This window comes from Pelobates fuscus, chromosome 1 (genome assembly GCF_036172605.1).
Source record: "Pelobates fuscus isolate aPelFus1 chromosome 1, aPelFus1.pri, whole genome shotgun sequence".
Taxonomy (NCBI): domain Eukaryota; kingdom Metazoa; phylum Chordata; class Amphibia; order Anura; family Pelobatidae; genus Pelobates; species Pelobates fuscus.
The window spans coordinates 144,496,043-144,568,131 of record NC_086317.1 but is presented as its reverse complement, the minus strand read 5'-3'; positions in this window follow the sequence as shown (position 1 = coordinate 144,568,131).

Here is a 72,089-nt window from a genome sequence, read left to right as displayed (position 1 = left end):
TGCTCCAGAGGACTGCCTATTTAGAGGTCCCTCCTGTACCACCTGTGGTTCCGCCACCTGTAGTGGTTCCCGTACCACATAAACCACCGTCCATAACTTTGTCACCGCCCCCTCGTTATGGAGGTGATTCTAAGGAATTTAGAGGTTTTTTAAACCAAATAGAATACCACTTTGAGGCCTCCCCAGGTTCATTCCCAACAGATAGATCTAAAATAGGCTATCTGATGAACCAATTAACTGGAAAAGCCTTGACTTGGGCTAACCCCTTATGGGAAAGTGATGACGTAATAGCCCGTGATTACAGTACCTTTCTTACGGCCTTTAAGGCTACATTTGAACCTAAAGGCAGGGAGAAGAACGCTGCCAAAGCCCTTATGAGAATCAGGCAAGGCAATCGTTCTGTAGCCGATTATGCAATAGAGTTCAGGACATTAGCGTCTGAGGTTGATTGGACCAATAGCGGTCTGGTGGCTGCTTTCTCTGAAGGTTTAGCTGAGAATATACAAGATGAAACTGCAGCTAGAGACCTTCCGGTTAGTCTTAATGAGTTTATTGCCTACATGATAAACATTGATAACCGGCTCAGAGAGAGAGAGAAAAACAAACAACGTAACAGACGTTCTAATTTGTCCATAGCTCCTCGTTTCTCTAACCCAGTGGTGAGTAGCCAAACGCCTCTTCCAGAACCTGAACCCATGCAATTGGGTAGTGCTAAACTCACTGAGGCAGAGAGACAACACAGACGTAACGAGGGGTTATGTATGTATTGTGGCAAGAAGGGACATCTAAGATCGTCATGCCCGGTTCGGCCGGAAAACTTGCACACCTAAGGCACGTACGGGGACCGACCTTAGGTGTGATGTATATGTCCCCTAAATTGACTAAGAACCGTTTCCTGGTCAAAGTAACCTTATCTTTCGAGAACACTACTGTTCAGTGTGAGGCTATGATTGACTCTGGGGCAGCGGAGAATTTCCTAGACAAAGAGTTCTCTGCTAAACATCTCCTGCCCTTAAGACATAAAGAGAAACCTATAGCAGTCGAGGCCATTGATGGAAGGCCTCTTACCCAGCCTTTCATCACACACGAAACTCTGCCAATCACTGTTTCAGTGGGTATTCTCCACTCTGAAGAAATTACCTTTCAAATCATATCTTCACCTACAGTTCCGATAATACTCGGTTTCCCTTGGCTCCTGAAACACAATCCACGTTTAGATTGGATTGAAGGAGAGATTGTGAGTTGGGGTGAGAGATGCAAAGGTGTTTGCTTTAAGCAAATCCCACAACCTATTGGCACCATTAATGTTCCTGTTACACCTCCCTTGACCACACAAATTCCTCAGCAGTATATGGATTTGAAAGAGGTATTTAACAAGGTCCAGTCAGAAGGGTTACCTCCTCATAGACCTTATGACTGTACTATAAACTTATTACCAGGGACTATGCCTCCCAAGGGAGGAGTCTATGCCTTGTCCCCCCAGGAAAATCTTTGTTTGGAGGAATATATTAAGGATGCTCTCAGAAAGGGTCATATCCGTAGGTCCTCCTCACCAGCCGGGGCTGGATTCTTCTTTGTCTCTAAAAAAGAAGGAGACCTACGCCCTTGTATTGATTATAGGGGTTTGAATAGGATTACCATAAAAAATGCCTACCCTATTCCCCTTATATCAGAGCTATTCGACAGATTAAAGGGAGCTCGAGTCTTTACCAAGCTCGATCTCCGAAGTGCCTACAATCTAGTCAGAATTAAGGACGGTCACGAATGGAAGACCGCATTTAACACCAGAATGGGACATTACGAATACCTGGTTATGCCGTTTGGATTATGTAACGCTCCAGCGGTATTCCAGGATTTTATCAACGATGTCCTAAGAGAGTACCTTCACATGTTCGTTCTAGTGTATTTGGACGACATTATCATCTATTCCCCAGACCTAGAGACACATCACGAACATGTAAGAATTGTACTGAAAACCCTGTTACAGAACGGCCTTTACTGTAAACTGGAGAAATGCCAGTTTGACCAAACGGAGATACAATTCCTTGGATACGTTATATCTCCGTCTGGTTTCCAGATGGATCCTCGTAAACTGGAGGCAGTCTTACAGTGGCCATTACCCAAGGGCCTTAAAGCTACTCAACGCTTTATAGGTTTTGCGAATTACTACCGCAAATTCATAAGGGGATTTTCCTCTGTGATTTCCCCTATAACCAATTTAACAAAAAAAGGAGCAAATTGTATATCTTGGCCCAAAGAAGCAAGAGAGGCATTTGAACGATTAAAATCTTTATTTTCCTCAGCACCTGTCCTGACCCATCCTGATCCATCCAAACCATTTATCCTAGAGGTGGATGCATCAGAGACAGGAGTTGGAGCCATTCTGTCTCAAAGAGAGAGTCCTGATACGCCTTTACATCCCTGTGGATTTTACTCTCGCAAACTCACACCTGCAGAGAGGAATTACGACATAGGGAATAGGGAACTTTTGGCCATTGTACTTGCCCTTAAGGAATGGAGGCATCTCTTGGAAGGTTCCAAAGAGCCACTTTTGATCTTTACTGATCATAAGAATTTGGCTTATATTGGGGACGCTAAGAGACTGTCCTCTCGTCAGGCTAGGTGGTCATTGTTCCTCTCCCGATTCAATTTCGTAATTACATACAGACCTGGTACTAAAAACACCAAGGCAGATGCACTTTCTCGGCAGTTTGAGACAGATGAAGTTCCGGAACAGGTGATATATCCTATTGTACCTCCTGAATGCCTCATTGCCACTACAGTTTCCGAAGTGTCTTCTCCACTCTTCTGTGCCATAATAGCAGATCAAACTCAGGCACCTGTGGGAAAACCTCCGGACAAACTGTATGTGTCACCTCAGTTTAAAAAAAAAGTACTAGATTTGTTCCATGACAGCCTCACAGCGGGCCATCCTGGAGTCCATAAAACTCTCTCTGCCATCTCCAGGAGATTTTGGTGGCCTGCTCTTAGAAACGATGTCAAAGATTATGTTGGGGCATGTCAAATATGTGCTGTTTCTAAAGTTCCTCCCAGGTCACCTCCTGGACTATTACAACCACTGCCCATACCTAGTGCTCCATGGACCCACTTGGCCATGGATTTCATTGTGGATCTACCCAGTTCAAACGGGTTTAATACAGTCCTTATGGTCATTGATAGATTCACGAAGATGGCACATTTCGTCCCACTTAAAAAATTACCATCTGCTCAAGATCTAGTTCAAATATTCTTGAGAGAGATCTTTCGGTTGCACGGTGTACCCAAAAGCATAGTATCTGACAGAGGTACCCAGTTTGTTTCTAGGTTTTGGCGTTCCTTTTGCAAACAATTGGGCATCGAACTCTCCTTTTCGTCAGCATATCACCCTCAAACAAATGGAGCAGCAGAGAGGGCGAATCAGTCTTTAGAAGCCTATTTACGTTGCTTTATAAATGCCAATCAATCTAACTGGTACGAGCTCTTACCCATGGCTGAGTTCGCCAGAAACAACGCCACTCATGAATCTTCTAATCACAGTCCATTCTTTGTTAATCAGGGTTATCACCCCACTGTTTTTCCTTCTGCATTCTTAGACACAGAAATCCCCGCTTTGAACACCCGTTTAGATTCGATTCATGATACTTGGGATTCCGTCCATTCAGCTCTGCAAAAAGCCTCATTACGAGCGAAGGTCCAAGCTGACAAGAAACGGGGCGCTAATCCTGTCTATATTCCAGGTGACAGGGTGTGGCTCTCCACAAGACATATCAAGCTTAAGGTCCCGTCCATGAAATTTGCCCCTCGGTACATTGGTCCCTTTCGAGTTACCCAACGTATTAATCCAGTGACCTATACTTTGGCACTACCGGCTCATATGAGAATAGCGAATACTTTCCATGTGTCTCTGCTCAAGCCCCTTACTTGCAATCGCTACACAAGGGTATCCACTCCTCCTCCGCCCTTGGCAGTGGGTGATCAAGAGGAATACGAAGTCCGTTCTATCATGGACTCCAAATTATCCAGAGGTGTCTTGTCCTATCTCGTTGACTGGAAGGGTTATGGTCCCGAGGAACGTTGTTGGGTTCCTGCTGACCGGGTCCATGCGCCCCGTCTTATCCGGTCATTTCACAACCGCTTTCCTCTTAAGCCGGGTCCTTCCCGCTCGGTGCGCGGTCTTCGAGTGGGGGGTACTGTTGCGGTCACCGGCCCGCCGAGCCTCACGGTCGTGCCCGACCGGCACGACCGCTCCGACTACACGAGCTTACCTGCTCGTCGGCGAGCCGGGAACCGCGCGTGTAGTTCTTCCGGGCATCACGCCCGAATCCAATATGGCGCCGACCACGTGGTCGCATCTATGGATAGCCCCGCCCCCGAGAATTATACTAACGTGTGCGTGACGTCACGACGTCAACGCACACGTACGTTCTGGGGTCAGAGGTCGCCCTCTGACCAATCATAGCTTAGAGAGGGGTATTTAAACCCCTAATTCACCCTAGTACTTTGCCATGTCGTGGTTTCAGTTTCCTGGTTTCCTGAAAGTGCTAGTTTCGTGTTTCTGATTTCCTGGTATCCTGATCCTTGGCGTTTCCCTGGTTATTCTGATCTCTGGTTTCCCTGACTTGGCTTGTCTTATCGGTATTGAGTATTTTCTGGCTTCCTTGACCTCGGCTTTCCCTTTGACCATTCTCTGTCTCTAGCGTATTAGTCCGGCCATTCTAAGGTCCGGTTTACGCTCTGTCCTGTTATTTTTCCTTTTCTGACTTATGTATATGTTTACATAGATTCTGCGTGCTGGACCACATTACTAGTCGTGACAGCATGTGCATTCAGCCGATGACGTCGGAAGAGGGAGGAGAGTCCCCAGCACTGAGGGAGCCCGGCACTGGAGAAAGATAATAATTTAACCCCTTCCTCCCCCTTCAGCCCGGCAGGAGGGGGACCCAGAGGGTGGGGGTTAGGGAGTTTGTTTTCCTGGCACTATAGTGGTCCTTTAAAGGAACCCCCATTCAAAACAAAAATAAATAGATAAGAAAAAATAAATAAATATGAGGTTTTCCCCAAAGAAAATATGCATGTTATTTGTTTTGCATGTTTTTAAACTCTTGACTTGCAATTGCTTCAGATCTAGTGTCTTGAGGTACTGCAAGCACCTTTATTCCTTTCCCATCAATACATTTCTGTGGCTAACCAATCACTAACTGCTCCACAATAGCTAAATTAACAGGAAGTAATAGGACCAGCTGTCTCACTGACAGCCAGAAAGGTGTAACAAGGATTATTTGTAAAAGTATTGATTTCTATTGAATTTTTGATTTTTATAAAATGGAAATAGAGGAAACTTTTCACACGTGTAGCATTTCAACAAGCTAAAGTGCCCTATGTGTTTTGAGTGTACCTATAACATTATCCCAACTAATGCAAATATAAATATATAGATGTCTAATTAGTTTAACCTTTAGAATCTACATGGCATTGACTTGCAGGTTGATCTTGGGGAGGATTGTTTCGACGTGATGCTGTAGAAAGTGTGAACATTTTAATAGTGTAAATAAAGTTCCCTATCTGCAGCTATATCACTGCATAATGTCTTCACTACATCATCTGGAAGAGCTATTAAAAAAAAAAATTCCATTCTCTATTTATAATATTCCATGCATTATGGGTGAATACTCTATTAGTGGTTTGATACAAAGTAGGACGGTATAATATAAAACTGCAGGGTGCTGTATCTCTGGTGCTCTGATGTAAGGGCCTGTCATTTCTGAATACTATTATGCAAATGGTTTAGAAGATGGAGAGACTACCTGTTTCTCTGATTGTAGCTAGAAGGCATACATCATTGAGATACTTATGCAGCTTTCAGTATCCTTAAACTAGTTTCATTTCAGTTAAGGTCTGAATGTTCCATCACTATGCAAGTATAAACTTAAATCTAGAGAATGTTATATGTTGAATAAAAAGGTATAGGTATAGTGTGTGCCACTGTTCATACCACTGCTGCACCCAACACTTAGTAGGTCGGAGACATATTACATGTACGTGTTAATTCACTAAGCCAAACATTGTTCATATGATTAAAAGTTTAGGACAATACAACCAGAAACAAAACATTCTCCAGCACATCACTTCCCCAGCTATATTTTGGCCTCTAAATTGCAATTCCTTTAAATTCCATCTCTGCCTTGGGTTAGTAAATAAACTCCATAAACTTAGAAATTATGTGGACAAACATGGAAGAAAACGTGTAACTTATAACACTGCATCAGTCTATTAGCGTTTTCCTCTAAAGTGAGAATTAAAGATGAATTAAATAACCCTGTATGTAAGCCTAAATTATGCCCCAGTTTCACCAGCCTACATCCCTTTTATATAATCTTGGGCTAGGTTTAAATTTAAGAGGGTTATTTACTAAAGTAAGTTCAAAGTTAATTTCAAATTTAAGACCAGAGCAGGTGAATGGAAAGCATAGCTGACTTAGAGAATTTTTCCAATTTGGCTATTTTGACCTTAAATTCAAAATTTACTTTGAATTCACCTTGAATTGAAGATTATGTTAGCTTTAGTGTACTAATAATCTTAATTTTAGTAATGACAGGAGGCGAATATTTGCATATCTTTCTTTACTGAAAACTCCAGCAGCATAGAAACAGTAACAACCAATCAGAGAAAAGATATGGTGCCCATAAAAGGCCCTGTCTATGACATCACTTCCTCTTTCTTTGAAGCGAATCATAACCACAACAAACATAAACATAGTCCGTTAACAGTTCAACAAACGTAGCAGAGAAACAATTCCGGTAATTCCATGGTGGAAACGGTATGGAAGATGAGACTTTGTCCCGTAGAGAAGACGTTCATGCTGGAAGAAAAGAAAAAGGTGAAAGGTTTCTGAAGTGGTAACGTGTCCGCATACAGTAAACATTACGAAAAACCTGTAAGAAGTTCCAGAGGATATTAGACTGTGAAACTATCAATACTTAAATAAACTTGCTAGTTAAGACATGTGAAAAGGAGAGAGCATATAGTGCAATGAGTAAGACCAGGAATTCAATATACAATACTAAACATATATACTCCTAAGTGGTAATACAATCATAACATCCATGTCTTCCTGAACACTGAAACACAATCTGTATAGTACAACTCACCTGGGCGGGATCCAAAGGGTGGGAAATATTCGCCTCCTGTCATTACTAAAATTAAGATTATTAGTACACTAAAGCTAACATAATCTTCAATTTTACCACATGACAGGAGGCTTCATATTTGCATTTTTAAAGCTTGAATGGATCAAAGTGAAGGAAGCATGAGATGTTTGCCGAAAAGAGAACGTTCTAAACGTACTCTCTCGCGCTCAGATCACGCAGCGAATAATGTCGGCTAGGGAAGCGTCGGCCGAACAGGTTTGCGAGGCCGCCGCTCCTCTGACCGAGTAGGCTCCGAAACAAGGTTCGACGCCTGTTAAAGACAAAGACCAGAGTTCGAAGGGGTAGAGATATTGATGTACCCCATTAGCGTTCTGACCACGCATAGTGTGGCGTCTGACACAAAGCATGGATATGACCCTGAAGACGAAATCAGACTTGGTTCGTCTCGACATGGTAAAGGTAATCCCGTCTGGTGTGATGGAGAAAACCATCCATATCGCAGGCCCTAACTTCCGCCACCGTCTGAATGAGGCGAGGCCTAATAAGAGGGCTAGTTTGGCTGAAAGTTGCGTCAGTGACAAGCAAAGATTGTCCAGACATTCCCTAAGGAATCTCGGCACCACATCCACCTGCCAGAGGCATGAATATTTGGGTGCCGGGGTCTCGATAGCTTGGCACCCCGCAGTAAGCGACATACCAGTGGGTCTTGTCCCACTGGTCTGCCCTGTACTGGAACGTGTGCTGGCGAAATAGCCGATCTGATCACGTTGAGGGATCGAAGCGATCGTCCACTCGAGAGCAGATGAGCTAGGTAATTGAGGGTCATTGGAACAGAGGCAGTAAAGGGGTCGGAATCCCTTTCCATAGCTCATGAATCCTAGAGGAGGTCTTTAGTAGATTGCGATAGGCCGTGGACTGACCAGGAACCCCTGAAATCGTCCAGGCCATCAGTTCCTTCCAGGACGAGGGGATATGAGAAGGAGCTATATCCTGCGCGTGCGTGTGTATCGTAGCACCCGTGGGATCATGGAGAAGGGAGGAAAAGCGTAAGCCCCTAGAGGGGCCCGTCCTGTAGAAATGCGTCCGTCGCTTCGCCTGGTGGGTCCGGAAGCCAACTGTAATATCTCGGAAGCTGGTGGTTGGTCCTAGAGGCGAACAGGTCTATTGCCAGTGGGCACGTCCACTGTTGTAGTTCCTGGAAAAATGTCCCTGTTGAGGTTCCAATCGCAGTTGTCTCTCCAGTGGCGGGAGAACCAGTCCGCCGTTAGGTTGGAGGTTTCCGGTAGACATTCTGCCTGTAGCGTGATGTTCCTTTGAAGGCAGAAGCTGTAGATGTCCTTCGTGGCTTCTGTCAAGTCTTTGGATCTTGCTCCGCCCAGGCGGTTGATATACTGTACCGTCGAAACATGTCCATGCGGAGCAGTATACAGCAATTCGACCTGTCCTTGGTCAGACTGCGGATGGCGAAGGATCCCGCAATTAATTCCAGGCAGTTGATGTGCAGGTTGGTCTCCTCGCCCTGCCACGGGCCTCCTGTGGAGGCGTCCGAGCAATGAGCGCCCCATCCCCACAGGCTGTCGTCCGACTCCACGATGAAGTTCGGGGACGGGCCGAAGACTGCTTTGCCATTCCAGGCTTGTACGTGTAGGAACCACTTCTGTCGTGAGCGAGATCCAGTGGTTGTAAGAGTGTCCGGTGCGTAGGTACCCCGCTTTCAATCTGTAATGCAGTGGGCCCTGGAACATCGCTTGTATGGAGCCCTACAATCCGGGCAAGCATCCTGAGTGGTATTGTGTCCATCCTCAGAACCCGTCTGGTTTCCCTCCTTAGTGAGGCTATCCTATTCGAAGAGAGGCGAGGTACGCATTCCTTTGAATCTAATTCGAAGTTGAGGAACTGAACCGACTGGGAAGGAGGGAGACACGATTTTATGTCTATTCACTACGAGACCTAGAGATTCCAGTAAGTGAACGACAAATTTCGTCTGCAATCGTAGACTGGGCGCGGATTCGCAAAAAATCAGCAAATCGTCCAAGTATACGAGACATCTTATGCCCCTCGTTCGGATGTGAGCCATAACCGGCCTCGGTAGCTTCGTGAAGCGCCATGGAGCCGAGCTGAGGCCGAGCGGCAGACAAGTAAACTGGCATATTCATCCTCTCCATCGAAAGCGGAGGAATTGTCGGCAGTGCACGTCCACTGGAACTGACAGGTACGCGCCTTTTGAGGTCCAGACGCGTAAATCAGTCGTTCTCGACGAGGCGGTCATGTAGAAGATGGGTTCCTTCCATCTTGAAATGCCTGTAGATTATGAACGAGTCCAACTGACGGAGGTAGATAACCGGCCTGTAAGCGCCTGTTTTCTTCTTGACCAGGAAGATGTTGCTTATAAAGCCTCCCCTCCCCGGCACGTACTGTATTGCGCTTTTCTCGAGGAGTGTGTGGATCTCCTCGTCCACCAGGCGGTTTTTTGTTCCGCAGACATGTGAATCGGGGGGGGGGGATTGGGTGGTCTGTACGGGGATTCGTTTTCCCTCCTTATTGTGTGGAACACTTGTTTGAGGAGGTTTGGGCTTTTTTCAGGGTGGTGAATAGGTTCACGTGCCTCTTAGGTTCAGCGATGAAGGCAACGCCAAATAACAGACCTTGGGTTTTCGGTCTGAATTCTTTAGCCTCGAGATTCAGTAGCTTGCTGTCGGTGCGGATCAGTGCCGGCTTGCGTCTTTTGATGCACCGTGCTGCATTCGCGTTGCCCAGTAGGCACACCGCTCCTTGAGCCCATTCCCGTATGATATGAGGGTCCCGTTGGAAATCCTGAATAAGTGCCAGGTCTGCGAAGTACAGCATCTTAGCGATGGGGCCGAGTAAGTCTAGCACCTTGTCCTGTGCCGCTATCATGCCTTTCTCGACCCCTTTGCGAGGGTCTCGGCCCGTGCGTGACCTGAAGACCACCATTGTCTCGTCAAATTCGGGCGTTAGCGCCACTTTGGCGGGGAGTAGAGGTCTGGGGCATTCGGCCCTAAGGCGTGTCCGTACCTCTTTCCAGTGGTTTGCGCAGCCAGTAGTGTATGAATTTTTGCCAGATGCTCTGGCAGAGTCCATTCTGACGAACGTGGGTGTCGGATGGTGCGTGGGTCAAAAAAGCGGAGTCCCTTGGTCATCCAGAAACACCCCATCTTCAGTCCGACCAGAGAGGAGGTCGTCACTGTCCTCTCTGTCTCGTCTAGGAAAAAATCACTTTAACGTAGTTCGAAGAGGTGGGTGGCAGGTCTTGCCATTCCTCGTCATCAGAAGGTAAGCCATCCCTGTGCCACTCGTCAGCTATGTCCCAGGTACGTGGCACATAGGAGTCTTCCACGTCCGAGGAATGGAGTGGTAGGGGAGTGGGCTGACAACGCTCCGCTTCCTTAAGTCGTTTGCCGGGTACCTTGCCCTTAGACTCAGTGACAGGGGGTCTCGAACCCCTACGCTGACGTTTGGCTGAAGACACTTCAGAGCCCGAGGCGTCCATCCGTTCTGGGGGACTCGTGTTGTCTTGGCTGTGGGGTAGAGCCCTCAAGAGGGCCCTTTCCACTGAAGCTGCTACGGCGGCATTTATCATCGCCTGAAAGTCTTGGCTGCTTGGGTGTCGTCCATGACTCTCAGAGATTATCGTCCTTGTTGGGCAAGAATAAAAAATTCCGTGGGGGAGAGTCATAAATCTATAGAGATAGACTCTAGCATAACTGGAGCAGGTCCAGTTTGTATATTGTATTAGAAGGCGTTTGTATGCACGTAAAAGAGACAATCAGGGCTATAAGTGAGAAACTCGGACACTATGGTGTATGCCCTTGTGCATATAATCGGGGTTCACCCCGGGTGGTGTGCCGTGGCAATCAGAGGACACCCACATCAGTTGAAATGGTCTGTCCGTGACCTTGCATGCATATCTGGGGGGGTCACCCCAGGTGGTGTGCCATGAAAAAATACCCAGAGGACACCCACATAAATTTGCACCCTCAGGTACAGAAATATAACAAGACCCTGTGTAGGGTATAATCATATAAAATGCCCTTTAATAGGGTACAGTAACACCATCTGTCCTTGTTGGGAGTATTGGTATAGCAGACCCCAATGTAGGGATAGTATATTTTATGTATAACTGTGTAGCCTTCATAATAGTATGTGCATGCTCAATACATTTTATCCTTGTTCAATACATATAATCCTTTTCAATACACATAATCCTTGTTCAATATGTTCACTACATATAATCCTTGTTCCATTTGTTCAATACATATGATCCCTGTTCAATATGTGCAATACATATAATCCTTGTTCAATATGTTCAATACATATGATCCTTGTTCAATATGTGCAATACATATGATCCTTGTTCAATATGTGCAATACATATGATCCTTGTTCAATATGTGCGATACATATAATCCTTGTTTAATATGTTCAATACATATAATCCTTGTTCAATATGTGCAATACATATGATCCTTGTTCAATATGTGCAATACATATGATCCTTGTTCAATATGTGCAATACATATAATCCTTGTTTAATATGTTCAATACATATAATCCTTGTTCAATACATATAATCCCCCTAGTATAAAGTTTGGGTATCAGAGTGTTCTTGTATTTATACACAGATAGATCTCTTGCTGTACAGGGGATTTGAACTCTTGGTTGAAATTCCCCAGTGTCGGTCTGAAACCACTGAACAATCATAGGTAGCGTCTGGAGGGGGAAAAAGGAACCCTGAAGGGGTTAATCTGACTGAAAGGAGCGGTGATCGGGTGAATCCCGAACCGCCGAGTGAGCAGTGAGGGCGGCCGTCGCGGATCTCGCGAGCCGCGAGATCCAAGATGGCCGCCGGCCGCATGTGTAGGAAAAAATGCACTCGCGGCCGCGAGAGAAACGGGAAAAAACGCGGCGAAACAAATTACAACAATAATAAATAATCCCGGCCACCCTCCACCCGTCCCCCACATAGCCCCCAGAAGTGTCGGCAGGCAGGTCCGCGCGGAGGGCGCGGCACGGGTAACCGTGACGCCCGCAGACCGCCAGATACAGTGCAATACAAACAATACATATAATGAATATAAATGCAGGAGACACACTAAGGAAGGGGCAGGGAGACAGGATAGGTAGCCAGGGGAGATGTAGGAAAAAGTGAGACAAGAAATATAGTATACTCTTCATTCACATAAATATATGAGAGAGGAAAAATTACTCTGACCTGTTGTAGGCTGGAGCAGCAAAGAAAGAGGAAGTGATGTCATAGACAGGGCCTTTTATGGGCACCATATCTTTTCTCTGATTGGTTGTTACTGTTTCTATGCTGCTGGAGTTTTCAGTAAAGAAAGATATGCAAATATGAAGCCTCCTGTCATGTGGTAAAATTCTCATTTTAATGAACAACTGTTAGTGTGGTAGAATGGACATGTGCAAGTTTTTTATTTTTTTATTCTTTATTTTTGGTATGCAGGTAGGTACAACAGGGCCTGTATCGCCACAACAGCATCAGCAGGCTCGATTTTCATAGTCATAACATAACAGTATTGTGGCATGTTGGGTATGCATACATTTTTAAATGAAAAAGGTAACAATAAAGTAAACAAGCTATTGGCAATATGGTATAAGCTAAGTTGGTATAACTAGCTTGAAGCGTCACGGTGATATCAACTGGTTTGTAAACTAATGAAAAAACAGTGAAGTAAGATTGCTTGCCGTGTTTTTAACACCATATATACATAATGAAGTGAACATGCTATTTGTGACATGGCGCCAGCCGGATTAGTATACCTAACCTGGATAGTCACAATGGTATCACCCGGCGTGTCATTAAACATCTATGCTTGTTCTGAGTAGTGTGTGTTTAGTTACAGTTATAACGTTAGGGGTCCTCGGACGGGCCACTGAGCGGGTGCATGTCATGTACCAAGCATTGCGTGTTAAGTGCGTGGGAGTGTGTTGTCCTAGTAAGGCGATATGCCTAGACGACCGCGGTCCCCCTGCCTCTGCTTACACTAGTGTGGAGTACAGGTCAGTCCAGTGTCCTTCTTGTCAGCATGGTAGTGGGTGCGATTCGTGTGTGTGTGTGGTCAGCTGGCTGGTGTGTGCCTATGCTAGGTGTATGCCTCGTGTGTGGCCAGCCTGTTCAGCCTGTTTCGGTTTGCCGTCTCTGCAGTGTCTTTGTTTGTGCGGACGTATAGTCATCTATGCTGTATCGTGCAGGCATGGGCAGTACTTTAAGTCACTACCTCGTAGGGAGTTCTCCGTGCGGCTACCCGTGCCGGAGCGGCAAGATAGGTTGGCCTTACGTGGTAAAGTGCTTAGTCCAGCATGTGGGTAGTTCCGCCATCTTTCTGCACTATTGAGGGTTTAAAGTCCCGGTCTAGCTTATGCCTTGGTCGGGTTCAGGCGTGGCGGGTGGTGTGGTGACACCGGGCAGGGTCGTGGCAAGTCTCCCCTATAGCCCCGGGCTAGTGTGAAGGCCTACACCTCATGGCCGCGAACCAGGTTGCTCACTTGGGAGGCTGAGTTCTTCCCCTGTGGGGGACTGCTGTGGTTCCTGGTGGTTAACCGTCTGCGGTGTCGGATTCCCAGTGTAGGCAGCCGGTGCTCTGGGATTGCTTCCTCGGGGGTCTTCAGCCCAGGTGGGCCCATCAGCATTGATGTCTGAAAAAGAGCGTCCAGGTAGGTCCCGCTCTTCCCCCGCTCTCCCTCTGTCAACATACTCCCCTCCGCCATTGTTGCGGACGTTGTTATGCGGGCATAGGGCTTGTTGTGGGGGCCACTGCAGGTCTCTACCGTGAGGTAGTACCTAAGCTCACTTCTGCACTGCTCGGTGTCCATGTCGTGTCGTGCAGTGGATAGATGTTGGTCGGCCATCTTGGGGTACACCATACGGACCTCAATGCTCGGCAGGACCGGAGTGGAGGTGTTGCGGTATGCAGTGGTGGTCGCCTGGTCCAGGGGGGGTGGCAGAGCGCCGGTTGGAGAAACAGGAGAGCGGCCGTCTCACCCGAGCTCAAGCTTGTAGGCCTCAGGCCTCGATCGGGTTACTTTGGTGCCAGTGGGGGTCCTGTTGGGTATCCCCTGGATCGCCATCGCCTGGGTAATGCTGTAATTGCTGCTTTTGGCCCGCAGTTAGCTCCGATTTTCCAGTTCAGAAGCAGGAGCATGTCTGATCCGACCGGCGGTCAGGCCCCGCCCCACCATGCAAGTTACTTTTATGTCCCTATATGGACTCTCCGTATCCGTGACCAATCTTTGATAACTATATATACTTATATACTATATATACTTAAGGACTATTGCTGTGTGGTCTTAAAGGAACGCTCCAGGCACCATAACAACTTCATCTAAATTAAATTGTTATGGTGCTAGAGGGTTCTCAGGCATACTCTTCCCTCGAGGGGTTAGCCTTTCTAAGACATTTTAACCCAAAACTTGCTTCCAGCGCTGATCTCAAATCCCCCCAGGCGACATCCAAGCTTCAGCCAATTAGTGACTTTTCATTCACAAAACTGGCTAGGATTAAACCATACCTCTACCGGCACCGATGGTGAGGGGTTGGGGCCTGAGGGGGACAGAGCCTGACACTGGACACCTCATCTATCCCACCAGGCATCAGCCCAACAGGTGATTGTAGGTCAGGACCACAAAATAGGAACAGTCCATCATAAATTAGACAGCTCCTATTATTCCTGCTATTTTTTAATTGTATATAAAACTATGTGTTGGGGGTGAGCTGTGTTTTGTGTAGGTGCAGGTTGTCGGTAAGTGTTGCAGCTGACTGTGAGTGATGTGGCTGTGAGTGATGTGTGTGTTTTGGCTGTATGTAATATGTGGGTAGCTGTGTGTGATGTGCACAGCAGTGCAGTAAAGAAAAAATGTTTCTTTATGAATAAAAAAGGGAAGCAGTTGGAAGTAATGTAGGAAGGCATGGGTGGAGGTGACAGAAGCATAGGTAAGGAATGGTATGGATGGGAGCAATATGGGGATAACAATGGATATATGGGAGTTATTGGAAGATGCTGGGAGAGGGAGTGATACTGGGGTTTGAAAGACTGAGGTGTAGGTGGGAATGATAGAAGTATGGGAAGAGATGGAGTGATGGGAAATCAGGGAGGAATAGGTGGAAGTGAAGAAGTGATGGGTGGGAGTCATGTGGGTGAGGGAGGGTGGTTGGGTGAGAATAATGGGAGGACATGGTGAAAGGAAAATCAGAGAGGAATTTGTGACATGGTGGGCGCAATAGGAGGAGAACCACATAAAACGTGTTTTAGAACTGTGGAGCTCTGTGTATTGTTTTAATACATATTAGCACATTTTTAATTAAAAACATTGCTGCCTGCCACTGGTGGTTTAGTAGGGGATGCACAATAATCAGAGCTGGATTAACATTGCCCTGAGACATAGGCAAGGATCGGGTTGAGGCCTCATTCTAAAACTCTAGGCTCTGTTTCAGTGATCGGTGGGTATGTGTGTAAGAGCGTGTGTAGTGGCTGAGTGTTGTATGTGGAGGAGGCTGAGAACTGTATGAGAGGCTGAGGGTGTAAGGTATATAATGCACCTGTGTGTGTGCCTGAGAGTGCGTAAGTGCAATTCTGACTGAGTGTCTCTGTGTCTCTGGCATTGTGTACCTGTGTATGTGCTTGAGCATCCTTGGATGTAAATATGTGTGCATGTGTCTGAGAGTGTATGTGTGTGCGATTGTTTCTTGTAATGTTTGTAAGGCGGCCTGCTTGTGGTCTTTCTGTGTTGTCATTATGGTAAGGCTATGTTTCATGATGATGACTATCTTCAGGGGGTGACTTTAAAAGGGTGAGTGTAAAAGTGGGGTGAGGGGGTGACAGCGACAATTTTAGCAGGTCTAGTGTAAGAGTTGGAGGTGAGGGGTGGTTAGTGTGACAGAATGTAGGCAGTGAGTGTTGCAGGGTGACAGGTGGTGAGTGTGACAGGGTTGATGAGTGGGTGTAACAGGGTTAGTGTGGCAGGTTGGTTAGTGTGACAAAGTTGGTGGTGTGAGTGTGAGGCAGGGGGAGTGGTTGTGACAGGATCGTACGGGTTATAAGCTTGAGGGTGAGTGATAGTGGCAGGGTGAGTAAGGATGTGACAGTACCTGATGAAGCTGAGTTACACGGTCTCTCCGCATTGTGATGCCTTTTATTTTTATATTTTTTTTTATTACAGTTGTCCCCCTCCTGTGACCTCCTGGTCAGGAAGGGAGCAATAATATCAGGTGGCATAATTTGGCCCTGGTGGACCTCTAGGCTGCTGATGCGCTTCCTGATGGTCCCACTGGCTGTTTATGCAGCTGCAATCCTCCCCAGTCAGTTGCTCAGTAATGGCATCACAGCACACACTGAGAAACCAGGTGCCTGTGCTCCGAGACAGAACGCTGGAACCATAAAGATGTGTGGCTGCACCTCGCGCTTTAAGGGAAGAAGCTGGCGGGGAGAATTTTTTATCTCCCTGCCAGCTGTGCTGGTCCGATAAGAATTGATCAAGCCTTGCTAAAATAAAAATAAACGGTACAAGGCCAGTCAGGGAGATCTTTTTATCTCTCTGCCAGTTTTTTGATGAAGCCAGCACCCCATGCACACGCCTATGATTTAATCTTTGTTTAATAAAAATGTTTAATTAGTTGTGCCATTTAGCTTTATCCTCTAGTTTATGTATCAGCTGTGGGTCTTGTGTCCATTGTGTGAACCTTTTTATTTAGAGCTCGCTAGCTCTAAATCTCATCCCAGCCCAAGAAATAACCCTAGTAATAACCTCAACTCTAATCATTCCCAGAACTTTAGCCCTAAACATAGCTCTACTCCAAGTGTCAAATATACATTGAACGCTAAACCTGGAAACATAGAATGTGACGGCAGATAAGAAAAATGCTAATTATCTGTCAGTATTCTCTGATAACATGCTGCATTCATCTTGCCATCAATTTTCACAAGATTCCCCGTGCCTTTAGAGCTCACCCCCCTCCAAAAAAAACAAAAACAATCAGTGAGCGACCATCATGCTTCACAATAGTGATATGCTAGTTATTTGATTTACAAAAATTATAACAGTTTTAGTAACCGTACAAATTGGGTTTTCTACCATTTCCCCGGTTGTTTAAATGGATTTTCTCTGCATTAGAATATTTTGGAAGCCTAATCGTAGAACTGGTAAAATAATTAGCTTTGCCTTTCATGATAATGTATACCTGACTTCTAATAATTCAATAAAGAAAACTTTAGAAATACAATTTCAATGCTTGCTTTGTATGAAGAACCTCTACTACAACATATACTGTATGTTAAAGGATCAATAAAAAAACAAAACTCTTATTGCTATTATATTAGAGATGCCTATTTATATAGTAGAACAACTAATCTAGTTTTTCACAAACACTTGGTCTTCTTGATAGGAACGCTATATTACTATAAAAATATATATACTTTAATTTTGCCACCATCTCTAGTCTCTTAAAGGGACCTTGTTGACCCCTCTCCAAACATAGCGCTTATGGTTGTGACCATAAAGCTCTATTTTGGCCTCGTCACTCCAGGCCAGAAGTTGTAAGGCACATCAAGGTGTTTTCAGGCATGTTGTAACCAGGCTTTTTTTGTGGCTTTGGAGCAGTAAAGTCTTCTTTCTGACAACTCAACCATGAAGCTTATTTTTGTTAAAGTATCATCAAATTGTGCTCCTTGAAACAACCACACCGTCTTTTTCCAGAGCAGTCTGTATTTCTTCTAAGGTTACCTGTGGGTTTATCTTTGTATCCCGAACAATTCTTCTGGCAGTTGTGGCTGAAATCTTCCTTGGTCTACCTGACCTTGGCTTGGTATCAAGAGATCCTCAAATTTTCCGCTTCTTAATAAGTGGAAAGAACTGAGTGGCATTTTCAAGGCTTTGGGACATCGACACAATTCTAATCTTTTTGGCTCTATACAGCAACTCAATGGATTTGAAATGAAACAAACAAGATGTGCTTTAACTGCAGACTTTCAGCTTTAATTTGAGGGTATTTACATCCAAATCAGGTGAGCGGTGTAGGAATTGCAACAGTTTGTATATGTGCCTCCCACTTTTTAAGGGACCAAAAGTAATGGGACAGATTAACAGTCATAAATCAAACTTTCACTTTTTAATACATGGTTGCAAATCCTTTGCAGTCAATTACAGCCTGAAGTCTGGAACGCATAGACATCACCAGGTGCTGGGTTTCATCCCTGGTGATGCTCTGCCAGGCCTCTACTGCAACTGTCTTCAGTTCCTGCTTGTTCTTGGGGCATTTTCCCTTCAGTTTTGTCTTCATCAATTTAAATGCATGCTCAATCGGATTCAGGTCAGGTGATTGACTTGGCCATTGCATAACATTCCACTTCTTTCCCTTAAAAAAATCTTTGGTTGCTTTTGCAGTATGCTTCGGGTCATTGTCCATCTGCACTGTCAAGCGCCGTCCAATGAGCTCTGAAGCATTTTGCTGAATATGAGCAGATAATATTGCCCGAAACACTTCAGAAATCATCCTGCTGCTTTTGTCAGCAGTCACATCATCAATACATACAAGATAACCAGTTCCATTGGCAGCCATACATGCCCACACCATGACACTACCACCACCATGCTTCACTGATGAGGTGGTATGCTTTGGATCATGAGCAGTTTCTTTCCTTCTCCATACTCTTCTCTTCCTATCACTCTGGTACAAGTTGATCTTGGTCTCATCTGTCCATAGGATGTTGTTCCAGAACTGTGAAGGCTTTTTTAGATGTTGTTTGGCAAACTCTAATCTGGCCTTCCTGTTTTTGAGGCTCACCAATGGTTTACATTTTGTGGTGAACCCTCTGTATTCACTCTGGTGAAGTCTTCTCTTGATTGTTGACTTTGACACGCATACACCTACCTCCTGGAGAGTGTTCTGGCCAACTGTTGTGAAGGGTGTTTTCTTCACCAGGGAAAGAATTCTTCGGTCATCCACCTCAGTTGTTTTCCGTGGTCTTCCGGGTCTTTTAGTGTTGCTGAGCTCACCGGTGCGTTCTTTCTTTTTAAGGATGTTCCAAACAGCTGATTTGGCCACACCTAATGTTTTTGCTATCGCTCTGATGGGTTTGTTTTGTTTTTTCGGCCTAATGATGGCTTGCTTCATTGATAGTGACAGCTCTTTGGATCTCATATTGAGAGTTGACAGCAACAGATTCCAAATGCAAATAGCACACTTGAAATTAACTCTGGACCTTTTATCTGCTCCTTGTAAATGGGATAATGAGGGAATAACACACACCTGGCAATGGAACAGCTGAGCAGACAATTGTCCCATTACTTTTGGTCCCTTGAAAAGTGGGAGGCACATATACAAACTGTTGTATTTCCTACACCGCTCACCTGATTTGGATGTAAATACCCTCAAATTAAAGCTGAAAGTATGCAGTAAAATCCATTGTGGTAGTGTATAGAGCCAAAAAGATTAGAATTGTGTCGATGTCCCAATATTTATGGACCTGACTGTATATTTTTCCATCTTTATAAAGTTTCATTACCTTGTTTCATTACCTCAGTATCTAGCCTGCTCAGTGCATCCACCTGTGAGCTAACAACTCATTGACTATTTATACACAGACACTAATTGCATTTTAAAAAGCCATAGGTGTGGGAAATTAACCTTTAATTGTCATTTTAACCTGTGTTTTTCACCTTGTGTCTGTAACAAGGCCAAACATTCAAGGGTATGTAAACTTTTGATCGGGGCCATTTGGGTGATTTCTGTTATCATTATTTAAAAAAGAGGCCAAACAACCATGCTCTAATAAAGGCTTCATATGATCACTATCCTTCAACAAAATAAAAAATTTTGAATGAGCAGTCATATTTTCGAAATCATTGCCAAATTTTACAATTTCTGCCAGGCTATGCAAACCTTTTAGCACAACTGTATCCCTACCCTATTCCTAACCATAACCCTATCTCCAAATTCGGCCTAACCTCTACTCCTAGCCTTAACTTTATAAACATATCACTATCTCTAACCCTAGCTCTATTTTAGAAATAAGAACACAAATACAACATGTAAATTAAAGAAATTAAAGAAGATAAAAACATCATGTATATATCTGCTTTCTACAGAATGTTTTGCTTTTTATTGATAGACAAATACTGTACAATTAATGTGTGATGTGTACATGTTATCTCTGTTCTTTGTTAAACTGAAAATCTATTCAGGTATTAATTAAGTGTTTTTGTAATGGTTATAAATCAAATAAGGTGTGTAAGAAGAAACAAATCTGCAAAATCTACATCTATAGGTATTCCAGCCTTTAAGTCTCCCATCATGGAAGTATGTTGAGAGAGTTAAGAGAGTTAGTCCTGTTCAACCTACAAAAAAACTGCTTCTCTTTTTTAAGTAGATTTCTTCTCAAAATGGCTCTTAGTGAACTCAAATAAGACTGAACAATGATATTTAAAGTGTTTTAGCTAGATCGGACAAAATGGAAAATAGTTAAAATCACTGTTGCATCGTCATACCAAAACACTGTTGCTTATCTTTTCATGACAGTAAAAAAAAACAAGCTATATTTTCACTTTGTGATACATGTGGTATTATTAGTTTGGGATTGCAAATGGATAAATGCAAACATCTTATGGTTAAAATATAAGAACAGAAGATGCATTATTCCTTTATAAGATTTAACATTATACACCAAAAGCAGGTTATAGGATAGAACGACATGCATGCACTGCAAGCTTATGTTGCTTTAAATCAAAATCAACTAGAGTAAACCTTATTTTGAATTAGTCATCTAATGAAAAGCATACCTTAGAGGCATCCATCTCGATCACACAGAGTAAGCCCTGCAGCTGTTGTGTAGAGCAGATTAAGTTTGTCTTAAATTCATGAAGATGCCTTCACAGTAATAAACGTGCCCGTTATTTGATTCACAAAAATTATAACAGTTTTATTAACCTTAGAAATTGGATTTTCTACCATTTCCCCGGTTGTTTACATGGATTTTCTCTGCATTGGAATCTTTTGGAAGCCTAATTGTAGCAACTGGTAAAATAATTAGCTTTGTCTTTCAAGAAAATGTATTTTAATGTATTTTATCTTATGACTTTTATGGTGCAAATTCACAATTCAGTTATGATATTATGTTTGATAATTCAGTCATGATACTATGTTTGTATGCTATGTGGGTTTTACTAAATTATGCCATATCTCAGGGAACATTTTTTGGAATACCCTACACAAGAGGGAACTGAGAAGTCATAGGAACGAAGTGAGTGAGCATTATAGTCAAATCTTGGTCTTCATCCGCTGGACTACTATTTATAAACCTTAGAGGTCACTTGGCAAGCAGGATAGAGGGAAGGGAATAGTATACATGTAAGAGAGAGAGAGAGAGAAAGGGGGGGGGGCATTAGGAGAACTAAAACTTTGGAATGATAGTGAGACATTAAGGTGACACCTGTTGTATTAAGACATTTATTTTTGTGTGCCCTAGGAGATGTGTATATCACAAATAGTAGTACATATCTTGCCTACTAAATATTTAAATATTTTTTTATATATCATTTTTAACCCTTAGATGTTTTTGAACATATTTGTTAAAATTAGGAAAAACAGGTTGTTTTAATGGAACATCATAAATGTATGTAATAAAAGAGATTCAAAAAGAGATGTATAAATATCGCTTATCTACTAATACTAGAGTGTAATATCTTATTGAATATTTTCTATTTTTTATTTAAGTTTATTTTTTTGGTAAAAAATAAATAAAATAAATAAAATTTTGCTGTAACATAATTTATATGTAAACACTTATAAGGCTTTTATATACTTTCATTATTATTTTTAAATTTAATTTATGACCTTTTATTAAGCCCCTATGGAGACATTACCTGCACAATTTTACACAACTGACCACCACCTTATTTAATGCATACATGGGGTATTTTATACTACCGTATATACTTGAGTCGACCCAAATATAAGTGGAGACCCCTAATGTGCAATTAGGCTGAGAACACTCTGATTGTCATTTTACACAGCGTGGGAAAATTCCAAAGAACTTTCCCACGCTGTGTAAAATGACACAGAGCACTGTGATTGGTGGGCTTGGAATTTTTAGTGCTCGTTTTTTTTTTGTTTTTTTTTTTAAATTGCGTCGGTTCTTATGGCTTTTTATTTGGCCTTTTTTGGGGCTGAAAAAAGAAGATTTTAGAAAAAAGAAGACATCAAATGGTAAGTTGAATTTTTCTTTACAGGTTAGTTATTTTATCCCCCCCTTCACTATTTTTTAGGGTGTGGGGGGTAGGTAGGGGTTAAATTTTTTGGGGGTGGGAGGTGGGTGACTATGGGCTTGGGGACCCCTAGTCACCTTTGATTGGGGGGAATTTTTATTTAGGGCCCCCACCCACCACTCAGGGGTGGGGGCCGGGGGGAGGACAGTAGGTCCCCCCTCATTACTTTTATGGCCCCCACCCACCGCGCAGAGGTGGGGGCGGGGGGAGGACAGTAGGTCCTCCCCCATTGTGATTTATGGCCCCTACCAACCGCGCAGGGGTGGGGGCCGGGGGGAGGACAGTAGGTCCTCCCCCCATTGTGATTTATGGCCCCCACCCACCGCGCAGGGGTGGGGGCCGGGGGGAGGACAGTAGGTCCTCCCCCCATTGTGATTTATGGCCCCCACCCACCGCGCAGGGGTGGGGGCCGGGGGCAGGACAGTAGGTCCCCCCCTCATTATTTTTATGGCCCCCACCCACCACGCAGGGGTGGGGGCGGGTGGAGGACAGTAGGTCCCCCTCCGGTGTGTATCAGGGTCCCTGAGGACAGGTGTCAATCCATATCTGCCAAGTGACCCTATGTAGGGGGAACAGTCCCTATTCTGCTCTGTGTCAGTGTGTATCAGGGATCCTTAGAATAGGTGTCAATCCATATCTGCCAAGTGACCCTATGTAGAGTGAACAGTCCCTATTCTGCTCTGTGTCAGTGTGTATCAGGGGTTTTGAGGACAGGTGTCAATCCATATCTGCCAAGTGGCCCTATGTAGGGGGAACAGTCCCTATTCTGCTCTGTGTCAGTGTGTATCAGGGATCCTTAGGATAGGTGTCAATCCATATCTGCCAAGTGACCAGGTGTAGGGGGAACAGTCCCTATTCTGCTCTGTGTCAGTGTGTATCAGTGATCCTTAGGATAGGTGTCAATCCATATCTGCCATGTGACCCTATGTAGGGGGAACAGTCCCTATTCTGCTCTGTGTCAGTGTGTATCAGGGTCTCTGAGGACAGGTGTCAATCCATATGTCAAGGTGTCAATATGTCATATGTCAGGTGTCAATCCATATCCATTGTGATTTAGGAATGTTAGGTGATTTATGCCCTTTATGGATTAAAACCAGACTCTGCATCAACTGTGTAATTTTCCATGGGAGTTTTGCCATGGATCCCCCTCCGGCATGCCACAGTCCAGGTGTTAGTCCCCTTGAAACAACTTTTCCATCACTATTGTGGCCAGAAAGAGTCCGTGTGGGTTTTAAAATTCGCCTGCCCATTGAAGTCTATGGCGATTCGCCCGGTTCGCCGGTTCGCGAACATTTGTGGAAGTTCGCGTTCGACGTTCGCGAACCGAAAATGTTATGTTCGCGACATCACTAATAGTAACTAGAGAATAGGTTTAATTTCTCACATCTTATTCTAAGTGTATACCCCATATGTCTATTAAGCTTATGTCATTATTATCTTTGTATATAGGTTTTCCAACAGTTAGCTACTTTTAAGCTTAGTTTCCCAGTTTTGGTCTGGTTCCACATGGTAAGCTCATAATCTGTAGTCAGAGACATTAATGTTTTAATTTCGTCTGTTGAGGGCAGTGGCGTACATACCAGGGTCGCCACCAGGGGGCCCGGCCGCCCCTGCAACCAGGTATGTAGCCACTGTGCCAGCCTCTTCTCCTGGGGGGCCCTGGAGCCGGCCATATCAGGGCCCCCCGAGGCTGGCCCTGCTGTCACCCCACGGCCATTCCTGCGGGCGCGCGAGGGTGCATTCTCCCCTAAGTGACGTCATCTTCCGGCGCCGGTATCAGTGCGGTGCGTGAGGGAGCTGAAGAGGAAGCACTCAGAGGAGAGTGCTCCCTTGCGCGCCTGCCAGCCTGCCTGCCTGTCCGCCCGCCCAGTGACCGGCCGCCCAGGAGCCCAGCAGCACCACTGGACCCCAGGGAATCCCAAAAGGTAAGGAGGCTGGGGGATTAAATAGAAAAAAAAACGTGTGTGTGTTAGTGTGTGTTAGTGTGTGTGTGTTAGTGTGAGTGTGTGTGTTAGAGTGTTTGTGTCTGCTAGTGACTGTCAGTGAGTGAGTGTGTCTGTTGAGTGTGTGTCTGCTAGTGAGTGTCAGTGAGTGTGTTACTGTGTGTTTCTGTTACTGAGTGTGTTTGTGTGCGTGTGTGTGTGTGTTAGTGAGTCTGTTTGATGTCTGTTAGTGAGTGTGTGTTTGTCAGTGAGAGTGTATGTTTTGTAAGTGAGTGGGTATGTAAGTCTGTCGCTGAGTGTGTCTCTGTCAGTAAATGTTTGTGTCTGTTAGCTAGTGTGTATGCGTCTGTTCTTGAGAGTGTGTGTGTGTGTGTCTTCAGCACTTACCTTTCTCCAGCGCCGGACTCCCTTGGCACAGGGGATCCCTCCGCCTCTCAGCTCCGAATGCGCATGCGCGGCAAGAGCCGCGCACGCATTCAAACCGCCCATAGGAAAGCATTACTAAATGCTGCTTTTCTATGGACGTTCAGTGTCTTAGAATCTCGGAAGCGCCTCTAGCGGCTGTCAGTGAGACAGCCACTAGAGGCTGGATTAACCCTCAGTAAAACATAGCAGTTTCTCTGAAACTGTTATGTTTTCAGCTGCAGAGTTAAAACTAGAGGGACCTGACACCCAGACCACTTCATTGAGGTGATGTGATCTGGGTGTCTGTAGTGGTCCTTTAAGTGTGTGTGCATCTGCATGTACTGGCGTACATACCGCGGTCGCAGGGGTCGCAGCCCTGCAACCCCTGCGACCAGGTGCCCGCCAGAGTAAGCACGGGGGGGGGGGGGCATGGATCAATTTTCGCACCGGGGCCCCATGGGTCATGTGTACGCCACCGGTTGAGGGTAAGCTTGTAGTCTTCCAGTTTCTAACTATAAGAATTGACACTATAGTTAATAATAAAGAAATGAGTTTACGCATAGATTTAGGGATGTTGTCCGGAAAAGCTTTGAGAAGTAACATTTTCGGTGTGTGATCCAACTTATGAGACGTCACCTCTTGAATCATTGTTTCGACCTCTCTCCATAAACTATTAACTCTTTCACATGTCCACCATATATGAAGCATAGTTCCTTTATAAGAGTGGCATCTCCAACATGTATCTTGTACTTCAGAGTAAATTGCATGCATGCGAGTAGGTACCATATACCATCTGTTTAGGATTTTCCGTGATATTTCAAAGTGTCCTGTACATGAGGACATTATCATATGTGCCGTAAAAATGTTGTTCCATTCATCTTCTTATATAGTTTCTTGGATATCAGTTTGCCAATCTATCATAAATTTTGATGTTGCTGTTTCTCTTGGATTTGTTAGTGTTATAACAGAGCGATAATACTTTCCTAGGTGGGGTAAGTGCTATACACATCTCTTCAAATTTCGTAACTATCTTTCGAGTTATTCGGTGTCCTACATATAAATTATTGTTAGACAAAAGAGCTTTAATCTGCCAATATGCAGATTTAGATTGTGGAAGGAGTGTAAATTCCGGTTGGAGAGGACTTTAACCCCTCTATCGTGTAGAGTTTAGAAATATGTGTAATTCCCTTTCTATGCCATTGTAAATAAGGAAATGTTTCCTTACAACTATACAAACTTTTTATGGGGGTTGCCAATGACCATGGGTGCCCTGAGCATAAGCTTCCTCTATTACTGTCCCAGATTTTAAGTAAAAGTCTTGTCGAGTGTAGTATGTCAGGGGTTACTTTCCGTTTTTGTTGGGGAAGCCATATTAAAGAATAAAGGTCCTGGGTTCCACAGCAATATTATTCTATTGCCACCCATTGTGGAGTATATCTATGTGGGTTAATAGAAACTATGTTGGTTAAAATTGTAGTGTAGTAATACAATTTCAGGTTCGGAAACCTCATACCCCCTAGATTTGGTGTTAGGCTAACTAGGGGTTAACGTTGAAAAAAGTTTTAAAATAAGCTTTAAAAAGTTAAAAAATTAAGTTAAAAAAAGTTTTATTAACGTTTAAGTAAAAAATAAAAAAACACACACCCCTTTACCCAGTCCAAATAAAAAATAACCCCTTCCCTGCCAGTCAATCACTGCCTACAGTGATCAAAATACAGATCACAGTATTATACTGTGATCTAATTTTTTTTAACCCCTGACGATGAACTTTTATTTCTTTTTTAACCCTCAGGGGTTCAATTTATTTAATTAACTAATTTAAATATTGTATAATTAAATATTTTGCTAGCTGGGGTGGGTGGGAGTTATGGGAAAATGGGGAATTTCCTGTTAGTGCTGCTTACTGCTAGTTAGGGGTTAAGGTAAAAAAAAAGCTTATAAAAATGTTAAATCTGTAAAGAAAAGTTTTAAGAAAGTTTAGGAACTTTAAAAAAATTAATAAGCAAAACAAAAGTTTAAAAAATAGTTTAAAAAGTTAAAAAAGTTTTAAAAAGTTAAAAAATACATTTAAAAACGCTCATTACCACTACACCTGGAACAAACTAGAGAAAAAATGATCCCACGCTAAGGTTCAAAATATGCCTTTTGAATTACCCCAGGGTGTATTCTTTAATAAATAGTATGTGTCTGTAGGGAAGTTTCAATAATCAACCATCTAAACTACTCCAAATTGCAATATGGACACAGCTAAAAACTTCAAAGTTAGAAAAAAACTGAATGGCTGCGTCTCAAATGTGCCCCTTCAATATCCACATATACCTGGCAAAGGTACATACGGGGGTATTTTTGTACTCAGCAGACATAGCTGAGCAACATATGAAGTATTATACAGTGGTAGTACACATAAGGTTTTCAAAATATACTGTGCAAACTCACTTTGTGTGTCAAAAAGGAAGAAAAAACTCTTATTACCACTACACTTGGTACAAGCTAGCGGAAAAATTATCCCACGCTAAGGTTCAAAATATGCCTTTTGAAATACCCTGGGGTGTCTACTTTAAGAAATGGTAGACCTTTGTGGGGTAGTTTGAATTTAAAACCTTCGAAGATGCTTGGAAATTGTACATTAGCCGAGCTTAAAAATTTAAAGTTCGGTAAAAACTGATATGGCTTGGTCTCCTATATGGCACTGTAGCTTCACAAAATAGTGCCAAAGACATTCATTGAGGGTGTCTTTTTACTCAGAAGACTTAGCTGAGCATAATTTGGGGGTTTTGAACTTAGTGGCACAATTGAAATATACAAAATGCCCAGCAAAAATGCAATCCGTATTTAAAATAAATGCCCGAAATTATTTTTTACCACATACTTTGGCATATATTGGTGAAAAAATGGGGGCATGCTAAGGCACAATATGCACCTTATGAGATACCCTGGAGTGTCTACTTTACAAATGGTAGGCCTTTGTGTTTTTTTTTTTTTTTTTTTTGAACAGTCAAACTGTTATAATACCCCAAATGGAAGCATAGGCTCATTAAATCCGTCTCTCAAAATTCTACTGTGAATACTGAAAAGGACAGGTCTCCTATATGGCACTGTAGCTTCACGAAATAGTGCCTAAGACATACAATTGGGGTGTCCTTTTACTCAGAAGACTTAGCTGAGCATAATTTGGGGGGTTTGAACTTAGTGGCACATATGAAATATACAAAATGCCCAGCAAAAATGCAATCGTATGTATAAAATGCACAAAATTATTTTTTACCACATACTTTGGCATATATTGGTGAAAAAATGTGGGCATGTTAAGGCACAATATGCACCTTATGAGATACCCTGGAGTGTCTACTTTTACAAATGGTAAAAGAGTCAAACTACTATAATACACCAAATGGAAGCATAGGCTCCTTAAATCCGTCTCTCAAAATTCGACTGTGAATACTGAAAAGGACAGGTCTCCTATATGGAACTGTAGCTTCACAAAATAGTGCCAAAGACATGCAATGGGGGTGTCATTTTACTCAGCAGATGTAACTGAACAGGAATAGCACACACCATCAAAATACACATGAGAAGTTCTTTGTTATAAGTATGTGTGCCAAAACCCCCCAAAAAACACAATTTGACTCCAATATTTAGCAGAGGATGGCGGTGAAATGGCTACGTAGAAAGTGTCAAAACAACCTTAGGTAAATAGCCTGTGGTGTCTACTTTATATAAATATATACTTTTGTGTGGCAATTTTATTTTCTTTTGTGGCTATTAAGCTTACAAGACAAACATACCAAATTCTAAAATCGCTCCACATTAAAAGTTTATTTTACTCCTTGTGCTTTGTGACCTGTGACTACCAAAAAAAAACTTAAAATCCCAGACACATTATATATTCTGTAAATCAGAACAACTAAATGAATTTATTTTTAATTACTTTCCTTAACCTGCACGAATTGTGCACACATTATTATTGCAAAAACTGTAAAAAAAAAAACATTTTTCAATTTTTTTTGCATTTTTCTGTATTTTTTTTACAATAAATAAGCATTTATGTATATATATATATGTTACATCAAATTAAAGCCCTTTCTGTCCTTTAAAAAATGGTATATAATATGCATCGGTGCAATAAATTAGTAACATTCAAATTGCCATTGAACGCAAACAGCAAAATATGCAAAAAATGCTGTTGTCATTAAGTGAAAGACAAGCTTCTGAAGCTCTGTCCTTAAGGGGTTAATGTACTATTTGATGAACTCCATTATGTCTCTTATATGGCCAAAATGACAGTGTGTTCCTCATGATACATTTGGTTTATTTAGGTGTCATTCTGAACTAGAGAAACCTGATAACTGTATTTTTTCCAAAACACATGAACTTTCTGAACATAAGAGAGAGTAAAAAAAAAAAAAGGAGCTTTGCATAAAAGAATACTTTTTGCTTTTCAAGAAGCCTAACTTTCACTTTAGGAGTGTATATATATATTCTTACATGACAGATAAAAAAAAATAGCTGTCATAAACATAACCTATATGTATATTTAACACAATACTAATTATGTACAACATTAAAAATCAACAACTTGTTTTAATACAATACTAGTTATGTACAAAATTAAAAAATCATTTCAAAGGTTTTCTTATAGTAACTTTTACACAACTAGTGCAATTAAAATAACTCACAATCGATACACTCTTTACTCCCAGTAGTGAAAATTAGGCATGCTGAGACTTTATTAGCAGCCTCAGAATCCATAATAACAAAAATATATATTTGTAGAAAGTAGACCCATATGAGTGTTTAGTATCAGTATTTTATTTTGGTCACCAACCTAGCCAAAAATGCTGGGTATTCATTTTTTTTTTGTAATTTCCCAATGATTTATCATTTCCGGGGTTTTCGGGATTTTCACAGACCATGTGTGTATTTCTACTGTAATGACTCTCTCTGTCACCATACTGACATGTGAAAATAATAAAATTATGTACTATCTGAGTGGCTTATGTAGGTGGCATTAAAAAAAACTTTCAGTGGAATTAGTTGTGGTCCATAATTTCCAAGTAGTCCTATTTATGAGAGACCGTCCCTAGTTTGAGCCAAAACCCCCCTTGTATCTATCCTAACGTTCCTCATTTCTAGGAGTTCCATATCGTTAAAAACTACAGTAAATGTGTTCAGATATCAGTGTGTATAAATAAGATACAATTTTCTTGTTCTAAAGTGCTGATTAGTTGCAAAATTGTTATTAGTACATTACGTAAAATGTCTCAGAACAGCCTGTGGACACAACCTTAAATTTAAAGTGTCCTTTTGTGAAAAGTTTAGAGGTGTGTCATTTAACAAAAGTAAATCTTTCCAACCCATTCTTAGATAATGCATTAAACTGTATCCCAAGCTGCCAGAATAGGCAAAGAGTAAAATGTATTGTTTGTATATGATTTTTGTATCACACAGCTATGTTACATTGCTGCCAGCCACCCAATGTTTGTCTTATTAAGAGTTTATAAGTATGTAGGGGCAGCACCCCTTCCTGTCTCAACAGAGAAATTTGCCTTTTAGCTGATACCGGCAAGGTGATTTGTATGTTTTATAGCCCTATTTAGGGTTAATAAGTATGTAGGGATTTATAAAACACCCCTTCCTGTCTCATTAGAGATGTTTACCTTTGCCTGATACCAGCAAAGTTTATTGTATGTGTATAAACCCTATTAAGGGTTAAATGTGAAAGGGTTTATAAAACACCCCTTCCTGTCTTATTGGAGATTCTTGGCTGATATCAGCAAATCTAATGACTAGTGTAGGACTCACCTTTTAGGGGTTGCCTTGACGTGGAAGGTGAGCTTATATTCAAATGGCCATTGGAATGAAACTAAAGAGCCTCCATTTTGTTTAAATGTACATAGGGATTTGGGCCAGAGCGCATGTAACATTCTCTTTGTTTTTACTATGTATTTTGAGCTGTTAGATACTAAGCTACTGCTGCTGTAAGCGCGGTGTTTTATTTTGTGTTTATGATTTTTGTATCACACGGCTACACTACATTGCTGCCAGCCACCCCATGTTTGCTCTATTAGGAGTTTATAAGTAGGTAGGGGCAGCACCCCTTCCTGTCACAACAGAGAAGTTTGCCTTTTAGCTGATACCAGCAAGGTGATGTTATGTTTTAAATTAAATTATGCAATTAGGGGAACACAACTGCAGAAATATATTTGGAACTGTACCTTTAAGAGAATTTGAGGAGATTTCCTTAGATCCTTGAAATATTTTATTTGTGTCTTCAATATCTTCAAAATGAATTAAATTAATGGATAACTGGTAGAAGCTCGTAATCGCAATTCAGCATGAAGTATCAAACAAAAGGAATTTACTTGATTGAAGATTTGTAACAATTGCAGCAAGAAAATGAAACAAAGTATTGACAAGGAAATTTAGTAACATCATTTTCAACTAGAAAAGCTACAATTTCTGGGGAAATTGTGTGAAGTGTTCTTGCATCCACCAGTAGTCTACAACTGGAGTGGGCGGAGTAACTGTTATTATTTATTTATATAGCACATTTAATTGCAATGTTGTTGCCCAAAGTGCTTCACAGTTACATTAAAACATACAGTTATAAAAACATTAGCAGGTGCAAAAGTCCCTGTCTATGACATCACGTGCTGCTGCAGCCTTGCACAGGTCAGAATATTTTTGCGGTTGCCATCTTCAAACGGTCGTATTTTAAAAACTATAAATCCTACAGTGAAGACCTTTATATTGTGAGAATCACAAGACCCAGACCTACATTTTGATGTATAGTATGTCTCTGAGATATTAACAATGAAGGCACAGTCGCAGTTTAGAAATTGCCCTTCAAATGTGAGCTTTGCAGAGTGGAGTTTCAATGAATGTCAATGGACTGCGTGAGTTGCAGAAAAACTAGTTACGGCGCACTCAGACATGTAAAAATTCACAACTAAGAAGGCTACTCTAAAACGCCTATCTAAGAGAATAAATATGGGGATTTAGTTCCACCATATGGCCATATGATGTTAAGCCCACTACTGCTTCAAAGTACCCCAATATCAGTGGGTCCTACGCTAATAACAAAAATGTGGGAGATAAATTAAATAGTACTAGTGCTAAACATAAGCAACAGTGTATTAAATTAATTTCTTTGTAAGAGCAAAGTGAGTATACAATAAAGAGTGATAAAAGCAATTAAAAACAGTGTAACAACTAAACAATTAAAGTGTTGGTGCTTGAATGAGTATACTCACATTTGCAGATAATATCTGTGCTGCATGAAGAAAATAATAAAAGTGACAAGACTATAAAACTCCTCCTATTTATACACACCTGTGGCCACCTCTAAAGAGGTCTCAGAAGCTGGGGGGCCTGGGCGGGGTGCTTAACCCCAAAGGAATCTGGTCTGGATTCCAAATATATTCGGGAACAATCTGCACGTTTTGGTAAATTTTCGGCTATGTAGTGTAAAAACTGTGGGAGGAGTTAGGGTGGCAAATTTGGCTATAATAAGAATAATAATAACTAGAAAAGCTACAATTTCTGGGGAAATTGTGAAGTGTTCTTGCCTCCACCAGTAGTATACAACTGGAGTGGGCGGAGTAACTGTTATTATTTATTTATATATATAGCACATTTAATTGCAACGTTGTTGCACAGTTACATTAAAACATACAGTTATAAAAACATTAGCAGGTGCAAATGGCCCTGTCTATGACATCACTTGCTGCTGCAGCCTTGCACAGGTCAGAGTATTTTTGCGGTTGCCATCTTCAAACGGTCGTATTTTAAAAACTATAAATCCTACAGTGAAGAGCTTTATATTGTGAGAATCACAAGACCCAGACCTATGACAAATGGTCATATTGCGAAAACAATCAGTACTATGGCTTAGCCGTGGACATTTTTAGTGGCAGCAGGGATAGCTGAACGTTTTGATATAAGATTTGTGTAGGTGGGCTTGAAAATGAGGGAGTAGTGGCAGTTTAGAAATCATGTTCTGATTTTTCAGCTTTTGCCAGCTCCCACTCTAGCTTTGCCATTCATTCCTATGGGACAAATTTCGCCACAAGAATGACGATATTCCGAGAACCATTCAGCGAAACGTTCCACAAAGTAATAGCAACGCGATCGGGAACAATCTGCACGTTTTGGTAAATTTTTGTCTATGTAGTGTAAAAACTGTGGGAGGAGTTAGGGTGGCAAATTTGGCTATAATAAGAATAATAATAACTAGAAAAGCTACAATTTCTGGGGAAATTGTGTGAAGTGTTCTTGCCTCCATCAGTAGTCTACAACTAGAGTGGGCGGAGTAACTGTTAGTATTTATTTATATAGCACATTTAATTGCAATGTTGTTGCCCAAAGTGCTTCACAGTTACATTAAAACATACAGTTATAAAAAATTAGCAGGTGTAAAAGGCTTTGTCTATGACATCACTTGCTGCTGCAGCCTGGCACAGGTCAGAGTATTTTGGCGGTTGCCAACTTCAAACGGTCGTATTTTAAAAACTATAATTCCTACAGTGAAGAGCTTTATATTGTGAGAATCACAAGACCCAGACCTACATTTTGATGTATAGTATGTCTCTGAGATTTTAACAATGAAGGCACAGTCGCAGTTTAGAAATTGCCCTTCAAATGTGAGCTTTGCAGAGTGGAGTTTCAATGAATGTCAATGGAAGGCGTGAGTTGCAAACAAATGGTCATATTGTGAAAACTATCAGGACTATGGCTTAGCCGTGGACATTTCTAGTGGCAGCAGGGATAGCTGAACGTTTTGATATAAGATTTGTGTAGGTGGGCCTGAAAATGAGGGAGTGGTGGCAGTTTAGAAATCATGTCCTGATTTTTCAGCTTTTGCCAGCTCCCACTCTAGCTTTGCCATTCATTCCTATAGGACAAATTTCGCCACAAGAACGACGATATTCCGTGAACCATTCGGCGAAACATTCCACAAAGTAATAGCAATCCGATCGGGAACAATCTGCACGTTTTGGTATATTTTTGTCTATGTAGTGTAAAAACTGTGGGAGGAGTTAGGGTGGCAAATTTGGCTATAATAAGAATAATAATAATAACTAGAAAAGCTACAATTTCTGGGGAAATTGTGTGAAGTGTTCTTGCCTCCATCAGTAGTCTACAACTAGAGTGGGCGGAGTAACTGTTAGTATTTATTTATATAGCACATTTAATTGCAATGTTGTTGCCCAAAGTGCTTCACAGTTACATTAAAACATACAGTTATAAAAAATTAGCAGGTGTAAAAGGCTTTGTCTATGACATCACTTGCTGCTGCAACCTTGCACAGGTCAGAGTATTTTGGCGGTTGCTATCTTCAAACGGTCGTATTTTAAAAACTATAAATCCTACAGTGAAGAGCTTTATATTGTGAGAATCACAAGACCCAGACCTACATTTTGATGTATAGTATGTCTCTGAGATATTAACAATGAAGGCACAGTCGCAGTTTAGAAATTGCCCTTCAAATGTGAGCTTTGCAGAGTGGAGTTTCAATGAATGTCAATGGAAGGCGTGAGTTGCAAACAAATGGTCATATTGTGAAAACTATCAGGACTATGGCTTAGCCGTGGACATTTCTAGTGGCAGCAGGGATAGCTGAACGTTTTGATATTAGATTTGTGTAGGTGGGCCTGAAAATGAGGGAGTGGTGGCAGTTTAGAAATCATGTCCTGATTTTTCAGCTTTTGCCAGCTCCCACTCTAGCTTTGCCATTCATTCCTATGGGACAAATTTCGCCACAAGAACGACGATATTCCGTGAACCATTCGGCGAAACGTTCCACAAAGTAATAGCAATCCGATCGGGAACAATCTGCATGTTTTGGTATATTTTTGTCTATGTAGTGTAAAAACTGTGGGAGGAGTTAGGGTGGCAAATTTGGCTATAATAAGAATAATAATAACTAGAAAAGCTACAATTTCTGGGGAAATTGTGTGAAGTGTTCTTGCCTCCATAAGTAGTCTACAACTAGAGTGGGCGGAGTAACTGTTAGTATTTATTTATATAGCACATTTAATTGCAATGTTGTTGCCCAAAGTGCTTCACAGTTACATTAAAACATACAGTTATAAAAAATTAGCAGGTGTAAAAGGCTTTGTCTATGACATCACTTGCTGCTGCAGCCTTGCACAGGTCAGAGTATTTTTGCGGTTGCCATCTTCAAACGGTCGTATTTTAAAAACTATAAATCCTACAGTGAAGAGCTTTATATTGTGAGAATCACAAGACCCAGACCTACATTTTGATGCATAGTATGTCTCTGAGATATTAACAATGAAGGCACAGTCGCAGTTTAGAAATTGCCCTTCAAATGTGAGCTTTGCAGAGTGGAGTTTCAATGAATGTCAATGGAAGGCGTGAGTTGCAAACAAATGGTCATATTGTGAAAACTATCAGGACTATGGCTTAGCCGTGGACATTTCTAGTGGCAGCAGGGATAGCTGAACGTTTTGATATAAGATTTGTGTAGGTGGGCCTGAAAATGAGGGAGTGGTGGCAGTTTAGAAATCATGTCCTGATTTTTCAGCTTTTGACAGCTCCCACTCTAGCTTTGCCATTCATTCCTATGGGACAAATTTCGCCAGAAGAACGACGATATTCCGTGAACCATTCGGCGAAACGTTCCACAAAGTAATAGCAATCCGATCGGGAACAATCTGCACGTTTTGGTATATTTTTGTCTATGTAGTGTAAAAACTGTGGGAGGAGTTAGGGTGGCAAATTTGGCTATAATAAGAATAATAAGAATAATAATAATAATATATATGTGAGATAACATTAAGTGGTCTTGCTATGCAAGAACACTTAATAATAATATATATGTGAGATAACATTAAGTGGTCTTGCTATGCAAGAACACTTAATAACTAGAAAAGCTACAATTTCTGGGGAAATTGTGTGAAGTGTTCTTGCCTCCATCAGTAGTCTACAACTAGAGTGGGCGGAGTAACTGTTAGTATTTATTTATATAGCACATTTAATTGCAATGTTGTTGCCCAAAGTGCTTCACAGTTACATTAAAACATACAGTTATAAAAAATTAGCAGGTGTAAAAGGCTTTGTCTATGACATCACTTGCTGCTGCAGCCTTGCACAGGTCAGAGTATTTTGGCGGTTGCCATCTTCAAACGGTCGTATTTTAAAAACTATAAATCCTACAGTGAAGAGCTTTATATTGTGAGAATCACAAGACCCAGACCTACATTTTGATGTATAGTTTGTCTCTGAGATATTAACAAGGAAGGCACAGTCGCAGTTTAGAAATTGCCCTTCAAATGTGAGCTTTGCAGAGTGGCGTTTCAATGAATGTCAATGGAAGGCGTGAGTTGCAAACAAATGGTCATATTGTGAAAACTATCAGGACTATGGCTTAGCCGTGGACATTTCTAGTGGCAGCAGGGATAGCTGAACGTTTTGATATAAGATTTGTGTAGGTGGGCCTGAAAATGAGGGAGTGGTGGCAGTTTAGAAATCATGTCCTGATTTTTCAGCTTTTGCCAGCTCCCACTCTAGCTTTGCCATTCATTCCTATAGGACAAATTTCGCCACAAGAACGACGATATTCCGTGAACCATTCGGCGAAACATTCCACAAAGTAATAGCAATCCGATCGGGAACAATCTGCACGTTTTGGTATATTTTTGTCTATGTAGTGTAAAAACTGTGGGAGGAGTTAGGGTGGCAAATTTGGCTATAATAAGAATAATAATAATAATAATAATATATATGTGAGATAACATTAAGTGGTCTTGCTATGCAAGAACACTTAATAACTTGAAAAGCTACAATTTCTGGGGAAATTGTGTGAAGTGTTCTTGCCTCCATCAGTAGTCTACAACTAGAGTGGGCGGAGTAACTGTTAGTATTTATTTATATAGCACATTTAATTGCAATGTTGTTGCCCAAAGTGCTTCACAGTTACATTAAAACATACAGTTATAAAAAATTAGCAGGTGTAAAAGGCTTTGTCTATGACATCACTTGCTGCTGCAGCCTTGCACAGGTCAGAGTATTTTGGCGGTTGCCATCTTCAAACGGTCGTATTTTAAAAACTATAAATCCTACAGTGAAGAGCTTTATATTGTGAGAATCACAAGACCCAGACCTACATTTTGATGTATAGTTTGTCTCTGAGATATTAACAAGGAAGGCACAGTCGCAGTTTAGAAATTGCCCTTCAAATGTGAGCTTTGCAGAGTGGCGTTTCAATGAATGTCAATGGACTGCGTGAGTTGCAAACAAATGGTCATATTGCGAAAACAATCAGGACTATGGCTTAGCCGTGGACATTTTTAGTGGCAGCAGGGATAGCTGAACGTTTTGATATAAGATTTGTGTAGGTGGGCTTGAAAATGAGGGAGTAGTGGCAGTTTAGAAATCATGTCCTGATTTTTCAGCTTTTGCCAGCTCCCACTCTAGCTTTGCCATTCATTCCTATGGGACAAATTTCGCCACAAGAACGACGATATTCCGAGAACCATTTAGCGAAACGTTCCACAAAGTAATAGCAACGCGATCGGGAACAATCTGCACGTTTTGGTGAATTTTTGTCTATGTAGTGTAAAAACTGTGGGAGGAGTTAGGGTGGCAAATTTGGCTATAATAAGAATAATAATAATAACTAGAAAAGCTACAATTTCTGGGGAAATTGTGTGAAGTGTTCTTGCCTCCACCAGTAGTCTACAACTGGAGTGGGCGGAGTAACTGTTATTATTGATATATATATAGCACATTTCATTGCAACGTTGTTGCCCAAAGTGCTTCACAGTTACATTAAAACATACAGTTAAACAAACCATTAGCAGGTGCAAAAGGCCCTGTCTATGACATCACTTGCTGCTGCAGCCTTGCAATGGTCAGAGTATTTTTGCGGTTGCCATCTTCAAACGGTCGTATTTTAAAAACTATAAATCCTAGAGTGAAGAGCTTTATATTGTGAGAATCACAAGACCCAGACCTACATTTGGATGCATAGTATGTCTCTGAGATATTAACAATGAAGGCACAGTCGCAGTTTAGAAATTGCCCTTCAAATGTGAGCTTTGCAGAGTGGAGTTTCAATGAATGTCAATGGACGGCGTGAGTTGCAAACAAATGGTCATATTGTGAAAACTATCAGGACTATGGCTTAGCTGTGGACATTTGTAGTGGCAGCAGGGATAGCTGAACGTTTTGATATAAGATTTGTGTAGGTGGGCCTGAAAATGAGGGAGTGGTGGCAGTTTAGAAATCATGTCCTGATTTTTCAGCTTTTGCCAGCTCCCACTCTAGCTTTGCCATTCATTCCTATGGGACAAATTTCACCACAAGAACGACGATATTCCGTGAACCATTCGGCAAAACGTTCCACAAAGTAATAGCAATCCGATCGGGAACAATCTGCATGTTTTGGTATATTTTTGTCTATGTAGTGTAAAAACTGTGGGAGGAGTTAGGGTGGCAAATTTGGCTATAATAAGAATAAGAATAAGAACTAGAAAAGCTACAATTTCTTGGGAAATTGTGTGACGTGTTCTTGCCTCCACCAGTAGTCTACAACTGGAGTGGGCGGAGTAACTGTTATTATTTATATAGCACATTTAATTGCAATGTTGTTGCCCAAAGTGCTTCACAGTTACATTAAAACATACAGTTATAAAAACATTAGCAGGTGCAAATGGCCCTGACTGCTATGCAAGAACACTTAATAATAATAATAATAATATATATGTGAGATAACATTAAGTGGTCTTGCTATGCAAGAACACTTAATAATAATAATATATATGTGAGATAACATTAAGTGGTCTTGCTATGCAAGAACACTTAACTAGTAGTGATGTGGCAGCGTTAAATGGGAATAAGCTGGTACTTATAGTTTTCCAGGTATTCAGACTCTGAAGGAGAGGTTCTTGGCTGGCTCAGATTGATAGGAGAAGTTCAGCTATAGTAGGAATGAAGATTCTTGGTTAGTCCAAAGTGATTGAGGTATTCCGTCTAACAGTCCAGGTCTTGGGAAGGAGAAGGCAGCAAAGATCGTTTTAACAGGTCTGGGTCGATGCACAGGAGGAGAAATCAAATAGCTCAGTTTGGTGTTCTCGTGGACGAGACAAATCACTAAGCACTTTGATTTTGGCTTGGCTTCCCTATAAGGCAGGTGAGCCGTGCATCATTCAAGTGGGAGGAGTCGAAATGCCGAATGTGGAAGTTACCCCAAGGGTAAGTTCTGACAGTTGATTTGTATGTGTTATAGCCCTATTTAGGGTTAATAAGTATGTAGGGGTTTATAAAACAGCTCTTCATGTCTCATTAGAGACGTTTACCTTTCTCTTATACGAGTAAAGTTTATTGTATGTGTAGAAGCCCTATAAAGTGTTAAATGTGAAAGGGTTTACAAAATACCCCTTCCTGTCTTCTTGGCTGATATCAGCAAATCTAACGGCTAATGTAGGACTCAGCTTTTGAGGCTTGCCTTGACGTGGCACGTGAGCTTATTTTCAAATGGCCATTGGAATGAAACTAAAGCGCCTCCATTTTGATTAAATGTACATAGGGATTTGGGCCAGAGCGCAGTTAACCTTTTCTTTGTTTTTACATTGTATTTTGAGCTATTAGATACTAAGCCACTGTTGCTGTAAGCGTGGTGCTTTATTTTGTGTTGTAAAGAGTAAAATATATTTCAGATAATTTATATGGCAAAGTCAAAATCTTAAAATTCCCCAATCTGCAACCTCTCCTTAGAATTTTAGTGAGTGAGTGCACTGCATCTTGTGTATTTTAGCATTTTAGTGCCAGTATATTTGTAATAAAATTGACACAAGCAAAGTTATTGGAAGAAGGTGATGGTAAACCATGAAAAGTGCATCTTGTATAACCTCACATTTTATGATAAAAAAAAATAGATAAGATAAAACAGAAACCATGACTTATGAAACCATGAATTATGAAATACACGACTCATAAATGCTTGCAAGGATACAATAGCGATAAAGTATTTTTTTCATCATAGCGCCAAGCTTGAGTTTGCAAAATAAAAGAAAATAAGACATAGAACTTGTATTTAGAAGTTCTAGTGTTGACCCTCTGTTTATGCTACGAATACAATTTTCCTATAAATCTCCCAGGATTTGCAATGCAGTTCTTCTTCAAAGAGGAATTGAACAGTCAAAGGGATAGCTCCATCTTTCTGACCTTGCCTAGTATTCTTTTTGCTCAGTGGTAAATCAGCATTTCACATCAGCTTATTGCTTATTTATAGCCCTTGTTAATATGCAGTATAAGTAATTTATGATTTGCTGTTGGATTTCTAAAGACTGCATTGAATCATGCGAAGAGCAGGTGACATATGTAGGGCATCTGAATGTCCTATTCAGCTGAGCAAGTGTGACACTGTAGTATATCTTTCTGGTTACAGGTCATGCAGAATACAGTTAGATGAAAAGCAGACATTTCACTTATTTAACCTCTGAGTTGCAGCATAGCTTTGGTTTTCTTGACTTCAAAGTTTTATATGTTTGTCCTGGATATTTTACAAATGTATCTGACATCCTTTTTTTCCCCAAACATAACTGCATGCAGAAAACATTTTAAATGTAAGTGGGTGAACGCTGATGCTGACACTTCTATTTCAAAATAAATATTCAAACTCAAAATGTTAAAAATATATAAATCACCTGACATAAAATACTTTCAAGAAGGTTTTCTTTTTCTAATGTAATATTATAGAAGATGGTTACTTTGAATGTAATATTGAGATGCATTTGCAAAGTACTTTAATTAAATTAACCAATAATCCCCAAATAAATGCAGCAAAATATTTTATTTAAAAAAAGTTATTTTTTTAAAAGAAGTTTTGCCTTGAATGCCATACATCTTTTCAACACTATGGACCGAAATTTGAGATGCAACACAATGGATAGGGATGGCATCTTGACAAAAGCCACTGGAGATGTCCCATATTACATCTTCTTGATGAATTAATGATATTAATGATATTAGTAATTTTTAGAGGAAACCTGCTTTCAAGAAACATAGATAGATAGAGCTATATACACATATTCCTGACCCTACCATGTTAAAAACACATTTTAACCCTTCACCCCCCTTACATCCCTTAAAAAGCAAGAAAATGTATCTTTATTCTTTCCGCTCTGTACCAAGTTAGCTAAGATCATCCAAACTGACTATCTCAGCCAATCCAATGCTTTCAAGGCAAAACACACTCAATGAATCTCTATGGGTAAAGTGCAGTGCTTCCATGCAGAGCGTGGAGACACTAAACATCAAGGCTTCTCTGAAAAGGTGGTGTTTGCAGCAAAATGCTTGCAGGGACAGGCTATAGACACCAGAACAACTACAATAAGCTGTTGTTGTTCAGGTGATTATAGTGTCCCTTTAAAATTATGTCTCACATATCTTTATGCATTAGATTTGGAGTTTCATATTGGTTCAAATTGCAATTAGTCTGAATTTTAGATGATTGGAGGATCCGTCAAAATTCCTGAACTCCGAGCCAAAATGTACCCAAATCAAGAACCAGTTGAAATGCATGAAGATTGAACATGTACATTTGGGTTGATGATTCTGAATTCCACCTGTGTGGCCAAAAAAGAGGCGGGATGGGAAAAAACAATGGCTAGAAGACAGTCACTAAATAATGATTTTATTCACTGATCAAGTGAGATTGAGCAATACAGAGAAAAAAAAGGAGCAGTCAAAAAAATCTAGATGTATGTATAATGTGTATAATGTATATTTAATAAATATAAAATATATAATTACATAAATCATGCATAAATCTAGACTTGATCTGTGAATAAAATGGTGGCAATGCTCCTACCCATACACTGCAAAATATATACATAATTTGTATTTTATTTACACTGCTCTACATTGTTTGTCCCATTTTCTCCAAATTTTGGTTTATATTTTGAATTACACTGGTCGGCCCATTTCTCCCAGAATATATATGGTGTCCTCACAAAAAGCTTACTCCAAACAACTTAATTTTTTACAAGTAATAATTATGTCCTATCAATGGAAAGGACATAAACAGTGTTCTAAATGCCAGTGGGCCAATATTTTTTGTTTTTGCACCATGAGATAAGAACTGTATTTTGCATAGAGAAAGATGTTTTAGAATAATCTGGTTAGCTTGTTATATTTAATTATTATTATTATTGGCATTTATACAGCGCCAACACATTCTGTAGTGCTTTACAATATTCCAGGAGGGGGAGATCTAACAATACATGAGGCAATTACAAAAATAAATTACAGGAACAATAGATTGAAGAGGACCCTGCTCAAATGAGCTAACAGTCTAGAGGAGGTGGGGTATAAAAACACAAGAGGACAGGAGATGGGATTTAAACAAGTTAGGAGTGAAGCAGAGCTGGAGAAGAAAGAAAAGTACTGCCCTTTAGGAGAGAGCAAGGGACAGGTATGTGAGATAGAAGTTACTCTGGAAGGTCATACGCTTTCATGAAGAGGTAGATTTTAAGTCTAGGGGAGAGTCTAATGGTGGTATTCCAAAGGAAAGGAGCCACGCAAGTGTGAGTTGGTCATTCAGGTGTGAGCAGCTGACAGGAGAAGTTCATGGGCAGAACGGAGAGACAGAGAAGGGGCATACCTATGGATCAGTGAAGAGGTATAAGAGGGACTAGAATTGTTTAGTGCTTTAAAGGTATGGATTAATACTTTGAATTGACTCCTATAGGACACAGGAAGCCAATGTAAGGACTGACAGAGGGGTGAGGTGTGAGAGGAGCGACTGGAGAAGAAAATTAGTCTGGCGGCAGCATTCATTATAGACTATAGCGGGGCAATACAGCTTCTGGGAAGACCAATTAGGAGAGGGTTATAATAATCCATGCAAGAGATGAATAGAGCATGGACTAACTCATTGGTAGCATTTTGCATAAGAAAGGGGCAGTTTCAGGCAATGTTTTTAAGGTGGAATCGACAGGATTTGGTAACAGATTAGATGTGAGGCTCAAAGGTGAGACCAGAATCAAATACAAAACCAAGACAGTGAGCTTGCAAGGATGGGCTGGTGTGGGTACTACTAACTTGAAGGGAGAGAAAAAGCAGAGGATCAGTATAAGGAGGAGAAAAGATGAGACGCTTAGTTCTAGAGAGATTTAGTTTCAGGAAGCAGGAGGACATCCAATCAGAGATGGAAGAAATGCAAGCAGTGACACGTTGTAGGACAGCAGGGGGGAGAGATATATCTGGGTGCCATCGGTGTACAGGTGGTAGTGGAATCCAAATGAAGTAATACGTTTGCCAAGAGAGGTAAAATAAAGAAAAAAAAATTAAAAGTACAGAGCCTTGGGGGACTCCAAGCGAGACAGGAAGAAGGGAGGAGGTATCATTAGAAAAGGAGACACTGAATCAGCGTTGGGAGAGATAGGAGAGTATCAGAGACCGAATGATTGAGGCGTTTGGAGGAGAACATGATCAAAAGTGTCGAAGGTAACAAAGGTAAAAAAAATTGAAAAACTAACAAAACTTTACATTTTCAGTTTTACTATTATTTTTTAAATGCCATGGTTTTAAATGCAATATTAAAGAAAATAAAAATAAATTATATATATATATATATATATATATATATATATATATATATATATATATATATATATATATATCTTTGTATATAATTAAACAGTATACTGAATATTGACTTAGCTGCTAGACTCTCATGACTAGGACGATTCATACTTCCACTTAATACATTCTCCCTCTTTCCACCTGCTTCAATCAGATTTTATCATGGCTCATCGGACTATTATTATTAATTGTATTACATGACAGGAGGCTTCATTCATAATGTGTATTGTCTCACATCCCAATCCAAGGAAAACCCCTTGGTTTGTAGACTGCTTTGGGGCATTCAGTTACATAGACCCCCTACCCCGAAATACTCCTTCCTTTGGGATGTGGCCCAGTCTTCATTTCACTTGGTTCGGGGTGCAGTGGCCTCTTCTGCCTTCATGGCGGGGGCCTTCTTATCAGACATACTACTTGCAGCAGACTGGTCAAGGGTAACTACCTTTTAGACGTTCTACTTCGGTCCATCTTCTAATGTTGCTATCTCCATATTGCCTTAGCGTTAAAACTGCAAAATATGAAGCTTCCTGTCATGTAGCAAAATTATTAGTGTACTAATAATCTTAATTTTAATAATGACAGGAGGCGGTATTTTAAATTAATTTTCACTACCCTTGAGATGGGTTAGGCTTATTCAGGTAAGTTATTGCTGATATATATTGTGGGGAAGGTTCACATACGGTTACATTCACTGGCATCCAACATATTACTTGGGGCTGTTTTTTACTATGTACATGGTATATATTTACACGATGCCTTAGACTAACTATTATTATTTTTTATGACTTATATATGTAGGTCAATATTAATTGTAATAGTTTGAATTATTACACGTCCTTCGTGTTATTGGTTTCTAGTATTGTTCACGTTTACATTTCATACCACTAAAACCTTCTCGGTCACTTTCAGCTTAAAGTATCATAGCTAGTGATGTTGCGAACATAAAATTGTCGGTTCGCGAACGGCGAATGCGAATTTCCGCAAATGTTCGCGAACGGGAGAACCCGGCAAACCGCCATAGACTTCATTAGGCAGGCAAATTTTAAAACCCACAGGGACTCTTTCTGCCCACAATAGTGATGGACTAAGACCTGGGCTGTGGCATGTATCTCTGTATTACACACAGTATCTCTATATTACTCTCAGTATCTCTGTATTACACACAGTATCCCTGTATTACACACAGTATCCCTGTATTACACTCAGTATCTCTGTATTACACTCAGTATCTCTGTATTACACACTGTATCCCTGTATTACAATCAGTATCTCTGTATTACACACTGTATCCCTGTATTACACACTGTATCCCTGTATTGCACTCAGTATCTCTATATTACACACTGTATCCCTGTATTACACCCAGTATCTCTATATTACACACAGTATCCCTGTATTACACACAGTATCCCTGTATTACACTCAGTATCTCTATATTACACTCAGTATCTCTATATTACACACAGTATCTCTATATTACACACTGTATCCCTGTATTACACACAGTATCTCTGTATTACACACAGTATCTCTATATTACACACAGTATCCCTGTATTACACTCAGTATCTCTATATTACACTCAGTATCTCTGTATTACACACTGTATCCCTGTATTACACTCAGTATCTCTATATTACACTCAGTATCTCTGTATTACACTCAGTATCTCTGTATTACACACTGTATCCCTGTATTACACACTGTATCCCTGTATTAAACTCAGTATCTCTGTATTACACACAGTATCTCTATATTACACACAGTATCCCTGTATTACACTCAGTATCTCTATATTACACACAGTATAAGGGGGTGGGACCTAATTTCCTCCCCCCTGGCCCCCACCCCTAAGTGGCGGGTGGGGGCCCTAAATACTAAAAAGGGGTGGGGACCTAAGGTCCTTCCCCCTGGACCCCACCCCTGAGCAGTGGGTGGGGGCCCTAAATACTAATAAGGGGGGGACCTAATGTCCTCCCCCTGACCCCCACCCCTGAGCGGCAGGTGGGGACCCTAAATACTAAAAAGGGGAGGACCTAAGGTCCTCCCCCTGGCCCCCACCCTTGAGCGGTGGGTGGGGGCCCTAAATACCAATAGGGGGGACCTATAAAAAAAAATTTCACCCCAGGTGACTAGGGGTCCCCAAACCCCTAGTCACCCCCTCCCCCTTCAAAAAAAAGTATCCCCCTACCTACCCCCCTCACCCTTAAAATAATGAGGGGGGACCTTTAACTAAGAACCTGTAAAGAAAACGGAAAAAAAAAATTACCATTGGATGTTTTCTTTGTTCTAAAATCTTTTTTTTCAGCCCCAAAAAAAGCCAAATAAAAAACCATAATAACCGACGCAATAAAAAAAAAAAAAAAATCCATCTTCACCCATGGAGGGCTCCGCGCAGACTGAGCTCTGCAGGGCGGGGGAAGGCTTATAAAGCCTTCCCCCGCCCTGCAATTAGGCTCAGAGCAGTCAGAGCACTCAGAGCACAGGTGGGTTTAAGCCATCCAATCATAGTGCTTAATTTGACTCTTAACACTCTGGTTACTTAATCCACCAATCAGAGTGTTATGAGTCAAATTACACAGCGTGGGAAAATTCCACAGAACTTTCCCACGCTGTGTAAAATGACACAGAGCACTCTGATTGGTGGATTTCAAACCAACCAATCAGAGTGCTGTGACAGGTAAATGTAGAAACTTACCTGTCAGTCTCTTCATTTACCTGTCAGAGCACTCTGATTGGATGACTTAAACCCACCAATCAGAGTGCTCTGAGCCTAATTGCAGGGCGGGGCAAGGCTTTATAAGCCTTACCCCGCCCTGCAGAGCTCAGTCTGCGCGGAGCCCTCCATGGGTGAAGATGGATGAAAAAAATGTTCGCTCGTTTTTTTGTTTTTTTTTTATTGCGTCGGCTATTATGTTTTTTTATTTGCCCTTTTTTGGGGCTGAAAAAAGATTTTAGAAGAAAGAAAACATCCAATGGTAAGTTTTTTTTTCTTTTTCTTTACAGGTTCTTAGTTAAAGGCCCCCCCTCATTATTTTTAGGGTGAGGGGGGTTGGTAGGGGGGTACTTTTTTTTTGGCGGGGTGACTAGGGGTTTGGGGACCCCTAGTCACCTGGGGGGAACATTTTTTTTAGGGCTCCCACCCACCGCTCAGGGGTGGGGGACAGGGGTGAGGACATTAGGTCCCCCCCAATTTGTGTTTAGGGCCCCCACCCACCGCTCAGGGGTGGGGGCCAGGGGGGAGGACATTAGGTCCCCCACCCACTGTTTAGGGGTGGGGGCCAGGGGGAAGGACATTAGGACCTCCCCCTTACTTTTGTTTAGTGCCCCCAGCCACCGCTCAGGGGTGGGGTCAGGGGGGAGGACATTAGGTCCCCCCCTTACTTTTGTTTAGGGCCCCCACCCACCGCTCAGCGGTGGGGGCCAGGGGGGAGGACATTAGGTCCCCCCAATTTGTATTTAGGGCCCCCACCTACTGCTCAGGGGTGGGGGCCAGAGGGGAGGACATTAGGTCCTCCCCCTTACTTTTGTTTAGGGCCCCCACCCACCACACAGGGGTGGGCGCCAGGGGGGAGGACATTAGGTCCCCCCCCAACACAGGTTGCTGGCTATGGGGGGATAATGTATAATAAACACAGGTTACTGGCTATGGGGATAATGTATAATAAACACAGGTTACTGGCTATGGAGGATAATGTATAATAAACCAAAAAAATAATAATAATACAAATAAACCTTATGCAGCTTCCGAATTAATCTAAATTGTATGCTGTCTAGGAGATGGGAGGGTCTGGGAGGGAAGGTCTGCTGCTGATTGCCTGGAATATGTCTGCTGACTGTGAGGTACAGGGTCAAAGTTTACTTAATGATAACGAATAGGGGGCGGACCGAACATTGCATATGTTCGCCATCCGTGGCGAACGCGAATACGCTATGTTTGCCAGGAACTATTCGCCAGTGAACCGTTCGGGACATCACTAATCAAAGCAAGTCCTTCTGAGTCAAGCATCCACAGTCTACTCATGTTTCACAGTTCCACATGGATTTTACAGTAGTTTCTTCATTGTTTCTTGAAGTTTTGCACTATTTTCTTATTCCTTATGTTTCTTGAATTTCTCTTGTGACTTGTGATGTCGCTATTATCAAGAGGAAGTGCCTCAGTGGGAGGTGTATGTTATACTCTATGGTGTATGTTTTACTCTTTTTTTTCAATGTGTTCTTTGCTGCTATGGAGTAGTAAAGGAAGTTTATGCAAAATACTCGCCTCCTGTCATTATCAAAATTAAGATTATTAGTACACTACAGCTAGCATAATCTTCAATTATACATTGTAATATTTATTTTAATTATTGCAAATGTATGATTTGCTAAAAATAATCTAATCCACCTTTGAATAAATTGTTTCTAAAGTCATGATGGCAAACCTTCTTTTAATAAATAGGTCACCATGTGTTTTATATCCACATGCCCCCTGGAAGACTCATTTTTTTTGTAAAATGTACCCCTTTTGCCTTTTGAAAATCAGATTTAGATTTATAAATAAAACTTATGGTGCCTTACATGTTGAGTTGAATTGCAGAACATTTTTGACAAATTTACTGGTTTTTTTTTATTTCCCTGGCTATGTTACATGGCAGGTTTATTTGTGGGTAGCTCCTTCCAACCTAGAGAAACAGGAATGATTAATTAAACAATGGACAACTGATTAGCTCCACCAGTCTGTTTGCAGGCTGTATAGAAATCAACTGATGATGGATCGAGTGTGATGCTGCCATGTCACATAGCTATATGGTAAGTATGTTATAAATGTTCTGACTTCCTGGCTAAACATGGAAGCACCACTTACGATTCACATAAAGGAGAGAAATAAAAAACTAGAGTTGTATATGATGCAAAAAGAAAACAGTAAAGCCACTGAGGCCAGAATAGTTCCAAAACAAAAATTGTATAAAGGAATCGTATAGTACTTGATAGCCATAAGTTGCATTGAACAAGTGGCTGCCTTACATATGTCCTCAGTAGGCACCTCTGCTTTAGAAGCCCAGGAATCTGCCAATCATCTTGTGTAGTAAGCCTTGCTGAATTAATACTCTTTGGTAATGGTCAGTGAAATCCACAGATGCAGCTTTGTGAGCTGCTTCCCTTTTGCGTTTACTTGAATGAAAACTGAGTCTGTCTGATTTCCTGAAAGCATTTGAACTTTCCAAGCATATCTCTCCAATGCCGAGCTTACTCCAGGAACATTGTGGAGACTTTGGATTAGGAAAGAATAAAGGCAAAACTATTTCCTGTTGGAGGTGGAATTTAGAGACCACTTTGTGAAGACTAGGAACCAAAACAACTTGATTCTCATGAATTACTGTATAAGGTTCCTTAGCCAAATTGACCTGTAGTTAAGAAGCCCTATTACCAGGGGTAATTGCTACTATAAACAGGGTTTTGAGAGAAAACAAGAAGAATGCAATCACTTCTAAAGGCCCCAAAGGGGAATCTGATAAGACTTTCAAGACCAATGAAAGATCCCAAAGAGGGATAAGGTGTATAATCAGAGGTCTAATTCTGAGTACTGCCTCAAAGAACCTCATAATAAGAGGATTGGTCACCCATCTAATGTTAGTAAAGCTGATGAGGCAGACACCTGCATATTTAAGACCTGGGCTTTTATCAAGACCTTCTTAAGAAATTAAGAATATTGGCCACAGACGGTTCCAAAAAGTTAACTCAATTATGAGAAGTCCAGGAACTAAATACTTACCATGTTTTGTGGTAGTAGATGGAAGTGGAAATGCGTCTAGATTTTAAAATAGTATTTAAAACTGTCTCAGAGAAACTCGAGTTCAAGAGCCATGCTGACAGTTTTCAATGACTGGTGATATGAATCAGTAGATTAGATGGTATTCTTGGCGCATCAGTTGTAACAGTGAAAACCAAGAAATCACATCAATGATCCTGCTGTTCTCTCTACATATTTTCTTAGAACTCTTTGGATCAAAGCAATAGGAGGGAAAGTGAAGCCATGTCAAATTCCTATCTTTTGGATAGGGCATCTTAAACTTTGGCTTGATGGTCTAAGTAACTCGAGAAATAGCGGGGAATCTGAGCATTTTTTAATGTCACCATGAGGTCTATCTGTGCGATCCCTGACTTCTTTGTTATCAGTTGAAAACTTCTCTATGAAGATTCCGTTCCCCCAGATCTGCTAAGAAAATCTTTGTCACCTTGAGTCCCTGGAGATGATGCATGATAGGTTTTATCAGGAGAAGTAATTTCTTACTCCTTAACTTTGTATAATGCTCGAATAGATTGTAATGGAACAACTGAACTATGAATCTTGCTCATTGTAATGTGCTTTCCTTCACGTTATTAGCCATATGCACCGCTAAAGAGTCTGCAGTTCTTCTTGAGTATGAAAGCTAGAGTCTGGGGATATTGTGTCAATATCAAGATGTCCTCTATATAATGGAATTTGGATATCCCTTCTTCTGAGAACTGCCACTATGGAAAAAGTACATGGATCCAAACTGAGGCCGAAAGGCATTCCCTTTAATGGTAAATGCTTTCCTATAAAGTTAAGAGAAGATTCTCTGGGTCAGCAGTTTTACTCTCTCATGCCATGGACTTTCATCAATTTGGAACTCTTTGTATTTCTCCTCACCCCCAACCAGCTGGTGAGGAGTCCAAATGAACAAGACAACACAGTATAAGGTTCAAGGTGACTTCTGACACTTAATAGGTGGTACAACAGATTACATTCAAGAGGAAACATTGGTGGTCTTATGAGCATTATCCAATAATAACATAATCAGTCTTTCTTAACATATCTTAAACCTATAGCTAGCCTTACACTACGCAGTTAGAAATAGAGAAATAGCTACAAACTTACAAAAATATATGTTTCTACACAGTTAGAAATACAGAAGTAGAAAACAGGACATAAGTCAAACAGGAAATAAGACCAATGCCATGAGATAGAAAAGTTATAAAGTGTATTATTGCCATCACAGAATGAAAACCTCAGGAACCTTTGATTAGCTGGATGGATGGGAATGTGGTAGTAGGCATCCTTCAAATCTATTGATTTGAATCAATTCCCTTTATGAATGACTTTCTGAATAGAGGAAATGGACTCCATCTTGAAAGACAGCTTCTTTGGGAATTAATTTATTCTTTTCAGGTCTAAGATTAGCCTCCATTTTCCCTGTGGTTTGGGAGCCAAGAACACATTCAAATAGAAGCCTCTGAATCTGTATTGAGGAGGGAGCTTTATAATTACTACTTGATTCTGAATACAATTCAGCTTAGCGTTTTGCTTGGAAGAACTTTTGATAGGTGAATCTGCACTGTTTCTGAATACTCTTGAAATTCTAGTCTGCATCCTTCTTTAATGATGCTCAGAACTCAGTTGTCATTGACATATTTGGCCCAGATTGAGGAAAACAATTTTAGTCGGCCACCAATTACCCCAGTCAGGGCCTGAAGACCCTCATAAATTCTTGGATGACTGTCTAGGGCCTTTGCCTCTGGACCCTCTAGATGAAGAAGATGACTGCTGATATCTCCACTGTGATGACCTTGAGGACTCTCTTCCCAGCTTATAGGGTTTGTTGTCTCGAAAGAATCTCTCTCTCTGTTCATTTAACTCTCCAAGAAAGATTGATTGGTCTTCTGTATGACTGAGGAATAATTACCTTCTTCTCAAGAGCAGCGTTATAAATTGCCTCATCCAGAACCTTACCAAAAAGATGATCTCCTTGGAAGGGTATTACACAATGATTTGCTTTTTAGGCATTATCTCTGCCCCAGGAATGAAGGCACAATGTTCTTTTAGATGCCATGAATAATCCCAGACTTTTGACCAGGCCCATGGTGATTTCAAGAGAAGATTCTTATATGAAATCTTAGACTAACTTGTAATACTGAAAATGAGAGTCTTGGAGAGTTTCTCTACTTACTCCACTTTCAATTTCTTCTTGTAGATTTTCAAGGCACACTTTTAACTCTCTGGAGACTTAAGTTAGAGTCAATGCTGGGTGAATGTCCGGTGGGAGAAGAAGCCTTCCTTAACAGAAAGAAAAAAAAAACAAATAAACCAAATAAATAACATTAAATACAAGTCAGAAGAGATGGATGAAACAAACCAATAAATATTTCCCTACCTGAAAATATTTTATTTCCCGGCATTAAACCTGGGAATTTACTGTGCCTTTAACCTTTTGAATGAATTTGTGCATGCGTCAACTACGTTCTACAAGGAGTTTATAATAGTCCATATTGGAATTGGCCACGTTACAGATAAAAACACTGTATCACCAACAAAATCCTAAGCCTCCAGGAAGTTGCCACAGAAAAACAGAAGAGGCAAGGAGACAAGAGAGGAGCTGCAAGCACACTGAATAATAAAGGATGTTGCCAATGCTTCACTGAATGATGGGCTGCAGGCACACTGAATAATAAAGGATGGTTGCCGACACTTCCCTGAATGATGTGCGGTGATACAAAAACTGACACCTAAGAATTTTTCCATGTTGCTAACTAATATATATCAATGATAAGAAACTGGAACCAGCTAGTCCTGCCCAGGCAGGCTGTGTTTTCTGGTTCCTTCGGAAGTAAAGAGTCTGAACTACCCCTGGGAGAACCATGATGCCATGGTAGTGGGTCCAGAAAAATCATCCCTTCCTGTCATCTATGACAGGGATAAAAAAGACTTGGGGGATGGAAAAGGAGAAGGCTTTTATGATTTGATAATTGTTTAATTAACCATACCTGTTTCTCAAGCTAGGGAGGAGCTACCCATAAGTGATGCTGCCCTGTTTAGCCAGGAAAACATTTTGTTAAGAGCGTTACATTTGGCAGGGTACCTTGTGTGGTTGCCCACGATGTGCCACAGCCTGGGGACTTCCTACATGTGGAGAGGGAACTTTCCTGATGCCCCTCTCCTCTCGTCAGTGGTTCGTAGGCTGGCTGCAATAGCCCCACAGCCTTCTTATCACGCGCACGTGTCCACCGATGTTGTGACGTAAGTGACGTCACGGCCTGCCAAAATGTTCGAATTTGGAAATTTTGGTGGCATGGCATCAAAGTTAAAGAGCCACAATAAAAAAAGACTCTTAAGGCATTGCCCTGTTGTGGTTCAAGGTTGTTCCCGATAAGCACATGATATCTATTGAGTATGCCTGGTTCTGACTTTGGCTTTAAATGACTATTCTACCTTTTATACTCCTTTCGCTCGGCTTTTGTATTTTCGCTATTCTTAATTCCTGGCTTCCTTGAACTCGGCTTGTCCCTGACTACTCTGTCTTTGGAATGTTAGCCCGGTCACTCTAAGGCAGTGATGGTGAACCTTTTTGAGCCCAAGTGCCCAAACTGCAGTACATGCCAACTTTTTTTTCCTCAAAGTGCCAACATGGCAATTAAACCTGAATACTGAGGTTTAAGTTTAGAAAAAACAACTCGTACGGTGCTCCAAACTAATTAACAACTAATTAACTTGATTGCGTTCTACGAAGAAGTAAGTAGAAGTATAGATCAGGGTGTTGCAGTGGATGTGATCTATTTGGATTTTGCCAAGGCATTTGATACAGTTCCACACAATAGATTAGTGTTCAAACTCAAGGAAATTGGTCTAGATGAAAATGCTTGTTCTTATGTAGAACATTGGCTTAAAAACAGAATACAAAGAGTTATCATTAATGGTAAATTTTCAAGCTGGATAGAGGTGGCAAGTGGTGTCCCTCAGGGGTCTGTTCTGGGACCCTTTCTATTTAACATGTTTATAAATGATCTTGAAGACAGCATTGAATGTTTCAGTGTTTGCAGATGGTATTTAGATAGACTGGGGGACTGGGCACTCAAATAGCAGATGAAATTTAATGTTGAAAAATGAAAAGTTATGCACTTCGGCGTAAAAAATACACAAGCAACATATACCCATAATGGAAGTGAATTAGGGATAACAACACACAAAAAGGACTTGAGAATTGTTATAGACAACAAACACACAGTCTGCTGAATACATAAAGACTGCTGAATATGCTGCATTGAGGGGTGCAGTGTATGTGTTTGTGTGTAAGAGTGTGGAGTATGTGTGGAGTGCTGTGTGTGTGAGGGGTGTGTGTGGGGGGAGGGGTGCTGTTTGTGTGTGGGGGAGGGGTGCTATGGGGGTAAGGGTGCAGTGTGTGTTGGGGTAGGAGTTCTGTGTGGGGGGTAGGGGTGCTGTGTGGGGGGGTAGGGGTGTCGTGTGTGTGTGTGGGGGGTAAGGGTGTTGTGGGTGTGTGGGAAGGGGGGTAGGGGTGTTGTGTGTGAGTGTAGGGGGGTAGGGGTGCTGTGTGTGTGTAGGGGGTAGGGGTGCTGTGTGTGGGGGGTGGTAGGGGTGCTGTGTGTGTGGGGGGGTAGGGGTGCTGTGTGTGGGGGATAGGGGTGCTGTGTGTGTGGGGGGGGGTTAGGGGTGCTGTGTGTGTGTGGGGGGTAGGGGTGCTGTGTGTGTGTGTGGGGGGGGGGGGTAGGGGTGCTGTGTGTGGGGGTAGGGTAGGGGTGCTGTGTGTGTGGGGGGGAAGATACATAAAACAAGTATATTGATATAAATAGATAAAATTAAGCTTTTATTTATTTGTATCTCCAACAAACGCAATACATACTCACAGACTGCTGAACACATTCACACACCGACTGCTTAATACGTACACACACACCGACACACAGACTGACACACAGACTGACTGCTAAATACACACAGTCAGACTGCTAAATACATACACACAAACATGCACACATTCCGCTGAATACACAAACACAGACTGCTGAATACACACACAGTCTGCTGAATACACACAGACTGCTGAATACATGCACACAGACTGCTGAGTACACACACACACACACACACACAGACTACTGAGTACACATAGACTGCTGAATACATACACACAGTCTGCTGAATATACACACTGCTGAATACATAAAGACTGCTGAATATTCTGCATTGAGTGGTGCAGTGTATGTGTTTGTAAGAGTGTGGAGTGTGTGTGGCGTGCTGTGTGCGGGGTGTTTGTGGGGTAGGGGTGCTTTGGGGGGGTAAGGGTGCTGTGTGTGGGGGGTAAGGGTCCTGTGTGTGGGGGGGTAGGGGTCCTGTGTGTGGGGGGGTAGGGGTGCTGTGTGTGTGTGGGAGGTAGGGGTGCTGTGTGTGTGTGGGAGGTAGGGGTGCTGTGTGTGTGGGAGGTATGGGTGTTGTGTGTGTGTGTGGGAGGTAGGGGTGCTGTGTGTGTGGGAGGTAGGGGTGCTGTGTGTGTGTGGGGGTAGTGGTGCTGTGTGTGGGGGTAGGGGTGCTGTGTGGAAGGAGGGTCGGGGTGCTGTGTGTGTGGGGGTAGAGGTGCTGTGTATGGGGGTAGGGGTGCTGTGTGTGGGGGGGTAGGGGTGCTGTGTGTAGGGGGGGGAAATACATAAAAACTATATTAAATCAGCACCCCCCCTCCCTTCTTCTTACATTTGGTGAAGGGGGGGGATCATAGCCATCCCTGGTGGTCCGGTGGTGGTAAGTATGTGACAGGGAAGCAGCTCTGCTGTCCTCCCACGCGATGCTGTGTTGAGCATTGCCATGGTAACGCGCAGCAATGCTCCACACATATTGCTCGCGGAAGGACAGGAGAGCTGCTTCCAAGATCCCTCCCCCTGCTTCCGGTCCTCCTGACAAGAAAGCAGAGTAGGCACCTGCCATTCTGGGCAGGCAGGTGCCTACTCTACATTGATGGCGAACCTTTGGCCACGTGCCCACAGAGAGGGCCTGGCGTGCCACCTGTGGCATGCGTGCCATAGGTTCGACATCACTGCTCTAAGGTCTGGTATACGTTACCTATTCTATTACACTCTGCATGTTGGATCTATATTTATTCCTGACAACATTCTTAACACCTATTTTGATCTCAGCACATCCTATTACATGCCACACTTTTACATCCCTTCAATGACTTTCACATTCCCTCAATAAACATTTGTACCACTATCAGGGTGATTTTACTAAAGTGTCTAGAAGTCAAAGTCAGTCGGGACGTCAATGTAGTTTTAAAATGTTGTGCCATAATAACGGAACTGGAATCCTAGCTAATAATCTTTACAATTTAAATAGTTTGGCCTTAAATTTGAAATTCAATTTAAACTCCTTATAATTTTCACTTTAGTAAATAACTCAGTGTGGTTCTAATATTCCTAAATCCTAAATTGAGTTTGTATATCTATGTTTCCCTTAAATACAGATATGTGACTCCAGACCATTGTGATAATGTAATGTAGTATCATTTGTAGTAGGGTTTGCAGCTTTTTATATAATGTATTCAGCTGAGCTTGATATTTTGCTATTATCTGAATGTTAAAATTTGCCTTGGTATTGCTTTTATTTTTTTTTATTTTTTTATTTCCTTATTTTAAATCATTCCAATAGAAGTACAGCACTCTCATAATGATATGTGCATCTAGCATAATCAGAATTATACATAATCATAGGGATAAGTGTGTCAGCATGTTTAGTAAAACAGAGAAAAAGAAAGCAACAAATATAATATGTATATAAACAAGTAAGGTCTCTGAAAGAGTTAGTTTAACAACAGGGAAGCAAAGCACCTCTTAAGGATAGACTAAGTAGATCCCAAATAGAAAACACATGATGAGTCAAACATCCATGCATACAGATTATGTTTGGCTTGATATTTAAGAATCGTGTATATATGACTCCCAGGATATGCACCCATATCCCAGAATCATGTATATACAATTTCAATCAAATTTTCTTTTAAATGTGTCCCCTTCTGGGGTCCCAAAATAGGACTACCATTATAGTTCCTGCTCTGAGTGTGACTCTGTAACATTACCTGTGTACAGTATGTGTACAGACACACACTGTAACTGTATGTCTGGATCTGTCAGTCTTTGTGTCTGTGTGGGTTTTTTTCGTGCACATGTGTATGCATATATTAGAGTGTGTATATGTGTACATTTATAATTTTATATATGCGTCAGTGTGTATGTATGTATCAGTACATGTGTTGTAGGCAGCAACACGGTGTATGTGTATATATACACACACGCAACAATTCTATGTTGCATTTTCAGTAATGTTATTCATTGTATTTATTCACTATAGTCACCAAAACAAATTTAGGTTAACCCCTTAATGCCATTAGGGCGTACATACCAAGGATTTCAACAGATTATTCTCATCCTAATACAATGAAAACAAAATGTAATTAAATTAAAGCAAGATCAAAAGTTCCTGGATTGGCATATTACAGAGTTGTAGAGTTGTTTCTCAAGAATTTCACCCAGGTAGACGAGTAGGACCCATATTTAGCGGTCAGAGATGCAGTGATATCCTCCATCACCCTGATAGATTCAACCCTCTGAATCCACTCTCTATGAATCATTCTCTTCCACTTGGAGATTTGCAGCAGCCAGTAAATGAGAGATTAAGACCTTGCTAGTTTTGGGCAGTGGGTGTGGGTGGAGTAGAAACAGCAAGATTTCCAGGCTGTGTGCCAAACTGGCTCCCGTTACAGCTATTATTATAGCTACCACCTGTTTCCAGTATGCCTGGATTTCTGGACACAGCCACCACACGTGGGCAGAGGTACCCTTTGATTGATTGCAGCTCCAGCATTTATCTACCATATTGGGAAAAAGGTTGTGTAATTTGGCTGGAGAATAATCTTGAGACTCTCTTATAGTTACTCTCTGGTATAGGGTTGCTGATTGATGTCTTATGTATGTTTTTGAATATTGTCTCCCATTCTTTAGAAGTGAGTGTTTTTAGTTTTTGGGCCCATAACCAGGTAAAATGGGGTATTGGAAATGTGTATTCCTCGTTTTAATATTCATAACTCAAAGTAGGTTCCAAATGTTGTGAATGCCGTACCCCAGTTAACAGTTTGTTGGTAACTTGTAGGAAATGTGACAATCAAAGGTATTGATAGGACTGTTGGGCAGAAGGTTGGTTCGTGCGGGCACTGTATATAAGCCACTGTACATGGCATCTGATTTTGTCTGGAAAAAAAACCTCTGGTTTCCCCAGCATATTAGCTAGGTCGTGTCTTGATGGCATTAACCGTGGTAGGTCTCTAACTTCCAGTTTAAACTGGTAAATAAAGGAGTCTTATTCAACTGGGCTGGATGGCGGAGTATTGGTGCATGGTGAGTCTTGCGCCATATTGGGACCTAGTTGGCTCTGCATTATTGCAGAAATATTTTGTCAAGGCACCTGATTTTCCTGCCTGTGTTTTACCTGCGGTGCTGTGAGAGGAGGTAGATCGTTTGGGATGTCCCAAGGTTGTTGAGATTGCCCAATTGCAGTGGATTCCACACACATGGTTTAAGAGCTCTAATAAGCTTTGCCCGTTCGGTTTAGAAAATAATTTTTATAAAGCTTTTTATACAACCAAAATTTTATTTTTGTTTCCATTAATAATGTGTTATCTAGGCATACAGAAATAAAAATGCATTTAATCAGAAAGAGAATAATTAAAAGCAGATGGAATGGAGATGGTTTACAAAAATAAGGGAGTAAATCCTAACATAATACACTGATTAACTACAACATTAAAACCACCTGCCTAATGTAGTGCTAGTCCCACCTCGTGCTGCCAAAACAGCCCTGTTGAGGCATGGACTCCACAATTGAAATTCCAAAGATTAATAAGGAATTTTTCAAAAGGCTAAATAAACCTATCTGAGAATGATCTGAAAGTGATCTGAAGTCCTCAAAGCTTAGGGTCCAGATGTACAGTCAGCTTTATTTTATAAGAGATTTCAAAAGATACACTTACACCTTTACTTTTAAAGATTTTCCTAGATTATCCTACTAAAGCTATCCCCCACGAGATGCTCCAGGCCATTATATCTCCAATTCTAAAAACTGGGAAAGATCCTAAGATGCCATCTAATCATAGACGTTTATTATGAATTAAGGAATATCTAAAGATATTTTCAAAGATCACAGTTAATAGGCTAAAACCTATAATTCTGCATATTAGTCATAAAGACCTATCTAGAACTAGTGTCATCTTTTTATCCTTAGGTACTAAAAATACATTTGATAGTCAGTTGGTATTATTTAGACTCAGTGTTCGAGAGATTTGGCCTAAGTGGCTTCATTAAAGATAACTTTATGTCCCTACATTACATTCTAACAGCTAAAGTAGTCAGTCCTTAGTTTGAATCAAGCTGGTTTTCTGTTTTTAATGGCACCCCTGTTTTATATACTCTCCAATTGAATCCTTGGCTATTCTAATTCAACAAAATGATTAAATTCAAGGGATTCAGATCAGTAATTGGATCTGCAAAATAACTCTTGCAGGTCCATAATATGCAGATGACGTCTCTCTATCCATGACAAACCCATCTGCGTCAATTTGTGCTCTACTTGCTTGTATTAATACATCTGGTAAATTTTCAAACTACAAAATTAACATTAATAAATCACAAATTTTTATAAAAAATCTTTCTAATGAAGATCTGGCCGCTCTGAAGATTAAATTTCACTTTAATTGTAATAAATTCTAATAAAATAATAATAAAGGACATCATTTTTTATTTACGAGTTAAGTACTATATGATCAGAAGAGAGATTGTATTACATCATTGGTTTGAAGACTTACTCTGTCTTATCTGTTTGTCTCAAAAAATAGATATTATCCAGAATATTGAGGGTTTTTTTTTCATTTTTTAAATAACGGATCTTTGAAAAGTAAGCCGCCTGGGAATTTGAACTGTATACACACTTGCCTTTGGATGAATGGCTTACTGGGATTAAACAGTTCATGCTAAATATTATTATTATAAATGATTTAACTTTGATACGCTTACTCCCCATATGTTCCTATGGAATGTCGATTTCCCATATGCAAAAAGAGCCAATCATTTTTAATGACTAATATATTTGCAACAAAAATTGTAATGGCCCATAATTGAGGCTATCCAATGTTCCTTCTTGCTCCTGATTGTGACCTCATCACCAAGGATGGTTTTCAGGATTCAAGTTAGTATTCAAAATTCTGTTTTAAATACCAATTCAGCATGAATTAAAGACATTCAAATAAAATAAAAAAGACAATATGGTCCCAAATGTTTCGTCCTGTATAAGACTTCTTCAGGAACCCAAAATTAAGAAAATGAAACAATACACATTAAACAAAAAAATATGCGTACCCAAAACCCCCCTAGGTGGTTCTAGGGATAATGTTTAATCCTTAGCTGGGGCTATTAACTTTTCTTATTCACAGGTGATTCTTCCAATGATGGTGAATTTGGATGGGCATGGGCAAAGAATTTGGTTCGGTTCAGCACTTCCGAAATTCGGGACTTCGGCACTTCGGTTCGGTTCGGCACTTCTGAAATTCGGGACTTCGGCAATTCGGGATTTCGGCACTTTGGCAATTCCTTAACCCCTAACCCTAACTTTTGAGGATTTCTCAAAGTACAAACTGAGAGTTCCTCCATAAATTTCATATTTTATACTTTCAAAGTCTCATTTAAAGTGGGTGGGATGGTGTATCTTCATTATTAAATACTAATGGCTCCCTATTTATTATGAAAACAACTTAAAAATGTATTTACATTTACATGTTTTCCAGAGCTGAAATGGACTAATTTCCTGCAGTCTAAGTCTTAACTGTTCTCCCCTTGTTCTCATGTGTGATTCTCTACAGGCACTGAATTAATCTCAGCCATTCTAAGGTCTGGTAATGTATTACTATCCTATCATGCCTTTCGCTGTCTATTTTTAGGTAGGTTGTTGGACCAAAGTTATGGCCCAACCTACTGTTTGTCTCAGAATTTGCTGACCTTACAATTCACTAGTATGTTTAAGCATGGCTTACTCTTTTCATGCAATGCGATAGATAGATAGATAGATAGATAGATAGATATATAGATAGATAGATATATAGATAATGTGGACAGACGTTCTAAACTGCTTCTAAAAAATTGCTTTAAAAAACAGGAGAGATGTAAAGAGTTTTCTATTAAGAAATAAAGACAGAAATATTTTTTAAACATAGGTCTATTAAGATGTGAACGTTACTCTTGATAAAATTGCTTTTCAGATTCAACCAATGACTTAACAAACAACCAATGACTTTCTCCATAATACTAGTGTACAGGGTTATAAGGAATTACATTTATCTTTGATATTGTTGATCCATAGACAATCTGATTACCTTCATGGTGTAAAGGACATTTTAACGCCTTCAGGATAAACATTTCATTTATTTCCAATTTTGCTATTATGCCTTCCGAATCAACAAATATTGGAGATAATGAAATTAAAACAGTTGGTGTCTATTTTTACCTTAATTAACTATGCAACTATATATGACAAGGCTTGTGACATACTGAAACAGGTCTATAAACTTTGGTTTTCCTATCAAATTCAATTATTTTTCATTGTTTACAGTCTTGAATTCCAATACAATTTATTCTAGTGGAAGAGAGAAACACACAGTGATTCAGATATAAAGATTATGAGAGGCTCCCATAGTACCGACAAGTAAGAACTACCCACTTTTATATGAACGTGTTTTGTCTCATTTCTTAATGCCACATTCTTAAAATTTTGATTTAACTTTTGGGTTTGTTTCTCCCAGTTTCTCATTACATGGCAAATAAAAGTACTCTATGTTCTTAAACAGGAGGTATATACTCTGTAAGGGAATTCAATGAAAAAAAACCTCACAAATTGCAACCAATAAATATGTGCTTGTATGTGCACACAATAAAACATTTTACATACTAATCTGGATGCACACATATAAAAAAGTTCCTTCATATTTTTGGCCTCTTTCGTGTGGAGCTCTTGCCTGGCAATGCCTCTCTGATCCCTCACTATTTCTTAACGTTCTAAAAATGGTAAAGGTACAGATAGTTAAATTAGAGAAAGTACTTTAGTGGCAACTTTTAAGATTTTGGAGAATTCTAAACTGGGGATAGCCATGGAAACAGACACTCAGTTTATGCTCCAAGTTGTCTCATTCTAAAACTACATATTTTTTGTGGCGAAACCAATCTCGCCACTGTGAACTGGAGAAGCCTGATTGCTCGCCTGCTCCCTTTGGACTATGGACCAGACTTGAAAACGGTTTATTTTCCCTGCAGAAAGGCTTATTCGTGCCTTTCAGCCGGGTTGTTCGGTAAACTACCATATGAGGGACCATCTAGGAGATGGAGTGTGCCGTCAATTAACCGCCCAGAAGCTGCGGTTAACCGCAGCTTAATTGATGAACGTTGGGTGGCCTTTGTTCGTTTGCCGAACACGTGGCAGTGGCCATTTTAACTCCCGAACGACCAGCGGTGTTCAGCGCTCAAACTATGGAACTGAAACCGGACACTTTATTGCACGAACACCGCTGAGCCGCCAGCCTCCTTACTTCGGCATTCGGTAGTGGAACCGACTAGCTGTTCATTCGGTAGTTTGACCGTATGAACAGCCTCACCCCAGATAGCCATGCCATGGAGCCTATTCGTGTAACGAAAGACTATGTGAAAGACTTTGGCTCCATGGTGATTGAACTATATGTATGTGATCTGAGCGCCATTCGGTAATAATGTGCGCTCAGATCTAAGCTATCTGGGGATATATTGCATGTATATGTGTTGTTTACTAAATGCATCAATAGGTAATTTTATGTCTTTTACTGTCTTTTTGTCTGCCATGTGGGTAATGGAGTTTTGCCTCTGTCCTTGGAGATAATTAGATTCCTTCCCCAATTATCTCCAGGGCAGAGAGGAGGGATTGTGAGGCATTGTGGGAGGTAACTCATGTGTGATTGGTGTATTGTGTAATTACTGTAAATACCTCCCTTGCATGAGAGAATCCCATATAAGCCTGTTGTGTGAATAAATCAGTGTTGTTGCTGTTTAACCCTGAAGCTGAAGTGTTGTCTCTTTCTTGGGGGGGGGGGGGGATTTGACTGTATGCCGATTGCTAGGAGTATAAGTTGTTCGTATTGCTTTTCCTGTTCGGCTGCTTCCAGGGTTCGTGTGTCTGCTGTTTGAGAATTGGTGAATAAGTGCAGTTTGGAGTTCGGGAGGTTGGTGATTGCAGTAGCTGCTGGTCTATGGGAAAGGGGATTATCGCCTAAATGGTTTTTATCCTCTTGTGAGCGAAACGGTCCATTACAATTGGTGGCAAGCGGCGGGATCATTTCCACAGCCCAGAGGGACAGCTACAGGGCAACACCATTCCTTGGATTACAAATTGAGTACCCGTACAGCGACCCTATCTACAAAGGAACCAACTTCAGCAGAGCAAGCATTGCACCCAGCTACACTCAGGAGGCGTTTGACAAAGAGTGTGCCTCACGGCTGGCTGTCTTTACATTTGTCCCCTCTGAGAAACTTGTGCAGTTCGTAAGGAGCCAGGTAGACAAGTACCTGCAGTTCATGGCAGATCCAGCCAAAGGTCTCGGTCGCCTTATCCGGTGGCAGAGTGCGTTTCGGGGACTCAAAGGAGTATCCCAGGGAGCAGAAGGTGTCGTCCTTCCTCCCCAGCGGCAGATTGTATCCCAGGGAGCTGAAGGTGCGGTCCTTCCTCCCCAGCGGCAGATTGTATCCCAGGGAGCTGAAGGTGCCGTCCTTCCTCCCCAGCGGCAGTGTGTACCCCAGGGAGCTGAAGGTGCCGTCCTTCCTCCCCAGCGGCAGATTGTATCCCAGGGAGCTGAAGGTGCCGTCCTTCCTCCCCAGCGGCAGATTGTATCCCAGGGAGCTGAAGGTGCAGTCCTTCCTCCCCAGGGGCAGATTGTATACCAGGGAGCTGAAGGTGTCGTCCTTCCTCCCCAGCAGCAGTGTATATCCCAGGGAGCTGAAGGTGCCGTCCTTCCTCCCCAGCGGCAGATTGTATCCCAGGGAGCTGAAGGTGTCATCCTTCCACCCCAGCGGCAGATTGTATCCCAAGGAGCTGAAGGTGTCGTCCTTTCTCCCCAGCGGCAGTATGTATCTCAGGAAACTGAAGGTGCCGTCCTTCCTCCCCAGCGGCAGATTGTATCCCAGGGAGCTGACGGTGTTGTCCTTCCTCCCCAGCGGCAGTGTGTACCCCAGGGAGCGGAAGGTGCCATCCTCCCTCCCCAGCGGCAGAATGTCCTGCAGGGAGCAGAGACCGTCAGTCTCGCACCCCAGCAGCAGGACAAAATAATGAAAGGGAAGACAGCTGGTCCACCTCTCCACCAGCAGAGAGAGTGTCCGGGAGAGGAGCCTGCTACCCCCTCTCCCCAGCGGCAGTTTACAGTTCAGAGAGAGGAGCTTGTTACACCCTCTCTCCAGCGGCAGCCTAACCCAGCATGGGAAGATGTGGAGCCCCCCAACGATGCAGATGGGACCGTAGTCTCTGCACTTGCAGCACAAGGGGTAAGGATGGTCGGTCCTGTTCCCCAGCAACAGAGCAGTGTATCCAGAGGGGAGACAGTCGGTCTCCCCCTCCAGCAACCAGGCTCCAACCAGGCTACATCCGGGGTAGTACTGGCATCAGGGCAGAGTACCGCTGGTCTCTGCCTACTCAGCAACCCACCAAGGCAGCCTAACAGTTCCCCACACAGTTGTGGTGAGGCACCTGGACATGGACAAAGTTCTCCTCTACCCAGGTGTAGTAACCAGTTATTGTGGGCGGGCTGTACTGCTGTTTCTGTTTTGTGGGTGGGGTGCTGGACTAACCAGGGCACTGACCGGCAGGAGGTCAGGTACCCTGTTAGTCTAATTGGTAAAGGGGAGAAGTGTGGCAAAACCAATCTCTCCACTGTTAACTGGAGAAGCCTGGTTGCTCGCCTGCTCCCTCTGGACTATGGACCAGACTTGAAAACGGTTTATTTTCCCTGCAGAAAGGCTTATTCGTGCCTTTCAGCCTGGGTGTTCGGTAGATTCCAGCTACCGAACAAACTACCGTATGAGGGACCACCTAGGAGCTGGAGTGTGCCGTCAATTAACCGCTTAATTGATGAACGCTGGGTGGCCTTTGTTCGTTTGCCGAACACGTGGCAGCGGCCATTTTAACTCCCGAACGGCCAGCGGTGTTCAGCGCTCAAACTATGGAACTGAAAACGGACACTTTATTGCACGAACACCGCTGAGCCGCCAGCCTCCTTACTTCGGCATTTGGTAGTGGAACCGACTAGCTGTTCATTCGGTAGTTTGACCATATGAACAGCCTCACCCCAGATAGCCATGCCATGGAGCCTATTCGTGTAACGAAAGACTATGTGAAAGACTTTGGCTCCATGGTGATTGAACTATATGTATGTGATCTGAGCGCCATTCGGTAATAATGTGCGCTCAGATCTAAGCTATCTGGGGATATATTGCATGTATGTGATTTGTGTACTAAATGCATCAATAGGTAATTTTATGTCTTTTACTGTCTTTTTGTCTGCCATGTGGGTAATGGAGTTTTGCCTCTGTCCTTGGAGATAATTAGATTCCTTCCCCAATTATCTCCAGGGCAGAGAGGAGGGATTGTGAGGCATTGTGGGAGGTAACTCATGTGTGATTGGTGTATTGTGTAATTACTGTAAATACCTCCCTTGCATGAGAGAATCCCATATAAGCCTGTTGTGTGAATAAATCAGTGTTGTTGCTGTTTAACCCTGAAGCTGAAGTGTTGTCTCTTTCTTGAGAGGGGGGGGGGGATTTGACTGTATGCCGATTGCCAGGAGTGTAAGCTGTTCGTATTGCTTTTCCTGTTCGGCTGCTTCCAGGGTTCGTGTGTCTGCTGTTCGAGAATTCGTGAATACATGCAGTTTGGAGTTCGGGAGGTTGGTGATTGCAGTAGCTGCTTGTCTATGGGAAAGGGGATTATCGCCTAAATAGTTTTTATCCTCTTGTGAGCAAAACGGTCCGTTACATTTTTGCTATCATATTTTCCCTAGTTTGTTACAGCTTTTTGAAAGCAACATCGCAGTCTAATTCAATGTTAAAATAATAATTAAAAAAGATAGAAACAAAATTACTTTTAAAATCAACCATTTTTTAGAACTGTTACCAGTATCAAGGTTGTTGATAGATAGATAGATAGATAGATAGATAGATAGATAGATAGATAGATAGAAAAACATAGGGAAATGAAGAATCTCACTCAAGGGTCTTTCAATGCACAATCACTGCTTTTATTTAAGCAGTAATATCACTAATGGGTTATTATGTGATGAATAACCTGGCCTTGTTCTATGGTTATGGTTCAAACCATTTAAAAAAACAACAGTTTGCTCCCTTACATGAGTCTCTGCCATGAGTCTCGGTTGCTTCCAGTTGGTACAGTGAGGTTTTTTTACAGCTTCTGAAGAGCCATAACCATTGACAATCATTGACTGCCCACATTATCTTACCACTCTCAGCCAATGACTGACACTCCTACTATTACAATTTGTGAGCTCTGAAGCTGGTGTTTAGTGAGTGAGTGAGATGAATTTTGAATTCTGAGCTATATCATTTTTTGCAGAACATTAATTTATATTTCCATCAAATTTAATATTAACACAAATGTTATGCAGATATCAATTTATGTTGCTATACATTTCCCCCCACATTTCACATAATATATACATTCTATTCTAAGTACCTTTCCCTGATTCTGAAAAATAAGTGGTAAGGGGGTGATGTTAGATTCATAATTGAAATTTTGCACACAGTAAAGAAATAAGGAAAAAATAAGGTAGAACAATTATTAACTAAGAGATGGCAAATTAATAAGGAATAACTAAATTTACAAGGCTATTCAAGAAGTTGCACTAAGAGTGTGCTAATTATTTTCTTCTCAACTAAAAATGAAACAGTACATTTATGAAACGTATCCTTGATAGTTAAGCCTCAATTAAGCAATATGAGCTGTGAATAGCTTTTATCACTTTTAGATTTGTTATAACTCATGAAAATACTTGATAATGCATCTAATATTTGATCCAAGCTCATATTTATTTCTAGCATATCTGAGTGAAACTGTTCATATTGATATTAAATAGTATGCTGAGTGAACATGTCCGTCATTAAGGCACTCCATGCAAGACAATGTAAACAAATTATTTTTTCTTCATCTTATTTTTTTTTTTTTAGAGATTGTATAACACAAAACAACAAGCCACAATAACAATAACACTTAAAGGGACATCGTATGCTGTGTAACTGCTTAATTTAATTGAAGTGGTTTTAGTGTTTAGAGTAGCCTGAGTAGAAATGGCAGGCTGTGCTTTGTTGAAAGTGTCGAATAACTACATTTAGCCTTTCACAGTGCCCATTGCTGTAATCAATAGGTATCGCTAGAAGTAAGTGTCATTTCTGCCTTAACCACACCTTTAGTAGGGGCTGAGCTATGGGTTGCCAGGTACCCTTATTTAGTGTTAAACAGCTAAAAAATGGTTTAAATGGAGCGACAGTGCCAATGTGTTCAATTAGATTAAATGGTTATAGTACATAGAGTTCCCCTTTAACATTTTTTTAATAATGTAATTTTAATGCCTTACTATTGAAGCCAAAGTAAAGCAAGTCCCCAAAACAATTCTCCAACATGTAATGTAACTTTGTTGAGCCTGTTGTATCATCAGGTGATGAGAGGGCAGCTCAGTAAAAAAATGCCTTGATTTGGGTTTAAAAACTGGTATCCACATACTTTTTGTTATGTAGTGTAGGTGATAACACAAATACATAAAACAAGGACAAGCCCCCCAAAATCATAGCAATAAAATAAAATACACAGTAAAACACAATCCTCAAAATAGATTCCCCTATTTTGAAAATGCAAATATTCTTAGAAAGTAAAAGGATGAGAGACCAGTCATCTAAGTATATACCGTTGTTTTCCAATAATGCCACATGGGCACTAGCATGGAGTAATTAAAGTGCACCCATCACACCTAACATGACTTACTGTTGCTTTAAAAAGCCTAAAAATGAATGCATACAAAGGAAAATGGTACAGGCATATTTGGGGACATTGGGAGACATGCTTTTGTTATTGTATCTTGCAAGCCTCCATTATCTAAGATGTCTTAACCAATCTTGGTTTTGTTTTTATGTTACAGTTTGTTTACAAGCATACCGACCTTTTGCACACCGGATCAATACAAGAGCGGTGAGTTGCTTGTATTCTGTTGATTAACTTCTTCACCCTATGAACTGATCACGGAAAAATATGCTAGGACTTCCCTCCAAATGCTACTCCAAAGGCTCAAAGCCATTAGGCAGGAGCATGTATTTGTTTCTAAAGCATGTATTTCTAAAAGTCAGAATATACAATAATCATCAGCAAAAATTTTTCTAATTGGAATATTTCCTTTGACAGCAAATTTATTAAGACTGAACCACTGGGTTAGTGCATTCAGATATTTACAGAAGCCACATTCTTGTCTTTGTTCTATAATATTTAATTGGTTTGCTTAACGCTCGCAGAAATTAGCTAAAAACTAAAATGCCCAAGGGTATAAAAGTAGACAAAAGTTATTTGGAATTGCCAGTACGATTTTGATTGGAATTTCTTGTTAATGAAATTGTAATTTAGTTTTTTTTCTCAAGTACAAAGTAAATATTTACCTAGAATAACCTTCACATGTGCAATCTACGACTAAGAAAAAATAATTGTACAATAGTCCTGCAAAGGGAGCGTCAACTCTTGTTACTTGCATCGAAAGCCTAAAGCACCGAGGGCAATGCTGAAAATGGTTCTGTGACTAATGTTGTGAAAATGAGCAAATTAATTGCGACAACTAAACAGAGCCTTTTAGGTTTTCACAGAGACTAAGAATGCACACACAAACCTTTTTTTATACATCCGCTGTTTATAGATTGTCTGCAGCACTGCTTCATACTCTCCAGTTTATATAAGGAGAGTTTATAACATAAATAAAAAAGGAGTTAGGACATAAAACGTATACAACAGAAAAATGTAAATGCAGGCAATGCAATTAGCTGATGTAAAGGCCTTGGACCCATTCAGCACTGGTTCACCTTGTAGGATCTCAGATCACAGGTATAGGCTAGAATTGGACAAGCTGAAAGGGTTATGTTAGTAATTTAAAAATATTTTATGAATATTACAAATATTGTTTTAATGTTTCCTCTAATTTGCTGTTGACAATTTCAACACTGGAAAATCTGTGCTCTGAGAGAAATTAACACACATGATTTCTTAAAAGGCATTCATAATAGATCTTTGTGGCGGGACCATGAATATAAATTTGAATGCGTCACAAATCTCTCTTCCTGAAATAAAGTAGAGGCGAGGACCTAAATTAATTTCATACTGTTTATTATAAAAATGGTGGTGTTTCTGTAGTACTTTTTATGTTTTATGATTGCTAGAAGACAAATAAAAAATAATATTAGAAACGCAATTTTTATTAATTTATGTTAATATATTATAATTATTTTGTAATTATTCATGAAACAGTCAAGCACTGGTATTTATATCACCACGAGAGATAGATGTAATACACATATTAACTGTACAGTTTTATGTCTTTTGAAAGTGAAGCACTTCTATAATCTCTGTTCATCTCTTGAATAGTGATGGTTTAAAAAACTTGATCTATGTATAAGGTACAATTTTTAGTTAAATTTTAAAATTTTCACAATAAAAATATGATGGAAAAATATACATTCACGCATTCTTTAACCCCATCAGGACGGCGGACATGCTATGCAGTCCTTAGGGACCCGGCACTAAATGCCGGCGGGCGGCATATCACGCCCCGGCCGTCCTAGTTACTTACCCGCTCGCCGGCGATCCCACGCCGGTGATCACAGTAGGGGGACTTACCTGGCATCCGAGGGAGTCCCTCTGCTGCCATTCTGACCCTCCTGGGCTATGTGATTGTGAGGTCCTTGCGAGGACCTCACTATCACATGGACAGAATAGCCGTCTACTGCAGTTCCAGCAGGGTAGGACAGGTAGTCCCCCTGCTGCCTGTAATAAATAAAATAAAGTTAAAAACAGTTTAAAATAAAATGATATATACTTAGATCATGCATATTATATATATATATATATATATATATATATATATATATATATATATATATATATATATATTCCTATTTTCTCCTTGCACACACACTTCAATGTGAATTTTTGCCTGGTGCTGTTAAGCCAATGCCATAATATACACAAATATAGAGAACAAGAGGCAAGCACTCACGGTCTTTTGGTTTCCTTAAAACGATATTCCTTTTATTTCATTGTTTAAAACTTGATAGACGTTTCAGCCATCGTGCATGGCTTTCATCAGGATCTTTTAAAGCTTTTTGAGTTGTAAAAGATCCTGATGAAAGCCATGCACGATGGCTGAAACGTCAATCAAGTTTTAAACAATGAAATAAAAGGAATATCGTTTTATGGAAACCAAAAGACCGTGAGTGCTTGCCTCTTGTTCTCTATATTTGTGTATGTATATGTATATATGTATATGTGTATGTATATATATATATATATATATATATATATATATATATTATGCATGATCTAAGTATATATATATATATACACACATACATACACATACACTGTCTAAGTGTATTTTAATATTTTTTTATATATATATATAATTATAAAGATAGGGTAGTCAAAGGATTATGGATTATGTTAAGTGTAAGTATCAGGGTGGTGTGAGGGTTACGGGTTTGGAATAGTGTAAGTTTTACGTTACTGTAGAGGTAAAGGGTTAGGGTGATTGTTAGCATAGCATATAGGTTAAGGGGAGGTCAGCACTGGGAAATATACATTATTGGGCGTTACAGTCAGCATCCATTTATTGCCATTAATTACATTTACTTATTAACTTCATATTTAAAGATATAAATATAAAGTTTTGAAAAACAAAATTGCCTTTTTATTATAGAACTTCATTTTAGATTGTATATATATATATATATATATATATATATATATATATATATATATATATATAATGTTAAATACTGCCCAGAACCCTCAAACCCCTAGGCCTCTGGCATATGACCCGAGAATGAGGAATAAACATACATTTTAATATATATTATACAAAATACACAATCCAGTGCACACGCTCATTCACTAAATAGAGATTTGAAGTATCACAGAATGTAATAGTTTTATTTAAAAACACCTTACCTAGGCAAAAGATAATAGGGTTTTAGTTACAGTATATGATCATACATTGTATACGCCTGCCCCAACGTCAATGTACCCCATTCTTGGCAGGTCATACTCTAGCACAGTGATGGCGAACCTTTTTGAGCCCGAGTGCCCAAACCGCAATACATGCCAACTTTTTTTTCCTTAAAGTGCCAACACGGCAATTGCGTGTGTGTGGAGGGGGGGTGCGTGTGTGTGTGTGTGGGGGGGGGTGCGTGTGTGGGGGTGTGTGTGTGTGTGTTGTATGTGAGGGGTGCTTTGTGTGTGTATGAGGGGTGCTGTGTGTGTGTATGAGGGGTGCTGTGTGTGTGTATGAGGGGTGCTGTGTGTGTGTATGAGGGATGCTGTGTAAGTGTATGAGGGGTGCTGTGTAAGTGTATGAGGGGTGCTGTGTAAGTGTATGAGGGGTGCTGTGTAAGTGTATGAGGGGTGCTGTGTAAGTGTGTGAGGGGTGCTGTGTAAGTGTGTGGGGGGTGCTGTGTATGTGTGTGGGGGGTGCTGTGTAAGTGTGTGGGGGGTGCTGTGTAAGTGTGTGGGGGTGCTGTGTAAGTGTGTGGGGGGTGCTGTGTAAGTGTGTGGGGGGTGCTGTGTAAGTGTGTGGGGGGGGGCTGTGTAAGTGTGTGGGGGTGCTGTGTAAGTGTGTGGGGGTGCTGTGTAAGTGTGTGGGGGTGCTGTGTAAGTGTGTGGGGGTGCTGTGTGTGTGTTTGGGGGGGTGCTGTGTGTGTGTTTGGGGGGTGCTGTGTGTGTGTGAGGGGGTTGCTGTGTGTGTGAGGGGGGTGCTGTGTGTGTGTGTGAGGGGGGTGCTGTGTGTGTGTTTGGGGGGGTGCTGTGTGTGTGTGTGGGGGGGTGCTGTGTGTGTGTGTGAGGGGGGAGCTGTGTGTGAGGGGGGTGCTGTGTGTGTGTGTGAGGGGTGCTGTGCGTGGGGTAGGGGTGCTGTATGTGTGTGTAAGAGGGGTGCTGTGCTGTGTGGGGGATAGGGGTACTGCTGGGGGGTAGGGGTACTGTGTGGGGGATAGGGATACTGCTGGCGGGGTATGGGTACTGCTGTGGAGGGTAGGGATACTGTGTGTGGGGGTTAGGGGTGCTGTGGGGGGGTAGGGGTACTGCTGGGAAGTAGGGGTACTGCTGAGGGGTAGGGGTACTGTGTGGGGGGGTAGGGGTACTGTGTGGGGGATAGGGGTACTGCGTGGGGGATAGGGGTACTGCTGAGGGGTAGGGGTACTGCTGAGGGGTAGGGGTACTGCGTGGGGGGTATAGGGGTACTGTGTGTGGGTAGGGGTACTGTGTCTGGGTAGGGGTACTGTGTGTGGGGGTAGGGGTGCTGCTGGGGTGGTAAGGGTACTTCTGGGGGGGTAGGGTGCTGCTGGGGGGTGGGGTGGTGCTGTGGGGGGTAGGGGTGGTGCTGGGGAGATAGAGGTGGTGCTGTGGGGGGTAAGGGTACTTCTGGGGGGTAGGGTGCTGCTGGGGGGGTGCTGTGGGGGGTAGCGGTGGTGCTGGGGAGAAGAGTACTTCTGGGGGGGTAGGGTGCTGCTGATGGTGGTAGGGGTACTGCTGATGGTGGTA